At 35.4% G+C, this 71,789-nt stretch overlaps 5 protein-coding genes, 1 long non-coding RNA gene and 3 pseudogenes across 12 annotated transcripts in view; 4 read left to right on the top strand and 5 right to left on the bottom strand.

The window, feature by feature from the left end:
- LOC116122358 overlaps positions 1 to 2,055 on the top strand; it is a 2,273-nt gene extending 218 nt beyond the window's left edge. The window contains exons 2-4 of one of the 2 annotated variants that reach the window (XR_004126883.1): positions 16 to 154; positions 822 to 1,014; positions 1,883 to 2,055. This is a non-coding gene — a long non-coding RNA (uncharacterized LOC116122358). Of the gene's footprint in view, positions 1 to 15; positions 155 to 784; positions 1,015 to 1,882 lie in introns of both variants that reach the window. The other variant, XR_004126882.1, reaches the window with a different exon arrangement.
- On the bottom strand, positions 1,523 to 4,343 carry LOC116122356 (annotated as a pseudogene).
- A 17,305-nt stretch (positions 4,344 to 21,648) lies between these two features.
- Positions 21,649 to 22,131, top strand: LOC116122280 (peptide deformylase 1B, chloroplastic/mitochondrial-like). The gene is made up of 2 exons (XM_031408150.1): positions 21,649 to 21,868; positions 21,959 to 22,131. Exons 1-2 carry the CDS (start codon positions 21,649 to 21,651, stop codon positions 22,129 to 22,131), a joined length of 393 nt encoding a protein of 130 aa, XP_031264010.1.
- A 5,612-nt stretch (positions 22,132 to 27,743) lies between these two features.
- LOC116122279 lies at positions 27,744 to 29,909 on the bottom strand (annotated as a pseudogene).
- A 5,741-nt stretch (positions 29,910 to 35,650) lies between these two features.
- LOC116122353 lies at positions 35,651 to 37,905 on the bottom strand (annotated as a pseudogene).
- A 1,155-nt stretch (positions 37,906 to 39,060) lies between these two features.
- On the top strand, positions 39,061 to 43,912 carry LOC116122354 (peptide deformylase 1B, chloroplastic/mitochondrial). 6 transcript variants are annotated; one of them, XR_004126881.1, is made up of 9 exons: positions 39,062 to 39,325; positions 39,416 to 39,554; positions 40,241 to 40,433; positions 40,974 to 41,084; positions 41,424 to 41,486; positions 42,567 to 42,712; positions 42,793 to 42,884; positions 43,136 to 43,260; positions 43,756 to 43,912. XR_004126881.1 is itself a non-coding variant. In XM_031408219.1 (7 exons), the coding sequence occupies exons 1-6, from the start codon at positions 39,106 to 39,108 to the stop codon at positions 42,666 to 42,668; spliced, it is 828 nt and encodes a 275-aa protein (XP_031264079.1). In that variant the 5' UTR covers positions 39,062 to 39,105; the 3' UTR covers positions 42,669 to 42,712; positions 42,793 to 42,912. The 6 variants fall into 6 exon arrangements, 2 of the variants coding, with proteins under 2 accessions (XP_031264078.1, XP_031264079.1); XR_004126879.1 differs by having other exon boundaries at positions 39,061 to 39,325; positions 42,567 to 42,884; XR_004126880.1 differs by lacking the exon at positions 43,136 to 43,260.
- On the bottom strand, positions 43,433 to 46,227 carry LOC116122352 (polygalacturonase At1g48100-like). The gene is made up of 7 exons (XM_031408217.1): positions 45,896 to 46,227; positions 45,520 to 45,651; positions 45,033 to 45,206; positions 44,909 to 44,950; positions 44,612 to 44,819; positions 44,347 to 44,537; positions 43,433 to 44,187 (listed from the first exon to the last, which is right to left on the bottom strand). Exons 1-7 carry the CDS (start codon positions 46,190 to 46,192, stop codon positions 43,804 to 43,806), a joined length of 1,428 nt encoding a protein of 475 aa, XP_031264077.1. The 5' UTR covers positions 46,193 to 46,227; the 3' UTR covers positions 43,433 to 43,803.
- Positions 46,228 to 65,683: 19,456 nt separating this feature from the next.
- LOC116122344 lies at positions 65,684 to 70,089 on the top strand. Its single transcript, XM_031408208.1, has 7 exons — positions 65,684 to 66,257; positions 67,271 to 67,411; positions 67,502 to 67,615; positions 67,709 to 67,882; positions 68,479 to 68,594; positions 69,662 to 69,746; positions 69,832 to 70,089. Exons 1-7 carry the CDS (start codon positions 65,781 to 65,783, stop codon positions 69,835 to 69,837), a joined length of 1,113 nt encoding a protein of 370 aa, XP_031264068.1. The 5' UTR covers positions 65,684 to 65,780; the 3' UTR covers positions 69,838 to 70,089.
- Positions 70,090 to 70,583: 494 nt separating this feature from the next.
- On the bottom strand, positions 70,584 to 71,188 carry LOC116122345. Its single transcript, XM_031408209.1, has one exon. The coding sequence runs from the start codon at positions 71,108 to 71,110 to the stop codon at positions 70,763 to 70,765; it is 348 nt and encodes a 115-aa protein (XP_031264069.1). The 5' UTR covers positions 71,111 to 71,188; the 3' UTR covers positions 70,584 to 70,762.
- Between the last annotated feature and the right edge of the window lie 601 nt (positions 71,189 to 71,789).

Below are 71,789 nucleotides of genomic sequence, written 5' to 3'. Positions count from 1 at the left end.
CTCTTTTCTTTTCAGCGGCTGATCTTCATTTTGAACCGCCACTGAAAATTGTGGAGTATCCGGACCCGATATTGAGAGCCTGAAACAAAAGAATTGTCACGTTTGACGATAATTTGAAGAAATTAGTCGATGAGATGTTCGACGTTATGTATAAGTGAGCTTTTTTCTTGTTCTCTGTTTTACACATGAGCTTGACGAATGTTTTGCTATTTATGAGTTACACTCTTAATGATATTAAATACAGTAACAATTTTACTTGTAGATATTATAGGCTTGACGTGTGAGGCTACAAGTTTTATGTTGAAGTAATGTTGTTGACCTGGTATACCAGGAAGATCCTTGTGAATGGGATAAGACTTGAAATTTTGAATTAGTGGTTTTGTAGTTCATTTGTGGCATTTTGTGTTCCTAGTTTGAATTTATTGCAACCTTTTACCGAATAAATAATGTTAAGTAATTAAGAAGATCAGCATAAATATAATTAACATAAATGGAGTTATATGATTACACGGAGTGAATTTTCTTTCAAATATATGCATTGCTTCCTAATCTAACTAGAGCATTGTTGGAGTTAAGCGAACCATTTGGAGTAAGGATACTTGACTTCAGCTATAGCTACTGAGTTTTTGGGTAGTGGTGTTTTTAGACATTGGCTTGACTATCAAGTTTGTCAAGAAGTCCCACAGAACATGTACTAGTTCTGTTTGCTAATTGGAAGTCATATGATTCTAAGATTGAGGTGTTTCTACTGTTGGATGCTTATAAAGGTCCTGGCTATTTACAGGAGTGTGAACAATTGTTGTTGGCTTCCTTTTTAACAGAACTGACGGTACAGGGCTCTCAGCACCCCAAGTAGGAATGAATGTACAACTTATGGTGTTTAATCCAGTTGGGGAGTGTGGTGAAGGAGAGGAAATTGTTCTCATTAATCCAAGAGTTAAAAAGTATTCAAAGAAAAAGGTGCTTTTTGATGAAGGTTGCCTGTCCTTTCCTGGAATCTATGCCGATTTTCAGGTATTCACAAATACTTACTTTATATGCTTACTATCTTTTTCAAGTGTTAGAACTTAGTTCTGTCTGGTCTAATCAGCAGATTGTTGAACTTCCTGCTGTTTTGCTTTATTTTTTCTCATTCCTACATTTAATTCTCTTTTTGTTAATTTATTTTTTAAATTATTTTATTATGGATGAATTATGATGAATATGAATCAATCCTAATAATAGAATGGATTGTAAATTAACACATTCTCATAACTTTCAATCAACGTCTCAGGCTTTGGATTTTGAATGTTAAATCAAATTTAGTTCTGTTTGTTGTATAGATTGATTGAAAGACGGATTTGGACGGATTTGAATTTAAGTTTTGAGACACCCTACTATTTATAAATAGATTGTGGTATTTGTTAAAATTTGGGTTCATGATAGATTTGTGATGTCTAAAGTATAGTTCCATGAACCAATTCAGTAATTAGTAGTGATCCATAACTCATAATTAAGCTCCAGAACATATACAGTAGCACCATAATACATGAGAAATTTATTTCATAATTACATAAGTTTATAGCTAAAGTAGCAATGACACAAATCAATATTTTTATATTCCAGAACGAGACAAGAGGGAAAACATTCTCTTTAGAGCTGGGATTCACAATGGAAATCTAATCGATGAATTAAAATCTTGAACTTCCTCATGCCTGCAGAAAAGAAAAAGTTTCAAACAGAAAAGAAAAATCTTAATACATTATTATTTTTATAACATTAACAGGCCCTTCTCGGGGCAATCACCTAGCGAAGATGCATTGTTATTCTGTAAATTTATGCTAAATTTCAGATCTTGTTACCTCTTCTACTTTTGTTCATGTGCTTGTTCTCCTTCTCCTAGCAATGTTGTGCAGAGCCAATCAAACCCCTCATGAAGACCCTCTCCGGAGATTGCAGATGTGCCCTGGATATGCCTGCGCTATCAATATCATGTCAATATAATGTTTATAAATCCCAAACAAATCTCTTTAAATTTCTTATATAACGAATTCCAATCATCTCAATTCTGTTTCAGTACTACATAATTTTTTGTCGTTTAGGTGGTTAACAAAATATAGAAGGGGATGGTAGTGTTAAGTCCTCATATGGCTGTTAAATACAGTTTTCTAATTATCTTGACACACTGTCCATTCATCCAACTGATTGAAAAAAATATGAATACTTAAATAAAAATGTTCAAAGCCAGAAAGGCATTTTACCATCGTCTCTGGCTAAGAGAGTGAAGACCAAGCTTGTTAGTTATTTCTGTGGTATTCATTGCATTTGGAAGATCTTGTTTGTTGGCAAATACTAGCAATAAAGCATCTCTTAATTCATCCTGAAACCAAGATGATAGTAAATTGTGTTATAGAAACTTTGGCAAAAGAATTTCTGATGTTTGATCCTTGTAAACATACTCAACAATCACTGAGCAGCTAGATAGGTGGGAGCTTATGGACACTAAAAAATAGTAACATTAAAATATCAATTATCCGAAGTAATAATAATTAAAATGTGGAGCAGTAAGAATTCTATAACAAAACAAGAAGAAAGTAACAACCAAAAAACCAGAACAGTCAGAAAGATAAGAAAATGGTTGGAATACCTCTTGCAACATCAGGTGTAATTCATTCCTTGCATCATCAACTCTATCCCTGTCATTGCTATCTATGACAAAAATAGGGCACGGAGCATTTTGGAAATAGTGCCTCCATAAAGGGCGGGTCTGCATTAAGGAAATAACATTGGTTGCATATTTAATTAAAACAAAATAGCATACCCCCAAAAAATCTATTATAATGATGTCACGTGTAGCAAAAACACTTGGATTTCACAGTACCCTGACAACAATCAATGTAAACTATAACAAAACGTAAGCACTTCAAAACAACATCCATAACAGAATTCCACATATTTTTCAGATATATAAATCCCAGTGTTCATATCCATAAACTGGAAAAGATATGGGGCAAAATTACGAAACAAAAGACATAAGCACTTCAAAACATGCTGTATAGATCAAACTAGTTTTGACATCCTTCCACCATTACATTTTTGAAATATCCATACCTTGCCTTGACCACCAACATCCATAACAGAGAAGTTGATGTTCTTGTATTCCACCATCTCCAGATTAAATCCTGCAGCCAATAGTTCTTTGCCAATCACTATCATACATATATAGCTGCTATATTTTACATAAAAAGATCACCAAACATCAGTTCAACCAACCCAAAGGAACAACTCCTCATTAACAAAAAGGAAGCTAATTTCCTTTCCCCAATCACAGGAGTCAGGAAATGTAACATCTCAAAATGAAAAACACACCCGGGAGATTCTGAGTGGAAACAAACCCTCTTAACATCACTGTTAGTTTACGGGAATCGGCTATTTGCAAAGTCTTTAAACTTCATGATGCCATGACAAGTTTAATTACATTTACATGTGCCGCAGAAAAACATAGATATAGACCCACCTATATTTATATTTATATATTCAGAAGTAAATATGCAAAGTTACACATGAAGTCTGTCCAATACATCCATTGAAATCCACAACTCAATTATAGACAAGAGCAAATTCCCATAAACACTTCGCTAAGAGAAATGAAAACATAATCAAGATATTAAATAACCACAAAAAAGGAAAAAGGAAAAAGAAAAAGAAAACTTTATTCTATTAGTTTTGCTAGGAAACCTGCAAACATCATTAGTTCTGATTTTTTTTTTTTTTTTTCAAAAGTCTCTATGTACGAAAAATCTGTCATATACCTCCCTTACAAACAAAGGAGATCCCTCTGCAAGGAAAGGTCTATGTGCTAAATTCCTAACCAAAAATGTACCCCTGTCACTAGACCAAAACAGCTTATGGGAGGTAAATGAAAATTCACCCCAAAAGAGTCAGGCCTAAAAGGCATTGATCACATTAATTAATAAGTAGAACCAAATAATCATAATGCATACACAAAGAAGGCATCTGAGAGTAAGAATGTAGAAAGTCAACTGACCGACGGTGACGACGGTAGAGACGACCTGTCCAAGCTTAAGATTGTACAAAATGGTGGTTTTACCGGCTGCATCCAGTCCCATCATCACAATTCGTATCTCCTGCTTAGGAAAAAAAACTACCGAACAGCTTTGTGAAACTCAGCCCCATCTCTGCTCTCTCTAACTAATCTGTAAACAAACCAAAATCAACAAATCTGCTTAAATACTGCAATCAACACGTCAATGGATCTATCTTCCTGTGGAAGCAACGAGTTGAAGGTTAAGGAAACTGGTTGTTTGACTTTATTTTGGGGGTGTAAATAAAATTTAACCTCGTAAGCGGACCATTCCTCGAAGTTTCTTCCGACTTCGAAAAAAAAATGTCAAACCACATCTTCAATGGCCGACCGTTTGAAATTATAAATTCCCTCCTAAACAAACAGCTGTGAATGTAACTTAAATTTTTTTTGAAGGAAACTTGGATTAGCGAACTTCTGCAATTGTAACGGTGTTAATGAATTTTAATTTCAAACAAAATGTCTTTCTGAAAGGCTAGTCAGAATCGCGGGAGAATACTTAATCGAGATTGACGGCATCTTCCAGCTGTGAGATGTCATTTGCCTACGCTTGATATAAAATTAATTTTTTATAATGACTACTTCAATATTTTCTCAGAAAATTATATATATATATTTATAAAATTCAGATTTTTAATTGTATATCTGATAAATGTTTTTGTTAAGTTTATGTTACGTTTGTACCCTTAAATCGGTTAACAATAATGCTACGAACACCGAAGACTTGCATAAAAATTTTGCACTGAATGACGTGTTAACTGAGTAGACGCAGCCATATAACATATTAACAAATATTCTGCGAATAACCATCGTCCATCAAATATGGACGAGCATTTGTGATTATTAGATGACCGTTCATTTTACATAGACTCTCGTTCATGAGAAAATAACAATAGACTCTCGTCTGTATTATATGGATGAGAGTCCATTTACTATGGACAAGCGTCCACCTAGAATGGATGTCTGTCCATAATTTAAATTAAAAAAATTTGAAAACAAAAATCATGGACGCCGGTCCATATATTATGGACGGGCGTCCCTACCCAATGGACGAGCATCCCTATTAGATGGACGTCTGTCCATTGTTTAAATTAAAAAAATTTACACTAAAATCATGGACGCCCATCCATATATTATGGATGGGCATCCATATTTAATGGACGGGCATCCTTATTAGATGGACACCCATCCATTGCCATACGAGAATTTAAATTTTGTAATATAATAATGGATGCCCGTCTATATTATAAGAACGAGCCTCCATATTAAATGGACGACCGTCCATACGCAAATTTTTTTTTTTTTAATTTACATAATTCTTTCGATTGTAAAAAAGATTAGCTTTTCTAATACACTTCTCCAAAATAAGTGCCAAAATTTTTAGATGAAAAAAAAAAAAAAAAAAAAGAACTTCTAATACCTTTTGCTTCATCGTTCCCTCTTTTCTTCTCATCTTGTTTTTCTCGTCTGCCTATTCTAGTTAGCCTTCTATAGAGTATTGTTGATTTCTTCCTCAACAGTTGCAACCAGTTTTTTCCTCAACAGCTACAACAAGCCGCTACCATGACAAGAAAGAAAGCCACCAATTTTTTATGAAAGAATTGTTTAGGGTGGAAAGGCAGTTACGGAGATCAAGCTTTTTTGAGATTAGAAAGATTTGTTGAGGTACTTAAGAGTTTATTGTTTAATTTATGCATTTATTTAGTTTTGTATTCTATTTTGGATTGAATATATGTTATAATAAAAAATAACTGATAGATAATATTTATTGGCGACTGTTGTGAGCCGGATTCGTGAACGCAAAAACTGGTATTGGTTTTGCATGAAATTACTGAATATGGAAGAGTCTAGTTTGCCTCATTTCAATGATGTTGAGGTAAATTGTGTTCGAAACATTAACTTTCTCGTTAACATGATTTTAAATTTGTTGTATCGTATTGTTTCTTATGATGTGTTGTATTAGTGCATTCTAATTTTGTCCATTATAAAACTATTAAATGATCAGGAAAATGAACGTGATGAATTAGAAGATATGGGATGCGCAGAGGAAGAAGTGGAGCCTTATATTGGAATGGTGTTTGATTCAGTTGATAGTCTGGTGAAGTATTACAAAAGATATGGTAACAAAATGGGTTTTGAAGCAATGATACATAGGTCAAAAAATGAGATGATGAGGAGATAAGATATGTGACAGTGACATGTTCTTGTTCTTGTTCTGGGAAGGAGAGATGTAAATCCAGAAATACCTTGAAAAGGCAACCTGCTGCTAAAACAAATTGTAAGAGTCAGATTAGTGCAGCTTTGAATGGTGAATGCAAATGAAAAATTAAATAAGTTGTATTTAAACATAACCATGATCTTACAAGTTCAACGAAAAGAAGATATTTCAAGGTTAACCAAACGATACAACCTTATGTGAAAAGGAGGCTTGAAGTTAATGATGTGGTTGGGATTAGACCGTGTAAAAAATTTCAGTCATGTTCAGTTGAGGTAAAAGGTGTCGAGAATTTGACGTTTCTACAAAAAGATTGTATGAACTACATTGAAAAAGTTAGAAGGCTACAACTTGGAGTTGGAGATGCTTCGACCGTACTCGGGTATTTTATAAAAATGCAAAAGGAGAATTCAAATTTCTGGTACATGATTGATGTAGATGAAGAGAGTCTATTACAGAATGTGCTATGGGTTGATGCTAGATGTAGGGTCGCATATAAAGAATTCAGTGATGTTGTGACCTTTGACACAACGAATTTGACAAAAAAGTATGATATGCCAATTGCTGCTTTTGTGGGGGTTGATCATCATGGACATTCGATATTGTTAGGTTGTGGGTTGATTTCCCATGAGGACAACGAGAAATTTATATGGCTATTTCATTCTTGACTTGAATGCATGGACTTTGCTCCTAATGGAATTATCACTGATCAAGACAAGGCCATCCAAAATGCAATTGAGATTGTTTTCCCTGGTATAAGACATAGGTGGTGTTTGTGGCATATAATGAAGAAATTGCCTAAAAAGTTAAGAGGGTATAAGGAATATGAAACTATAAAGTTTAAGTTACAAAATATTGTATATGATTCCTTTACACATGAAGAGTTCGAAGAACGGTGGAACCAATTCATTGATGTGCACAACCTTCACGAGAATGAATGGTTATGTGGATTGTATAATGAAAGAGTACGTTGGGTGCCTACATTTCTTAAAGATACTTTCTAGGTAGATATGTCTACTACCCAACGTAGTGAAAGTATACATGCATTTTTTTATGGATATGTAAATTCCAAAACTACGTTCAAATAATTTGTGGAACAATATGATAATGCATTGCAAGATAAAGTGGAAAAAGAAAGAGAAGCTAATTTTAGATCTTTCAAATCTTGGATACCATGCATAACTAATCACCCTTTTAAGAAACAATTTCAAAGTGCATACACAAATGCAAAGTTTAAAGAGTTTCAAGAAGAAATTGTAGGGAAGATTGATTGTGAATTATCTTTTTTGAAAAAGTATGATTCATATGAGGAGTATCAAGTTTTAGAAGATGTTTGGTTTGGAGAAAGTAATCGGCGTGTTCCTTTTGCGGTATACTTTGAAGAAAGTTCGTGTAATTAGGGGTGGGATTAAAAATCCGGAAACCAAACTGAACCAATAACCGAACCGAAAATTAGGTTTTTTTACAAACCGGTTCGATTTTCGGTTTGGAGAATTCAAAAAACCAGAAAACCGGTTCGGTTTCAGTTTGAAAACAAATTCAAACCCGTTAATCGAAAACCGGTTTTTAAATCGATTTAACCCTAAATATAAAAGCTGAATTTTTTTTTAACTCCTCAGTCCTCAGTCCTCACGCAGTCACGCTTTCGTCTTTCTCTGCCTTCATTCTCCAAATGTGAAAAAATTTCAAATCTCTACACTACCACTTCGTCAATCCTCAATCGTCTGTTTGTCACTTCCAGTCTTCCAAAGTTCCAAACTCCAGTTCGCCGGCAGTTGCAGTCTTCCACACCGACCACCGTGACTCCATCCACAGTCCACTCCATCCACAGTTTGTCAGTTTCCCACCGTGAGCTACTGAGCAGAGCTGACTCCATCCACTGTCCAGTCACTGTGAGCTACTCCTGTTAGTAAACGACCCAGTTACGCAGCAGAAAACAAAAACATAAACTCTATGGATCGTTCCTTAAAACTAAGATCCGGGTACAAAAATTACAGTTTATATAAAATAATCAAATCTGCAGAAAATCAGTTCAAGGTTTAAGAAACTATACCCAAGTTTGGAGGCTCCACCAATATTGTCTCTAAACGTGTTTGCTACCGATCCAAGTGTAGGATCGAACCGTAGAGGTCCACACGAAGACAATCAACAAGAACCAAGGAGGGATTTGCTAGATCCTCCTTGGCCTTAACAGATCAAAAAGAACAAAAGGGAAAAGTTTGATTTTTCAATCAAACAACGAAAGTGGCGGGGGAGAGTGTGTTGGGGCAGGAGATTTTCTCTTTCAATGAAAAATAGAATAATAAAAACACTTACTATTTTTCAACTAAAACTTTTCTTTTATAGTGTTATTTTAGTTGCCCTATTCCCATATGGAATGGGCTTGGGCTCCAACCCAAACACCCCCAAATTTTTCAAACACTCTCAATTAGATATTTTAATTTAATTCATCATTATCTCAATTAAAATGAATTAATATATATATAAAACATATATATATATATTAACATTTAACAATAATGATAATTTATTTAAATATATGCGAACACATATTTAAACGGAATTTCACTTATTTAATTTTTCTAACAAATTAAATAAAGGCTACAACCTCAGCAAATTTAATTACACTGTGAAATTACCAAAATACCCTTTCGCCCAAAAAGACGAAAATGTCCTTCTTTCTTCTTGGCTCTTAAATTATCTTCTATGTGTGTGACCCATAGGCTCTTCATCATACCGGTAGTGTATAGTATCGCGATTAACACCAATTAATCGTCTCTCTAATACACAGACCAAGATTGGCCCCTAGCAAGGCATCATGGCCACCCGATAGATTCAGATTCAGCAAAGTAGCTACCTGTCAACGATATGGTTACCGTACAGTTCGATCCTTTCATCATCCGTTATCTCTACGAGACGAAGGCATAGAAATAGTGTCAACCTTCGATTACTCTCGATATTATGTATTCAGTTTTTGGACCAATGACCCGTATTATAAACTGGATAGAGCAACAACTCAATCCCACTGTGGCCATAGTTTTAGTGTCATTGCCATATACTGAATTGCGCCGTGAGATAACTTCTCCCATACCCGGGAGTGATGAATCCTCTGTCAATCCACCATAGTCTTGATACACTCCTTGATGCAGCCAATCACCACCGTACTGACAGCTCTGAAAAGAACTACGTTAGACTAGCGTCAAGTTGCACCAATCGATGCACAAGATGCTCCGGTGATCTCAAGTCTAAGGATCACATGCACCACCATTCGTTAGAGGATTTGTTCCATAGACACTGGGGTTACCATTCATATGGAATCCTCTGGTGGGTCAATCTAGTGAACTTGCTGCAGTGTATTTGCATACAGCAAGCACCCATGTGTTGCACCAGGTTGTCACCAAACAACCTTGACAAGTGAGATCTGTCACTGCCTTTCAACAGGGTCGTTCAACACTATGATAGCCTTACCGTATTATCTGTGCCCTTACTTGATACCCTCATCACGATTCTACCATTCTAAGGACATATATCAATACATATTGCAATAATAATGATTTACGCGATATAGAATAAAATGCATTTTATTGATTAATGAACATTATTACAAAGAGTCAATTCTACAATAATTGATTGGCTCTAGGGCATCTACTCTAACAATCCATCCACACTGTGAGCTACGTTCGTCGTTTGCCAGCACCCAGCACTCCAACAGACTCCACTCTCTGGTCAGGCTGTCATGCCATTATCCCACCGTGAACAAACTCTTCTCTCCAAGCTCCGATATGGCGAGCTTCACGTTCACAGTCCACAGATCACTCTCCAGTCAAGCCACCATGAGCAGACTCCACCGTGAGGCTTGAGCAGACCCACCCTGAAGAGACTCCACCGTGAGCACTGAGCAGACCCACCACAAGCAGACTCTTGATTTGAACTTTGTTTGTTTGTTTTGTTGAACTCTTTGAGTTGAAGACAGTTTGTTATGTTTTATTTCATCGTTGATTTAAATTTCTTGTTTAGTTCACGACCATGATTGTGTTTTTGAATTCTGAATTGATTCAGGTATATGGACAAGAAGCTTCAGAATAAGTTATATGCCATGCTATTTGTGCTGAAGTTTTTGTTTGTTTTGTTATAATGGTTGTAGTTTAAATTAGGTGGTATTTGGGTGGTTTCTGGTTGATTGATTATTGTGTTTTTCTCGTTGGGGTTATTTGTTAGTTTGTTATAATGGATTAATGGTGGTTGTTTAAATCAAGTAGTATTTGGGTTTCTGGTAAATTAAAGGATAATTTGAAAACCGGTTAACCGGTAACCGAACCAAAAATTTGGTTCGGTTTACATTCGGTTTTTAATCGAAACTGGTCCGATTTTCGGTTTGGATAAACTGGTTCGGTTAACCGGATTATCCCACCCCTACGTGTAATATTCGTTGTACTTGTCATTTGTGTGAGTTCAGAGGGATTTTATGCAAACATGTCATTATTGTGTTGATTCATAAAAGGGTTTCACACGTTCCAAAAAAGTACATTTTACAGCATTGGAGAAAAAATTATAAACAGATGTCATACGAAAATTAATGTAAGTTATAATAGGTGGAGCACCAATGTTGAAGGACAACATTTTGATAATTTGTCTAATATAATGTTGATAGTAGCCGATATGGCATCAAACAATGAGGAAGATTGTAATATGTTGATGGAATTTATGATTGACATGAGAAAAAAGTTGGAGCAGAAGGAAAGTGAGGGAGGGCTTGGTAGAAAAGTAAACATCTTTTCCACAACCGATTTGAGTAGTAAAGATGAGGACAATCTTCTGAAATAGGGGAATAGTCTACTTATTAGTCCACAGACAGTTCGTAGCAAAGGTCGTCCTCCATGTAGAAGAAAACAATCGAAAGTTAAAGAAATTGTACATAGGGTTAAAAATAAAAAATTACGAAAACAAAGAATTGATATGAGTTATACACCTATTCTTACATGATATTTGTTTTTGAAACATTATTACTTATTTGAAGTTTATAATAATATCGACTTGATTATTAATAAAGTGGAAAAATAACTCGCTTGGCCTGGCCTGGCCCGTGACGGGTTAAGCAAAATTACAGGCTGGGCCTAACCCGACCCGCCTTTTTGGATAGAAGGGTTGGCCCAACTCGGGCAGCCAACCCTAACCCGACAGGCTTTTGTGCGGGTTAGGCCGAAATTTTTTTAAAATTTTTTTTTCTTTTGGGTAATTTTTTAAGCTAACTTTTCAAATATCAATAATTAAATTAAATTAAATTTTTTTGTTAACATTTCAAATATTAATTCAATTTTGATACAATTAAATTGTAACATAAGAAAAATTTTATTTATCCATTTATCAAAAAATAAAATAAGAAATTACAACAATTATTGTCTCGTTAAAAACCTTGCCAAGAAAAACCCAATTGGGACAAAAACTTGATAAGGAAAAAAGAGTACAATAATTGACAGTTAATTTACAAATTATAGAGTTACAATTTATAAAATAACTAATTTGAGGGTTGACTAGGACATTTCTCATCTGTATCATCTAAATTATAAAATTGAAATGATTCTATTAAAGTATCGTCGACAACCTCGTATTGATCTTGATGATACGACCGTTCCCAATCTTAAAGACATGTGAGGACTTTAATCAATTTTGGTGAAAGTTTAGTCCCCCTGTCATTTAAAATTCTTCCACTTACACTAAATGTTTGTTTGGATGAGATGGTTGAGACAGGAATAGAGAAAACATCTAGGGCAAGTCTTGATAATACCAGAAAAATACATTTTCTAGTTTTCCAATATTCTAAGACATCAAAGTTGGCTCTCTGCTGTGAATCTGTTGGTAGCAAGTAGAGGGTTCCCAAATATTGGTGAAGCTCATTACTCTGTTGTTGATGCTTCTGAAGAGGAGGCTATGCTTCAGGTTCGGGTCCTTTTCGGCCTATTAAGTGTATTCCATGAGTTGAAGTCTTCATTTGTGTCTTCTGATACTACTTCCTCGGGTATTTTGTCTCTTCGTTGGTTCTCATACCTGTTTTCATATTACAAATATACATTTGAAAGACACTGTCTTATCTCTCCTAGTTGATTGACATATGTTTCGTCTCGTAAATTTTCACTTAATGTGTCTAAACCATTTTCTAAACCCGCTAATTTAATTATAGGATCAAATATGATAGCTAAACAAAAAAGAAAAAGAAGGGGTTTCCAATATTTTTTAAATTTTAATTTCATTGCCTCTATTGGTTCCGCTAAAATTTAATTGTTTTTGTTTTTTTAAATAAATCTGAAATTTTTATAATTGTATATATTACCAATGGACTAGTAGGATAATACACACCAGAAAGTTTTAAAGTGGATTGATAAAATTTTTTAAGAAAAGAATGAAATTTTTGAGCTATATGCCAATCACTGTCTATCAAATAATGAGGACCCCTATTATTTGCTACAAAATAACTAATTAAATTTGCATAAGGTAAACATGGATCAAACATTAAATAAGTACTATTCCATTTAACAGACATGTCTAATGCAAAAGTTCTAGGAGACATATTTAATTTTATACAAGCATCTTGAAATTCAGCATTTCTTCTATTACTACTAGTAATCCAAGCTAAAGAATCCCTAATTCTATCAATATTATTTCTAATTTTTTTCATACCACTTTTCACAATTAAATTAATAATGTGACATGCACAACGTTGGTGAAAAAACTTCAAATTGTCATAAAAAGGAAAATTTATTTTAAAAAAAACTATAGCTCTACTATTAGCACTTGCACTACCTAAACTTAAACTTATCACTTTGTGAACAATATCATAATCTTCTAAAGCTTCAACAATTTTATTATAAATTTGTTGACCACTATGATCCACATCCATTAATTTAAATCCCAATAAAGATTTATTTAATTTACATTCGTTATCAAAATAATGACTAGTCACACAAATATAATCTTGTTTAGCTCTACCACTCCAAATATTGGCGGTTAGAGCCACACTAACATGACAACTATGTATTTTATTTCTTAATTCTAATTTCATTTTCCCAAACAATTTTATTTAATCATTTCTAGTTGCAATTTTAGAATAACTTTTAAATCCTGGAAAAAATGATTTTTTAATAAATCTTTCAAAATATTTATCTTCAGTCATATTTATGGTTGATCAGTTGTAACAATATATAAAGCTAACTGTTCCCTATATACATAAGAATTATAATGCCAAGTAGTACCCATATTAGTTATTTGAGTTTGATTGATTTCTCTATGTCATGTTGATTCATATGTTTATTAGCATATCTTTTTAAAATATTAGTATCATTACCTACATCAGCTTATAATATTTCCACAATACTTGCATCTTGCTTTCTTCACTTAAACTCTATTTCTGTCTCGTAAAAGTTTTTGAAATGCACCCAAATGCTTGATGTGTGCCTGTCGTCGGTTCCGATTACAGTTGATGAACCCGCTTCTGCTTGAGATGGAGTTGGACGACGACGATTATGAGGACGATTTCTAAACCACCAGGAGTTGTAGCAGCATGAAGGAAGGGGGGGGGGGGGGGGGGGGAATATTATGAGGTAAGAATGGGAAAACAAGACTATTTGAATTACTGCATTTACGATAGTAAATCAGGAAGACTAGGATAATTTTCTTCATCATTGAAATTGATGAGATGGAAGTATCTATCCATCTAGTAAAAAAAAAAAAAAAAAAAATTGGATATAGAAGAAATAAAGAATTAAAGGAGAATTGAAATTCGGAAATTTGAATTGAAAATTGCAAAAACTAATAAAAATTAAAATGAAAGCAAATTAACAACAAAGAGATTGAGAGATTTCAATAGAGAAAAATCAGAGAATGAGAGATTTTGGGATGTGAGGAAATATGAGGGTTTATGTCCTATTTATAGAAAAAAAATGACCAAAAAGACCCCTTCAACTGCTATAAAACAACTATATTTTAATGGTAAAATGGGTTTTTGTAAAAAAATATTTTATTTAATTTTTTTTTGTCCAACCTGCCAGGTTGGCAGTTGCCAATCCCCGGTTGACTCGCGGGTTGAAAACCCCTAACTCGGCAGGTTGGAGGGTTTTTTTTTTTTTTTTAAATAATATAACCTGTTGGGTCGCTGAGTTGGCATATGAAGGCCTAGCCCGCCCGATGGGGTATACTCGGGCCGGGTTAGGGTTGACTCGCCTAACTCGGCCCATTTGTTCCACCTCTAATTATTAATGTGTTATGCAGCTTTTTAGGAAAAGGATCATCAACAGAGCAAGAAAATGAATAGTTTCTTTCATCTACTTCCGTTGTTGATGCCCTCTCATATGATTACGTCAACATTGTTAAAAGTATATCGGAAACTCAAGTGTTGTCAAATGATGTTGTTGCTAACAAGGTATGTGTTATATATGTTGTATAATTGTAACTGGCTTAAGATTTCTATAACGTGTGCTAAATTATGGTTGTTAAACATTGACAATTATCCACTGGTCAGGTTTAGAATCTCGCAGGAAAAAGTAATTTCTGTACTAGATAAAAGTTTGTAAATGATGAATATGTTTCGTTGAGAGAGATTTGATGTTGTTGACAGGTTAAAGCATATAGAATTGTATTTGATAGAAATTATTCGTGCTTTAGTTAATTTCTAACAAATGCAGTTGAGTTGTATGTTGATTCAATAGTTTTGTTTTATTATTTTGGTCAATGTTTTGAAAACCGGACCGGACCTTGATTAGGTCAAGAGTTCGGTTCCTGGTTTGACTAATCTAACCAGTTTAACCGGTTGATTGGACCGCTGACATCATTAAAAAAAATAATTTATTGATTACATAAAAACTTCAATCTTTTTCACTTTCTCTTTCTCACTCATTTTCTTCACCATTCCTCTCTCTTTAATTAATTTCTTTTCAATACATATTCCCAAATCCCAAGTCCCAACACTTTTCAATTTCAAATCTCCATTCTCCAACAGCCTCTTTCATCAACAAAAAGTCTCTTCTTTTTCTCTCTCATTTTCTCCACCACTCCTTCTTCTTCTCTCTCATTAATTAATTTCTTTCTTTTCATATCCCAACATATTTCAATTTCAAATATCCAAGCTTTTCCCTTTTATCAATAAGTAAAAATAAAAAAAGCAACAATTATCAATTAATTTTCATGAGGAAGACTGAAGAACGAAGAGGGAAGTGAGAAAAAAATGAAAATAAAATCCATGGGAGATGGAAGCCAAGGGAGGCGCGTGGATAAAAAGGTGAGGGGAAAGTTGGGGTTCATTTTACAGATTTGATGGTTTTTCTTTTATCAATCAATAAAAACAAAAAAAACAGCAATTATTTCTCATGGGGAAGATTGAAAGTAGCGAACGGAGAGGGAAGTGAGGAAGAAATGAAAATAGAATCCATGGGAGAAAAAAGCTAGGGGAGGTGTGTGGATAAAACGGTGAGGGGAAAGTTGGGGGCCATCTTATAGATTTAGCGAAAATTTTCATGGAGAAGACTAAAATGGATAAGTTTTGAGAATTGGAGAGAGTTAGAAGTGAAGATGAAGATGAAGGTGAGTTTTTTCTTAGTGACCCGGTTTTTCTACTGGACTGGTTGGACTAGCGGTTCGACACTGTTCCTCCGATTCAAATTCGGTCCAATCCGAGGCAAATGTTATAAACGGTTCTGATTATGTCTTAGACCGGATAAAGGATCAATCGACGGTCCAACCGGCCGGTTCGATATGGTTTTTAAAACATAGATTTTGGTCGTTGGTTGTGTATGAGTAGATTGTCTGCTATAGGGTTGTGAATTCATGATAATGACGTTAATGTAATTCATTATGAATGTTTTCAATATATATTATCATCACATTGCAGACTGTTTGTTAATCGATTGTAGATGGAATTTTGGATATGCATTTCTTTTGAGATTTGAATTTTGATGTCTAGTATTATATATACATATACATTCAAAAGAGGAGTTGAGATATGTATAAACAAAAGACAAATATATTTATAAACAAAAGACAATTTTTATCAAGAACATATTGTAAAATCAATCTTTAACAATTAACATATTTATAAACAAAAGAAAAATATAATCTTCGTACATAAAACTTAGTATTTGAACCACATATAATGATAATTAACATTCATAGTGCATTCTCCAAGGATGTTGAGAATGAGGAGACTGTTGATAAATTCTTCATTATGGTGTAAGAGGTGGAGGTTGACTAGAGGAGGGGGAGGCTGTTGAGAAGTTCTTTATCATGTTGAAAATTGCTGTCATGCATTCTCTAAGGATGTCAACCATTTCTTCTATTCTTGATGCGAACAAGTTGAAATCACTTTGCAATTGATCCCGTTGTTCCTGCATTTTTCTCTCGATATGTGAAAAATGCTTCTCTTGAAACTTTTTGATCCGCTCAAATCCGCTTACTACTTCATCTACAGTATGAGAAAACATATCTTGTACATTCTAAGATGATCCAGGTTCAATAATTGTTCTTCTTTTACCCTTTCTAAAACAATAGCACCAACCTGAACTGTTGCATCTTCCTCCATTTCATCTCTAATCACAAACCATTCACCTGCCATATTCTTTTTAATTAAATCCATTTTACACAATGTCACATCCCCTAACAAATTATTTGAAGAAAGCTTAATCTTATTTGCTTCATCATTAGGGGTGATCTAAATACCCAACTTCTCACATATTAACGTAACAAGCATCCCCCAATATATTTCTCATTTTTCTGCTTGAATCTTTCCCAACTTCTTAATCAATAACTTTGTTGAATTTACTTGCCTCCTAGCTATTGCTGCTTCCATGAACAATAAATCATTAACCATCACATTTCCATTTGTCTATTTTCTGCCATTAAATGTGTAAGTCAGATATCTATGAAATACTCTCATAGTAGATTCTTTAATATTGTAGATTTACACCTATGTGAATGGTAATTCCCTATTCTTGAAACATCCGTCCAAGCTTGTTTAGAATCCCACAATCTAGATACGTTATCCAAACCTTCAAAATCAAATCCTATCCAGGTTGCTAAATCTTGCTGTCTCACTACAAAATTCTTATTCTTTAATCTAAAAAACATTGTATACGTCGAAAACTTATCAGTATCTGTCTCCACAACTTCCAAACTACCAAAAAACTCATAGATCAAATGCTTATATCCATCATATCTAAAACTCACCAACTGGTCCCATTTCAAATTACTAATCCAACAATTATTTTTATCAAATAAACCCAAACTTGTTATAAGTCCTAAATCCAAACTTCTTCCAAGGCAAATATCTCTTTTCGACACCTCCTCGTATTGCTTTTTATGTCGCATGTCTCGAAATTAGACTCCAGATGACGATGTGCCTCCATGAGGAATGATTGTATTTTTTGCTCTTACCATTTTCTGCTTTCTTCTAAAACCTGTATATATAAAAAATTTGAACATGAGAGAAAACCCACATTATAGACCCACTTTTAAGAAACAATTGGCGTTTTGATTCAACAATGAAAAAAAAAAAAAAAAAAAACCACACAACATCAATGGAGCAAAGAGACAAACCACACAACTTGGTACAAGTAAAACGGTTAATGGAATACTTTAAGCCTAAAACCTAACACCGATAGAAACACACTCACAATTATAAAATAAAACCTAATAGCTGCTTGTCTGATCATTCAAATAAATAACCCAGTGTAAGATTTCCTTGGAGATAAAACTAAAGTGCCTTTGATTCTACAGTCAAGTGGATGCACGGTTGTAAAACAAATTCAATACATGAACAACTTCTTAATGTCCTGCACCACACTTCTTATGTTTCTGATGAGAACACTCTGAAAACTCAACAAAATAGTAAAATAATAATAGCCAAGAAATAGGAAGAAAATAGATATGTGTATTGATATTCAACAAATTGATAACAATGGTAACAAACAACAAAATATACCCAACACATCAACCCAAAAAGACAAAATCAAAATATTAAACGAAAAACAATGCTAGACTTCGAGGGCCAGCTCATCCCTAATTGCTAACTTCAAGGGTTAGCTCCTCCCAAATTTCCCTATATTCTTCTCCCCCTAATCTGCTCTCTCCCTCTTTTTTTATCCTCCAGCTCTCTCTTTCTCTCTCCCTAATTGAATTCTTTTGCTATCCCAACCCCCGATCGCCACCTGTCCTAGCCTATGCCCATGAAAGTTTCCTGCCAACATCCCCTCAATCCACTGCTTGCTATCTTATTTCACTTTTCCTACACCCTCATTATCCAAGTCCCATCAGTTTCCCACCCAGCTCTGTATTATACATGTCTGCAATGCCTCAAGAAAGTATAACTCATATTTTCCAGATCAATCATATTCACATAAATTATGTTCCCTATTTTTCATGTCTTTAAATAAATTGAAGACCAAGTTGCTGATACATTTTTGTACTAAAAAAGACAGGATGTTTAAATGCTTCCCAGACCTTGGTAGAATGCGTTGCATGGGTGCATTTAAAGCAAACCAGGCTTTCATAGATACTGATAAGTGCAATTAACACAAGAATTTATTTCAAGGTTCAGATGCAAGCAAGAAAGAGGAGAAAAGGAAAATAGAACAATTATAAAGGACGTCTTCCATAAAAATAAATGGAACCTTTTCAGAAAAAAAAAATCAGGGCATAAAAAGACATGTCTCCATCAAGGTTTCAATCAAAACAACTCACATACTAACTGTTGGCTACCAAGCACAATTCACCACATTCATATATACAACATATTCAGGCACACAGAAGGGATTCCAATACATCATGTTAGGACCACCAGTGGGCAATCAACTTTGCCTTTAAAATAATATTTAAGTTCTTCACCAAAAATAAATCTCAATCAGCTTATCTTGATTGGAAAGTACTCTTGGCAGTAATGCTGGGATCTACAACTGATGCTTCACTTACTTTTCCTTGACAATTAGCCGTACAGCAACATTTCCAGGATGTGCTAGTAAAGCAATGCTCAACTGATTTTAGAGAGCTCTTCTCGCCGATAAATTGGTGACTACAATGAAATCTACATATCTACCTTTCAGTTGTTATAATGTGTATGCATTGATATTGCTTTATGTGGGGTTAAAAAGAAGATTACAAAAATTGTTTTTCTTTACTCCTTCAACACATGCGTCACACAATTGCCATAACAATGGAGACCCTATGACTTGATTTCCAGAACTTACTTCATTGCTTGGTTATAGTGTTCATCAAATCTTCAACGCAAAATTTATGATCCGTAGACACTCTATATTTGCAAAACTAAAGAACATTCCACTTGGATCCGTAGAAGTATGGTGCGGGACATTATATATGGACATTATACAGAGCTGGGTGGGAAAAAAATTCAGAAAAAGTTGATTGTAGCTCTTAATGTGATGCATGAATGTTTTGAGCCTTAACAGGGAGAGATCTTTTTGAAGAGGTTATAATGAATCAAGGATCAGACCTGAAACGTCTGAACTTTCGAGGCTTCTATACAATGGTTTCAGAGAGAAACGAAGAAGTAATATCGGTGGCTAATTTCAGAGTTTATGGAAAAGTGGCGGAGATACCAATTGTAGCTACAAGGCTTAAGAGTAATACTACACTTACAAAGAAATTTTATAAAGATCTCTATACAAAGTGATGTGTCAAAAAATGAATGGAAGAGTGAATTTAATATGTTTGACTTTTTGTTTCACTCTTCCATTCATTTTTTGCCACCTCACTTTGTATGTAAATCTTTCTAAGATTTCTTTGTAAGTATAATATTATTGCAAGACTTAAATATCAGAAAAATAGTATGTGTTGTCTTCTAATGAATGTGCTTGAAAGGCTTCTGGTTGCATTAGGAGTGGAGAGGTTAGTGTTACCTTCAATTCCTGATAATCTAAACATGGCAACTATGAAAAGGACTTGATGAAGTGGAGCATTCTCATAATGTGGAGACTGATATGGCTCTTAAACATTGTACCAAACTGATATGCATGATCATAAAATTCCAAATGTGGGAGAAGAAAGTCGAGGAATCTATGATAACACTACTAGAAATGAGCCTTAAATCTGTTTTACTGGAGAATCACTTACTAGAGCTAAAGTTAGTACAAAAATGAAGTGGAGGACAATGATCTGCAAGAAAAAGACTAACAGATATGAGATAAGATAACACAGCTATCATAACAAACAAATTTGAGCATATACTGAGAAAAGCCTTTACATTCGTTCAGCAAAAAAATTAAGGGAAAAGAACGCTAACTACAGTATAAAAATTGCCTATATGTTATAACATCTTTCTGGATATGAAGGTGCACGCGAGCTATACAATGATTAAAAGTGGGCATATCATTAATTGTAAAGATAAAGAAAAAAAAAAAAACCTATATCCGGAAGCTGGCATTGAATCAATTCCTTCGTATGAAAGTTTAGAATTATGGCAGCAATCTACAGTTTAAATTTTACTTTTTCCTAGCATCTCATTGAGTTCTTTACAGCTCAATCAACCTCAATAATCAATCAAAACCAATAAAACATGATGAACAAAAACCAAATTAACTCAATAACTTACTATAACAATGGCAGATGGCTTTGACGAAGAAGAAGAGCGACAGATGAAGGAAGAGCGGCGGCAGACGAAGAGGAAGAGCAGTAGATAAGGTCCTTTTGTTTTTTTAAACTTTTTTGGACCAAAATGTTTAGACCTAATTTTTTTTTTTTTTTTTAAATCCTCGTAAAAGCGTCCATATGCTCCTCCATTAAATACGGCGCCGTCCATGATCTATGGGTGGACAACTGGACATCCCTAATTTTTGTGTAAAATTTTTTAATTTAAAAAATAGAGTAGGAGATTCGTTCATTGAGCAAGGATGATCATCCATAATATAGAATGTTTATGATTTTTGTTTTTAATTTTTTTTAAATTTAAACTATGGATATACATAATTTTAGGTGAATGTTTGTCCATATTAGATAAACTCTCATCTATATAATATGAATGAGAGTCTATTATTATCCATTTAAAATAAATTATCGTAAAAAAATCATGAATACCTATTTATATTTAATGAACAATCATCCAATTATTAAATATTTATTAATATATTATTGACTATATCTACTGACACGTCATTCAATGCAAGCTTTTGCTGCACAACATTATTGATTTTAACATCTTCCTGGATGAGCCTAAACTCAGGGCAGGGGGTGTATGGTAATTGATTATTATTTCAAATAAGCAATTTTTTTGTTTTTTTTTCAAAATTAAGCTTTCAATCAATTTATATTTGATATTTTTCAACTTGTTTCCTTTCATCCATGACACACAGAATTAGCAATGGCTTGTTCGGCTTGGCTTCACTCGTCTTCTTTATCACACACTCTGCTTCCAGTTCTCTGCCGCCAAACTACTATCTCCACTATTTTCTTGCGGTTCAACCGCCTCTCCTCCGCTGCTCGCTTCTTCTCCTCAATTGGCCGGACCAACGCTCTGGTTTTCGCCCTGGCCAAGCGCCGTGATGGTTCCTTGTCGCTCAAAGAAGACCTAGTCGCTTCTCGTAAGCAAACCTCACTGCTCTTACTCTTAAATCTTTTTTTTTCTTTGTAGATTTTAAGTTTGTGCTCGTTATTTTTTCTTTTCTTTTCAGCGGCTGATCTTCATTTTGAACCGCCACTAAAAATTGTGGATATCCGACCCGAATTGAGGGCGAGAAACCAAAAGAATGTGTCCACGTTTGAACATCATTTGAAGAAACTTGTCGATGGATATTTCGACTTATGTATAGTAGCGTTTTCTTGTTCTCTGTTTTACACTGCATGACTTGCGAATGTTTTGGCTATTTTATGATTACCTCTTAATGATATTAAAAATGGCGTAAACAAAAGTACTATGTAGATATTGTAAGCGTGACGTGTGAGGCTAACACGTTTATGTTGAAGTAATTTTATGTGACCTGGGGTACAATGAAGGGGAGGAAAAAAAAAAGGTACAGGAGAAAAGGGGGGAAGAGGGACTCAGAAAGAGGAGGAGGAGCAAATAAGATACAGGCACGTACTGCGAAGATAAAGAAAAAGGATTAAAAGTGGAAGAAATAAGGCAAAACAGGTGAGTCGAATCGCCCTCTATAAACATCTTAATGGTGCGAACAACTGATAGCTCCAAAGTCGAAGAAAAAGGGGTAGATGAATGCACGGACATAAAAAAGGGTGAAGGTTGACAATTAGGATTGGCTGAGGGTACGGGAAAGATGGAAAGTAAAAAGAAATTAAAATGGGATTAGAATTAGAAAAGGTAGTGGGGGCCGGACTCGTGAATGGGATGGATTTAGGTCAAGGAGGGGTATAATGAGTAATGAAATGTACTAATAAGAGAAGGAGGATAGCGTAAAGAAGAAGACATATGAGGCAGTAGAAAAAATAAATAAAAAGGTTAACAAAATAAATGGGAGTGGTTATATGAGTGAATCAGCAAAGGAGTGAAAATAGTAAGACTTGGGGTTTCTTTCCCGTTAATTTATGCAAGTTGACAATAAGAAATACTAGATAACAAAGGACAGGAATACATGGGTATTGGGGAGATTAACAAGCAACAAGCCAGTAGGAATTGGAATGGATATAGAGCGAAAAGGATGACGGTAATCAAGGGGGCAAATAAATAGCTACTTGGAAAAGTTATTGTATGGGGTTAAGTAAAATGTGAGAAGTGGTAGGATAGATATGGAAAGAGTGGGGAGAGGAAGGGTTAGGGCAATAGAGCTAAAATGACTGGATCGAAGATTTGATACAAGAGAGATCCATAGAATCATGTACTATTCTGCTTTGCTAATTGGAAGTCTATTATTCTGATATTGAGGCGTTTCTAACTATGATCTTTAAAAAGTTAACCTTGCTATTTAGAGGAGTGTGAGAACGAATAGGTTGTTGGATTCCACATGTTGTATAGGAGAAAAACAAAGCATGGATGGCGAAGGGTGATGTACTCTGCGGGGGGCGACCCGGCGGCAAATTGAGTGAGAAGTGGAAGGGTGGGGTGAGCAGACGGGGGGGGTGTCAAATGGTGTTTAAGTAACAGCCATATTGGTTGATGTGAGTGGAGGGATGACAAGGGGGACATAATGGAAATCACAATCATTGAATCGCAAGGGAGGTTACAGGATAAAATGGGTGCAGGAGAAGAACGGAAGAAGTGCGTATTTTTAACACAGTGTCAATCGGTTGTGGCCGTAGTCCTTAAGTAAGCGACGAAGTAGAAGGACAAAGTACAGTGAATGGGGCCGGGTATGTTGGCAGGTAGGATTACAGAATACTGGATTGAGTGTAATTTATTAAAACGGACGATTAAAAGACCAAAGGGTCGCTGTTGTGTCAAAAAAGAGGTGTCGATAAGGGAAAGAGGGAAAAAAAAACAAGATGTGGCGGGGAGTGTCTGGATGCTGCATCGCGCAAAAAGAGTTGGTGGAATACAAGGGTTATTGAGAACAGAAGAGGCAGTGATACATTAAGCAAGGATGAGGAAGTTGGGGGTACTTTGAGATTGTAATAATCAAAATCGGATGTCCTGAAGGGGGGGGGACGGATTTGAAGTGGGTGGGCAAAATCAGGGGGGGGGTTGGTTTATGGATCTCCTGTCTTGTTTAATTATAAAATATGTGGGCCAGGGGGAATAAAAGAGGCAGACAAAGCGATACGCCAGATAAATGGGACAAGAAATTATGACATGGTCTTGGGAAGAGGGGGTGTGGGGGGGGGGGTGGGGGTAAAAGGGGGGTAGCGGGGAGCAGTGGAAAAAAAATAAAAAAAACAAAAAATCAAGTGTGTGTTCAGGTTTTTCTGTTGAGAATGTCTGTACACACAGGTAACATTGAAGTATTGGCAAAACCATACCGTGGATAATGGTTGGAAATAGGAAGGGGGGGGCGAAGTGACGCCAGGGAGAGATACAACAATGAAGTTTGGGGATGGATGGAATAGGAAAGCGGTAAAGGAGGTGTGACAGAATAGCATTGTCTATAATAAGGGGGGGGGTGTTAGGAGGCGTGGGGGTAGCTATAGATCACACAAGAGAGGTCGCGCCAAAAGAATGTGTCCTTGGCAGAGATGGGCTCTGCATCTAGCATTTTTGTCCTAACATGTCATCTCCATAGGCGGGAGTCGCAGGCACAAGCGATTGAAGGGAGTATGTAAAGACCGACGGGAGAGGCACAGAACCCAATCTTGGACTGGGTAGTTAAGAATCAAGGCTGAGGCGACAATTGAGTGATTGTGTGTGATGTTGACACTATGTGCGTGGTGGTGGGTGGTTGCGTATTAGGTGAAAGAATAGATAGCTGCGCAAAATGGTGGTGTATAGCTCGACTTTGTTTTTGGTTTGGTGTGTGTGTGTATCACATGTGCAAGTGGTAGTGGGCAAAGGTGCGCTGATCATGGATAGGAGCTAGAATGGAATGGGGAAACTATACGCGTCATCATAACGCTCGTAAGTTCAACAAGAGCAGGACAGGGCAATAGAAGGAGTGGGTCAATAACAAGAACGAAGGTGGCAGCACATTGCATGGCAGGGACGCGGCACGACAATCGGTGAAGGATAGGCAAAGTGACAAAGAGCGAAGAAGTGACGTACAGAGGATTAGACGGTGAAAGGTATATGTGCATTCGAATTTGTCTTGGTCTTCCTGCACGGAAGTATGCCGCATGATGTGTGACCATTAAATGGGAAAGGGAAGTATGGGGAGGGTGAACTAAAGTTTGAGTATATACTAATTGTCTGTTGGCAGAAGTGAACGATTTGGTCCGCGTTGACATTGATGTGTTTGTGAGATAGAACGGGAAATATGTGTGTAGAAATTTTATATAGGGGTACAAACACACTGGGGGTGGTTGAGAGCGTATACTGCGGGGAAAAGTTGATGTGACACATGAAAAGAAGTACAAGATGTCACACACATGTGGACCACACGCGGAGGAACCGCTCTGATTTTATTATTATAGTTTTTTCTCTTCGCTTGCAAAGTATGTTTCGATAGTAATCTAAAGGGCCACAACTCCGGCATTTCCTACTTGTTATCTTGCATTGGTCTGGTAAATGTCAGAATTAATCAATGCATTTTTTAGGGTCATGAATGACTTCTTTTTGCTAAAATCTTTTATAAATCTGCAGGGGATTTTGTTCTTTGATAATGACTGAAGAAGTTCTTGACAGTATCTTATCCAGTTACAGGTGAGCAGAATCATGACTAGATTGTTGTGTTCCATCAGATGAGAAAATTTTCTATTTTTTTTTTTTACTTGGTAATATTATGCCCTAGCGTATGAAAACGAGATTATACCTGGACAAAATGTAGAACTTTGCTTTCCCACTGCTTGGAAACTATATCCATAGGCCAGAATGGGCAGGCAGTGGACGAGCAATTACTAATTTCTTTTTCAAGGTTGAAAGCCTGATCTCAATAGTAGTTTCTTGGATCTTTTAGTGGCTGGAAACAGTTATATTATAGTCAATAAAGTATCAAGGCATTCCCATCTCTCATGCTTTGGAAAGATTTACTTCCATCGATGAATTGTTGACTTCGTAGATCAGTTTTGCTATTGAGGTTGCGGATTCATTAAGAAAGAAATATTGTTTTAATTGTGTGATGTGGACACTGATCTCTCTCACACACATAGACACATGCGTGCTTGCATGTTGATTAAACAATTAGCAAAATCATGTTTAAATGCTAGTAAAAAGTTTATTAGGTCTGCCAATAGCGTATGTTTTCATGGCTTGGTTTACAAAGTAAAACATCAATTCATCAACCTATGTTCTGCTAAGTACCAGTGAAACTTGATAACCAGCACTTATATATGGGAATATGTTTGAAATCTACCAGATTTCACTCAGTGAGCTCTGAAGCACCAACCTAAGCACTAACAACCTAACAGAATTGACTGGCAATACTTGGCACACCTAGTTACTCTGTGCACGTGAATCTTAGTTCTCAGTGGCACTCTGGCTGTGCTGAATGTTATCATGTATGAGCTACCTTTCCATAAAGTGGGTCTCAGATATGCATAATTTCGAAAGTTTTAGCCTAACCTAAAGCACAACCCATTATGTTGGCGAATTTAAAATTCTTGTTGACAATACTCAATCATTTTGTTTGTAGAGGTTTTTGTTTTGTCATTCCACTGTATGATATATATATAAGTGAAGACCTAAGGGTAGTGAGCTGTCCTGATTTTTGAATATTCAGGATATATTGTTTTTTTTGCCTAACGCTGATGTAATTTTTCCAGGCCTTAGAAAAGAATGAAGATAAGACTGGATTCCCAAGCCCTGAAAGGGTAGAAGCACATAGGGAGAGCTGCAGTCGTTTTGGAAAATCATAAATATACAATGGGCTTCCTCAAATAAATCAGGCTTCTATAAATTGTAAACTGATATTTTTATTCATTGTCACCTGAATTAATATTTAAACTTGTTCTTATTTTGTTGTGTTATGTTAATAGGATAGTGGAGCTTAGGCATGATGCTGAACATGTAACATTCAAGAACTTGCTGAGCAGAAGCGTGTAGTGAACACATTAACAACGAATAACAGGTTATCAATACCAGATTATGTTATTACACATACTTTTAACATACACTGGCAATGAGGACAAGAAGTAACAACATCTATTTGTGCTCCATCGCTTTGTTCTATATTAGCAATTTTAATAGTATGATGAGAATTGAATGTTTTCTCTCATGTGTGTGTGTTAAGTGGCAAAACTAGATTGCATTCTTTTTATACAATATACTCATTTATTTTTACTGTTTGTTGTATTTATTGATTCCATGTCAGGCCATCAGTGTGTTGCAAACCCTCGATTGTTTTTGGTGGACAAATGTATTCTTCTATCTTTTTTTCGGTGCTTTGCAACATTGGAGGCACTAGTGATATAAATGGCTTTTCTTCACTTCAGCTGGTAATCAAAGCCATAGAAAATCAATTAATATTTGAGATTCTGTGATGGGGATCTGACAAGTTAAAAGAAAAGAGAGGAAACTAAGTCTGAAATCCATCTTTATTTCTCAATATCGTAATCAAAGTCCAAGAAATGATAATAACCTAGGCCTTCTTTTTATGCCAAGTTTTTATAGAAAATAAAAAAGACTGGCTAGGATAAAATCAACATAAAACTTAAGGAAAGAGAAACTAATTTTAAATCCTTAACATCTCAGGTTGTCCTGTATCATTTTGTGTGATAACAGATTCAGCTAACTTAATTATATACTTTCCATTAAAAGACCATACAACACCTTTGTTATTATGCATTTAGATATTACAATATTGTGTAATCTGCTGCTTAGGAACTGCTGTTCCCTAATAAAGTTCCTGTGCACTACTATGATTTGACGTGCATCATATTTGACACTAACATGCGCTACTGCTATGACAGAGGCAGAGCACGAAATCTTCCCTACACCACAGTAAAGCTAGTCTGATTCTAGCAAGAGTCACTGTTGTAAGGAACACTGGATTTTGAGGGTTTGCCAGTTTGCAAACAGGTAATTGGAGGTACAGTGCTTGTTTTCAGCTCTCCATATTTCCCAACACAATGGTTGCTGGTACTTTTCAGATGGTTTTAGTGTTATGGTAGTTAAGAGATACCAGTGCATGGCAAGCTGTCACTGCAAGCAAAGTACACAGGTTTTTGTGTATAGGTTCCTCGGATATTTATGTTTAACCTGATCAGACACGGCTGAACTTTCATTCTGGCATTTGCTCTTGTCACAGTAGTATTGATCAATCATGATTGTTTCGACATCTGAGACTTGAATGTTTGAGAACATTACTTGTTGCACGGAGCCTGAGCCTCCCTGCAATTTAGAAACAATAGAATACTCGCTCAAGCTGAGCAGAAATATGGGTTGTAGATATCTAAACATATTAACAGGATAGTTCTATGGTATTAATGGTTTTTACACTGCATCATTGTAAGAAAATTTGGGTATGTAGTTGTTATAACCTCCATGTCTTTATTCTGACACCGGTTAATGTATTCTGCATTACGACATCTCGAACAGTTATTTTTTGAAACACAGCTTTGGTGCTGTCCTTTCCTAGCCCCCCAATGCTAATCCATGTCCAGGTCCACAGTTCACGTTGTGAATGTATACGTTTGAACATCCAGATTGTATAGATACACAATCCTCCTGTAAAATGCAGTGTAACTCAGTATTGTTTGTGATTGTCAAGCTGAATCATGTTGGAGTTTGAATTACCCCAAGCAAGAGTGCTGCTATAAATGAGCACATTTGGGGAGTTCTGCAGGTGGATTCCATCTGTGGGAGGCTGTCACCTGGAGATGAAGTTGTGAAACTGGAAACCTGAACAGTTGTGCAGGCATCAAATTTGAGGTGTTTGAGGGCTGTTTTGAATGGTTATGCCTGTGACTGTCACGCCGTCACTTCCATAGAACCTTAGTGCCTGCACAAGAAGGGCAATCCCATAAATATGTAAATTCTTGATCTCAAAATTATTGCCAGATTTTCATTAGTTTTAGACAGGATAATTACCGTTGGCTTGGTGCTGGGCATCTTTGCATCTTCATAGCTCATCTGCAAGATATGGTCTTCATTATGTATGCATTAGTTTTAGCAAAAAGGCATTAAAATGGCCATGTTAAGCCTCTTACTGAATCATCTGTTGGATGGTGTTTGGGCGAGTCGGCCCACCAGACTGAGCTTGTCCGTCATGACACCTTTACCTTTTACGGTAATGCCTTTAAGCTTGGTGAATTCTAGCCACTGTAAAAGGCCTGAACCCCAAGCTTGAGAGCTGTGTTGGAGCTATGATCTTCCCATCCAGCTGCATAGAATAGTAAAATTTTGTGAGTTACTTCTCTTCAGTGGTCAACTTAAAGAATACATTTGAGGAAACCTTTAACCATCAATCAACCCTAAATCCTATTACGTGTTACGATCCACATGAAGTCTACGTAGATCCCTGAAAGAACGCTTCAGGTTTAAACATCAAACCAAGAAAAGCAAACTTGTCAATGATTGAAAATACCTTCCATCAATTATCACTGTTTGATTTCCCAACTACCTTCATTTCTCGTTAATAAAAAAATGGTTTATAAACTTAAAATGGAATTTAAATAATTACCTGAAATATAATATTTGGTTCACAATCAGGGCCTGAAAAGGAACAGGTCCGACGAGGAATACAAAACCATTTGAACCACCATGGTTGAAGCTTCAACTTTACAAGCCGCTTCCCAAGCTGCTTCGAATGCCTGCAATTTGAACGTAACAAGTTATTTTACAGTGTCCGTGTACGTTATTAATTATTTTCATTATCATTTTCTGCTGCCACCGTTCTCAGCAGGTTCTACAGCACACACCAACTGTGTTCTATTTCATCACCTCCGAGCATGCAAGAAGAACTTAAGCATGCTGCTTGGAACTTCGATGGCTTCGTTTCTCTGAAACTAATGAATGCAAAATTCATGAAGGTTTGAGATTATCACCTTTGTGTCATCAGTGTGGCCATCCCCTTTAGCTCCGAAGTTTAATACATTAAAAGTGGCACGTTCTTCCACTTTTGTATGGTTGGAATTATTATCATACATAAACTTGGTTTTCTGCTTTCATGGAAGTCATTTCCACCAAACTCATTTTCTTTCTTATTCCAGAAAAACTCTGAGTCTGGCGTATCCTCTGTTCATTTCTCTACCACTGCATGTTCAAAGCTGCAGACCAAGAAACAACGTAATAAGAATATCAAAGCAGGCTCTTAGAACTATGCATTTCCATCATATGGAGAGAGAAGAGAGAGAGAGAAGAGAGAGTAATTTGGGATGTCCAGTGAAGGAGAGATAAGTGGGGTGATTTTATTAGGCAAATTCGCAGTCTGAAGTTCACTATTGATATTGTAATTAAAAAAGTAAGCTAACTGTAGATATCGTAAGAAAAGTTTTGGGTACATATATGATTCGTCACTCATTCATATCAATTATAAGTTTATAAAATGTACACGGCATTAATTTTCTTTCATTTACTCTAATCATGAAATCATCAACATGAAATTCTGTTAAAACAAATCAATATATGATGAAAATAAAATTAATGACGTTACCCATGTTCTCTTATATTTCATTTGCGGAAATTCTCATGTCGTGCTTGGTTGTTTTTACATTTTAATCATACATAATTCAGCCACGTTTACTTGACCCCCCACTCTCATGAGCATGTTTTTCCTATGTTTATCTTATTATTTGTGGTGGACAGTGGGCACGTTTTCGGTATAAAGTTTTCTTTTCTTTCTTCCCTCTTTTCTGTTCATCGTAGAATATGTAGTTTTAGTATACAGTAATATTGGTTTGGAATATTTGTTTCAACATGGTTGACTTGATGGTAAAAGAGCAAAGGGTCTAACATGAGTTCTTTAATTCGAATTCTCGCAGACACTAATAGGGGTGATTACTAAAGGGATTTACTCGATCATTCATTTTAAGGTCCCGAAAGATTAGTTGAGGTGCGTGTAAGCTGACCCGAACTCTGGTCACCAAATATATATATATATATATATGTTCCACAATTGCAAATTGAAGGCATGTAAGGAATGTGCAATTTGTGGACGAGATTTTTTAAAATTAAGGAGAGTAGTTTTTGATCTTGATTAAGCTTAAAGTAGTTTAAGGTTTTGTCCCTCTAATTATAAGTTATTTATTTAAGGATAACTTAGAAACTGTAACGTTTGAATGAAGGAATTAATATAGGCCATCACACAGACTGGAGAGAAACTAAAGCAGATCAAACAGATTTTACTGTATAATAATTAAAGTTTCTAAATTCCTTATTCCTTCCTTAAAGCTTAATTAATTAAACAAGACATGATTAATTTTTACATAAAAGGTTAGACTAGCCTGATACAAACAGAAGATAAACCTTTTAATATAAGATTTGCATCACACTTCGAAGCTGTTTACAAAATAGAAAATACAAGAAGATCACATATAATCAAATAAACAGCTTGTCCTGGAGAAAATGGATTAATCCCATTGGCGAGTATGAACTATGAAGTCCAAATTAAACCAAGTGTGATCCAAAGTCATGCCTTGAAAATAATTTGATAAAAAAAAACAAAGTCATGTGACCAAGTCTCAAATCTCAATCTACCCTAAATTAATGCTCATCATATCCTCAAATCATGCACCGCAATACTTAGTAATCAAACAAGACGTGAGAATATCGATCATCATCATTCATCATCATCTCTCTTAATTATATTTTTTTCACTTCGAGTCTAGCATGCTGGTGTGGTTTACATTACTGGTCTTTGTGGAAATGTTCAATATGTAGAAATTAATTGCCATAGAAAGCATCAAATAGCAATTGAAAAGCCATTAAAAGCGGGCAAGGACATGGCAAAATCTTCGAAAATATACCTTAAAACAGTATGTGAAAGAGACCGATGACAAATGTGAGTCACAACATCAGCCGCTAACTTAGGTTTTAGGCTAATTAAATTAGCTTCATTTGTTTTTTCCATGATTGTGACAGTGACAGTTACATGTGAATATTGTATTTAAAGAAAACCGTTAAATCAGTTGTCCAGATATCATGCCTTGGCTTTAGGGATTGCCTTTCTCCGTCTACTGTAAAATTGAATTTCTATACACTGTATAACGTGATGCTGCAGTAATTTATACTGTTTAATTGAAATGATATTTTATATTATAAATTTGAAATTTTGGGTTATAAAACAGTCATCGTGACATAAATATTATAGATTTATACTTTAAAAAATGAAAAAAAGAAAACATTCATGAATATACTGAAACCCTTTTCACGCTACATGGCCTTTTTCTGGGTCAAACCTAGAATAAAACACTAGTTATTTACATAAATGCTGATTTTCTTTTACCACAAGGATGGATTAGATTCAATTTTTTTTCACATATATCGATGGCAAGAAATCAAAATCACTCAGAGAAGACGTAAAGTTTGAAAATGCAGTTATATTCAAAACTCTACTGATCATATTAATTTGCAACCATAATACGCTACAATATTTAGAATAATAAAAGAAAAAACAAAAGAGACTTAATTGCAACAGATTCATCGTTTCTGAACTAATTGAGTCTTCCTGTTAGACATGTGACTTTGAGTTTTTAATAAACTCTCAACATGTACTTAAATTTTTAGTTATATAAGTGATTTACTATTACCCTTGTGTACTTCTCTTAACTAAATTCAAGGCTTAAACTTACTGAATTTTTTTAGTCGTTTATTTAATACAAGCTCATTATACATAAACCTAACTATATGATGAAAATATATATATGTCCTAAAGCTAGAGCCTAGAGCTATATAATTATCGAGCTCTTATTAGTCAACTTTAGGATTTCGCACTCATTGTTTCAAACTTCTGTTTTGAGCTTCCAGGAGAAAATATTAGTTCTTGAATCATTCTTTATGTTTTAAGTAGAAAAGTGTTGCGGTGGCAAGGTCAATCTCCAACCAAGCAGTTTATTTAAATGACCAACTCTTTTGTTAGCTACAGTTTGTTGTTTTTTTTTCGTTTTTGTTTTGTGTTTTTGTTTTTTTTTTTTTTTTTCTGAGCTTGCAGCAGTTTTTGTTGTTTTGTATTATTCTAAGACAATCTATGATGTCTCTCATTTTTCTCACATGCAGAGACCAGAATCTGTAAAGATTGATGCTCGGGACATTAATGGTACTAGGTTTTCATTCAATTTGTCTGGTCTTCCTGCACGGGTATTCCCATGAGTTTGACCATTTGAGTTTTGAACATAAATTTGATATACTATTTCTGTTCAAGAATGAACGAGTTTGCTTACATTTGTGATAGAACGTATGTGTAAATTTTTTATAACCTTGGTTTGTATGCTCTGATTAATATATATTGCAAATTGATCGTAAGTTGATTTTATTATTATATTGTTTTTCTCTTCGCTTGCAAAGTATGTTTCGTATAGATAATCTAAAGGCCCAACTCCGTGCATTTCCTACTGTTATCTTGCATTGGTCTGGTTAAATGTCAGAATTTAATCAATGCATTTTTAGGGTCATGAATGACTTCTTTTTGCTAAAATCTTTTATAAATCTGCAGGGGATTTTGTTCTTTGATAGAATGACTGAAGAAGTTCTTGACAGTATTCGTATCAGTTACAGGTGACAGAATCATGACTAGATTGTTGTGTTCCAATCAGATGAGAAAATTTTCTATTTTTTTTTTTTACTTGGTAATATTATGCCCTAGCGTATGAAAACGAGATTATACCTGACAAAATGTAGAACTTTGCTTTCCCACTGCTTGGAAACTATATCCATAGGCCAGAATGGCAGGCAGTGGACAGAGTCAATTACTAATTTCTTTTTCAAGGTTGAAAGCTCTGATCTCAATAGTAGTTTCTTGGATCTATTTAGTGGCTGGAAACAGTTATATTATAGTCAATAAGTATCAAGGCATTCCCATCTCTCATGGCTTTTGGAAAGGATTTACTTCCATCGATGAATTGTTGACTTCATGTAGATCAGTTTTGCTATTGAGGTTGCGGATTCATTAAGAAAGAAAATTGTTTTATTGTGTATGTGGACACTGATCTCTCTCACACACATAGACACATGCGTGCTTGCATGTTGATTAAACAATTAGCAAAATCATGTTTAAATGACTAGTAAAAAGTTTATTAGGTCTGCCAATAGCGTATGTTTTCATGGCTTGGTTTACAAATAAAACATCAATTCATCAACCTATGTTCTGCTAAGTACCAGTGAAACTTGATAAACCAGCACTTATATATGGGAATTGTTTGAAATCTACCAGATTTCACTCAGTGAGCTCGAAGCACCAAACTAACACTAACAACCTAACAGAATTGACTGGCTATACTTGGCACACCTAGTTACTCTGTGCACGTGAATCTTAGTTCTCAGTGGCACTCTGCTGTGCTGATGTTATCATGTATGAGCTACCTTTCCATAAAAGTGGTCTCAGATATGCATAATTTCGAAAGTTTTAGCCTAACACTAAAGCACAACCCAGTATGTTGGCGAATTTAAAAATTCTTGTTGACAATACTCAATCATTTTGTTTGTAGAGGTTTTGTTTTTGTCATTCCACTGTATGATATATATATAAGTGAAGACACTAAGGGTAGTGAGCTGTCCTGATTTTTGAATATTCAGATATATAGTTTTTTGCCTAACGCTGATGTAATTTTTCCAGGCCTTAGAAAAGAAATATGAAGATAAGACTGGATTCCCAAGCCCTGAAAGGGTAAAGCACATAGGAGGAGAAGCTGCAGTCGGTTTTGGAAAATCATAAATATCAATGGGCTTCCTCAAATAAATCAGGCTTCATATAAATTGTAACTGATAATTTTTATTCATTGTCACCTGAATTAATATTTAAACTTTGTTCTTATTTTGTTGTGTTATGTTGAATAGGATAGGTGAGCTTAGGCATGATGCTGAACATGTAACATTCAAGAACTTGCTGAGCAGAAGCGTGTAGTGAACACATTAACAACGATAACAGGTTATCAATACCAATTATGTTATTACACATACTTTTTAACATACACTGGCAAATGAGGACAAGAAGTAACAACATTCTATTTGTGCTCCATCGCTTTGTTCTATATTAGCAATTTTAATAGTAATATGAGAGAATTGAATGTTTTCTCTCATGTGTGTTGTTTAAGTGGCAAAACTAGATTGCATTCTTTTTATACAATATACTCATTTATTTTTACTGTTTGTTGTATTTATTGATTTCCATGTCAGGCCATCAGTGTGTTGCAAACCCTCGATTGTTTTTGTGGACACATGTATTCTTCTATGCATTTTTCCGGTGCTTTGCAACATTGGAGGCACTAGTGATATAAATGGCTTTTCTTCACTTCAGCTGGTATCAAAGCCATAGAGAAATCAATTAATATTTGAGATTCTGTGATGGGGTCTCTGACGTTAAAGAAAAGAGAGGAAATAGAGTCTGAAATCCATCTTTATTTCTCAATAATCGTAATCAAGTCCAAGAAATGATATACCTAGGCCTTCTATTTATGGGCCAAGTTTTTATAGAAAATGAAAAAAGACTGGCTAGGAAATAAATCACAAATCTTAAGGAATAGGAAACATTTTAAATCCTTAACATCTCTAGGTTGTCCTGTACATTTTGTGTGATAACAGATTCAGCTAACTTAATTTATATACTTTCCATTAAAAGAACATACAACACCTTTTTGATTATGCATTTAGAATATTCAATATTGTGATCTGCTGCTTTAGGAACTGCTGTATCCCTAATAAAGTTCCTGTGCACTACTATATTTGACAGTGGCATCATATTTGACACTAACATGCGCTACTGCTATGAACAGAGGCAGAGCACGAAATCTTCCCTACACCACAGTAAAGCTAGTCTGATTCTAGCAAGAGTCACTGTTGTAAGGAACACTGGATTTTGAGGGTTTGCCAGTTTGCAAACAGGTAATTGAGGTACAGTGCTGTTTTCAGCTCTCCATATGTTTCCCAACACAATGGTTGCTGGTACTTTTCAGATGGTTTTAGTGTTTGGTAGTTAGAGATATACCAGTGCATGGCAAGCTGTCACTGCAAGCAAAGTACACCAGGTTTTGTGTATAGGTTCCTCGGATATTTATGTAGTTTATACCTGATACAGACACGGCTGAACTTTCATTCTGGCATTTGCTCTTGTCACAGTAGTATTGATCAATCATGATTGGAGTTTCGACATCTGAGACTTGAATGTTTGAGAACATTACTTGTTGCACGGAGCCTGAGCCTCCCGCAAGTTAGAAACAATAGAAATACTCGCTCAAGCTGAGCAGAAAATATGGGTTGTAGATATCTAAACATATTACAAGGATAGTTCTATTGTGATTAATGGTTTTTACACATGCATCATTGTAGAGAAAAATTGGGTGATGATAAGTTGTTTATACCTGCCATGTCTTTATTCTGACACCGTTAATGTATTCTGCATTACGACATCTCGAACAGTTATGTTTGAAACACATGCTTTGGTGCTGTCCTTTCCTAGCCCCCCATGCTAATTCCATGTCCAGGTCCACAGTTCACGTTGTGAATGTATACTTTGAACATCCAGATTGTATAGATACACAATCATCTCCTGTAAAATGCAGTGGTAACTCGTTTGTTTGTGATTGTCGAAAGCTGAATCATGTTGGAGTTTTAGAATTACCACAAGCAGAGTGCTGCTATAAATGAGCACATTTTGGGATTCTGCAGGTGGATTCCATCTGTGTGGAGGCTGTCACCTGGAGATGAAGTTGTGAAACTGGAAACCTGAACAGTTGTGCAGGCATCAAATTGAGTGGGTTGAGGGCTTTTTGAATGGTTATGCCTGTGACTGTCACGCCGTCACTTCCATAGAACCTTAGTGCCTGCACAAGAAGGGCAATCCCATAAATATGTAAATTCTTGATCTCAAAATTATTGCCAGATTTTCATTAGTTTTAGACAGGATAATTACCGTTGGCTTGGTGCTGGGCATCTTTGCATCTTCATAGCTCATCTGCAAGATATGGTCTTCATTGTGTAATGCATTAGTTTTAGCAAAAAGGCTTAAAAGTGGCCATGTTGAAGCCTTCTACTGAATCATCTGTTGGATGGTGTTTGGGCGAGTCGGCCCACCAGACTGAGCCTTGTCCGTCAATGACACTTTACCTTTTACGGTAATGCCTTTAAGCTTGGTGAATTCTAGCCACTGTAAAAGGCCTGAACCCCAAGCTTGAGAGCTTGTTGGAGCTATGATCTTCCCATCCCTGCATGAATAGTAAATTTTGTGAGTTACTTCTCTCAGTGGTCAACTTAGAAGAATACATTTGAGGAAACCTTTAACCATCAATCAACCCTAAATCCGTATTACGTGTTACGATCCACATGAAGTCTACGTAGATCCCATGAAATGAACGCTTCAGGTTTAAACATCAAACCAAGAAAAGCAAACTTGTCAATGATTGAAAATATCCTTCCAGTCAATTATCACTGTTTGATTTCCCAACTACCTTCATTTCTCGTTAATAAATAAAAAATGGTTAAAACTTAAAATGGAATTTAAATAATTCCTGAAATATAATATTTGGTTCACAATCAGGGCCTGAAAGGAACAGGTCCGACGAGGAATACAAAACCATTTGGAACCACCATGGTTGAAGCTTCAACTTTACAAGCCGCTTCCCAAGCTGCTTCGAATGCCTGCAATTTGAACGTAACAACAATGTTATATTACAGTGTCCGTGTACGTTATTTAATTATTTTCATTATCATTTTCTGCTGCCCACGTTCTCAGCAGGTTCTACAGCACAACACAAACTGTGTTCTATTTCATCACCTCCGATGCAAGAAGACTTAACATGCTGCTTGGAACTTCGAATGGCTTCGTTTCTCTGAAACTAATGAAATGCAAAATTACATGAAGGTTTGAGATTATCACCTTTGTGTCATCAGTGTGGCCATCACCTTTAGCTCCGAAGTTTAATACATTAAAAGTGGCAGCGTTCTTCACACTTTTGTATGGTTGGAAATTATCATACATAAACTTGGGTTTTCTGCTTTCATGGAAGTCATTTCACCAAACTCATTTTCTTTCTTATTCCAGAAAAACTCTGAGTCTGGCGTATCTCTCTGTTTCATTTCTCTACCACTGCATGTTTCAAAGCTTGCAGACCAAGAAACAACGTAATAAGAATTATCAAAGCAAGGCCTTAGAACTATGCATTTCCATCATATGGAGAAGAGAGAGAAGAGAGGAGAGGAGAGATAATTGGGATGTCCAGTGAAGGAGAGATAGTGGGGTGATTTTATAGGCAAATTCGCCATTGAATCAATTCCTTCGTATGAAAGTTTAGAATTATGGCAGCAATCTACAGTTTAAATTTTACTTTTTCCTAGCATCTCATTGAGTTCTTTACAGCTCAATCAACCTCAATAATCAATCAAAACCAATAAAACATGATGAACAAAAACCAAATTAACTCAATAACTTACTATAACAATGGCAGATGGCTTTGACGAAGAAGAAGAGCGACAGATGAAGGAAGAGCGGCGGCAGACGAAGAGGAAGAGCAGTAGATAAGGTCCTTTTGTTTTTTTAAACTTTTTTGGACCAAAATGTTTAGACCTAATTTTTTTTTTTTTTTTTAAATCCTCGTAAAAGCGTCCATATGCTCCTCCATTAAATACGGCGCCGTCCATGATCTATGGGTGGACAACTGGACATCCCTAATTTTTGTGTAAAATTTTTTAATTTAAAAAATAGAGTAGGAGATTCGTTCATTGAGCAAGGATGATCATCCATAATATAGAATGTTTATGATTTTTGTTTTTAATTTTTTTTAAATTTAAACTATGGATATACATAATTTTAGGTGAATGTTTGTCCATATTAGATAAACTCTCATCTATATAATATGAATGAGAGTCTATTATTATCCATTTAAAATAAATTATCGTAAAAAAATCATGAATACCTATTTATATTTAATGAACAATCATCCAATTATTAAATATTTATTAATATATTATTGACTATATCTACTGACACGTCATTCAATGCAAGCTTTTGCTGCACAACATTATTGATTTTAACATCTTCCTGGATGAGCCTAAACTCAGGGCAGGGGGTGTATGGTAATTGATTATTATTTCAAATAAGCAATTTTTTTGTTTTTTTTTCAAAATTAAGCTTTCAATCAATTTATATTTGATATTTTTCAACTTGTTTCCTTTCATCCATGACACACAGAATTAGCAATGGCTTGTTCGGCTTGGCTTCACTCGTCTTCTTTATCACACACTCTGCTTCCAGTTCTCTGCCGCCAAACTACTATCTCCACTATTTTCTTGCGGTTCAACCGCCTCTCCTCCGCTGCTCGCTTCTTCTCCTCAATTGGCCGGACCAACGCTCTGGTTTTCGCCCTGGCCAAGCGCCGTGATGGTTCCTTGTCGCTCAAAGAAGACCTAGTCGCTTCTCGTAAGCAAACCTCACTGCTCTTACTCTTAAATCTTTTTTTTTCTTTGTAGATTTTAAGTTTGTGCTCGTTATTTTTTCTTTTCTTTTCAGCGGCTGATCTTCATTTTGAACCGCCACTAAAAATTGTGGAGTATCCGGACCCGATATTGAGGGCGAGAAACAAAAGAATTGTCACGTTTGACGATAATTTGAAGAAATTAGTCGATGAGATGTTCGACGTTATGTATAAGTGAGCTTTTTTCTTGTTCTCTGTTTTACACATGAGCTTGACGAATGTTTTGCTATTTATGAGTTACACTCTTAATGATATTAAATGCAGTAACAAAAGTATTTGTAGATATTGTAAGCGTGACGTGTGAGGCTACAAGTTTCATGTTGAAGTAATGTTATTGACCTGGTATACTAAGAAAATCCTTGTGAATGGGATAAGAATTAAAATTTTGAATGCCCTCTATAACTTTAGTGGTTGTGTAGTTCATTTGTTGCATTTTCTGGTCCTAGTTTGAATTTATTGCAATCTTTTAGCGAGTATTTAATGTTAAGTAATTAAGAAGATTAGCGTAAATATAATTAACATAAATGGAGTTATATGATTACAAGGAGTGTAGTGAATTTTCTTTCAATTATTTTCATTGCTTCCTAATCTAACTAGAGCATTATTGGAGTTAAACCAACCATTTGGAGGGAGGATACTTGACTTCAGCTATAGCTACTGAGTTTTTGGGTAGTGGTGGTTTTAGACATTGGCTTGACTATCAAGTTTGTCAAGAAGTCCCATAGATCATGTACTAGTTCTGTTTGCTAATTGGAAGTCATATGATTCTGATATTGAGGCGTTTCTACTATTGGATGCTTATAAAGGTCCTTGCTATTTAGAGGAGTGTGAACAATTGTTGTTGGCTTCCTTTTTAACAGAACTGATGGCATAGGGCTCTCAGCACCCCAAGTAGGAATGAATGTACAACTTATGGTGTTTAATCCAGTTGGTGAGTGTGGTGAAGGACAGGAAATTGTCCTCATTAATCCAAGAGTTAACAAGTATTCAAAGAAAAAGGTGCTTTTTAATGAAGGTTGCCTATCTTTTCCTGGAATCTGTGCCGATGTTCAGGTATTTACAAATACTTATTTTATACGCTTACCATCCTTTTTCAAGTGCTAGTTCTGTCTGGTCTAATCAGCAGATTGTGGGTACTTTGAACTTCTTGCTGATTTGCTTTATTTTTTCTCATTCCTACATTTAATTCTCTTTTTATTCTCCTTCTTGTTTGAAAATGTTGCCATAAAAAGCTACATATGCATTTTTTACTTGGGAAATGTGTGTATCCTGCTCAATGTTTCTGTTTATTTTCTGCACTCATTTGTTTCAAACTTCTGTTTTGAGCTTCCAGGAGAAAATATTAGTTCTTGAATCATTCTTTATGTGTTTAAGTAGAAAAGTGTTGCGGTGGCAAGGTCTAATCTCCAACACAAGCAGTTTAATTTAAATGACCAACTCCTTTTGTTAGCTACAGTTTGTTTGTTTGTTTTCGTTTTTGTTTTTGTGTTTTTTGTTTTTTGTTTTTTTTTTTCTGAGCTTGCAGGGCATTTTTTGTTGTTTTGTATTATTCTTAAGACAATCTATGATGTCTCTCATTTTTCTCACATGCAGAGACCAGAATCTGTAAAGATTGATGCTCGGGACATTAATGGTACTAGGTTTTCATTCAATTTGTCTGGTCTTCCTGCACGGGTATTCCAGCATGAGTTTGACCATTTGGAGGTTTGTGAACATAAATTTGATATACTATTTCTTTTCAAGAATGAACGAGTTTGTCCTTACATTTGTTGATAGAACGTATGTGTAAATTTTTTATAACCTTGGTTTGTATGCTCTTGATTAATATATATTGCAAATTGATCGTAAGTTGATTTTATTATTATATTGTTTTTCTCTTCGCTTGCAAAGTATGTTTCGTATAGATAATCTAAAGGGCCACAACTCCGTGCATTTCCTACTTGTTATCTTGCATTGGTCTGCTTAAATGTCCGAAATTTAATCAATGCATTTTTTAGGGTCATGAATGACTTCTTTTTGCTAAAATCTCTTATAAATCTGCAGGGGATATTGTTCTTTGATAGAATGACTGAAGAAGTTCTTGACAGTATTTGTATCCAGTTACAGGTGAGCAGAATCATGACTAGATTGTTGTGTTCCAATCAGATGAGAAAATTTTCTATTTTTTTTTTTTACTTGGTAATATTATGCCCTAGCGTATGAAAACGAGATTATACCTGGACAAAATGTAGAACTTTGCTTTCCCACTGCTTGGAAACTATATCCATAGGCCAGAATGGGCAGGCAGTGGACAGAGTCAATTACTAATTTCTTTTTCAAGGTTGAAAGCTCTGATCTCAATAGTAGTTTCTTGGATCTATTTAGTGGCTGGAAACAGTTATATTATAGTCAATAAAGTATCAAGGCATTCCCATCTCTCATGGCTTTTGGAAAGGATTTACTTCCATCGATGAATTGTTGACTTCATGTAGATCAGTTTTGCTATTGAGGTTGCGGATTCATTAAGAAAGAAAATATTGTTTTAATTGTGTGATGTGGACACTGATCTCTCTCACACACATAGACACATGCATGCTTGCATGTTGATTAAACAATTAGCAAAATCATGTTTAAATGACTAGTACAAAGTTTATTAGGTCTGCTAAATAGCGTATGTTTTCGTGGCTTGGTTTACAAAGTAAAACATCAATTCATCAACCTATGTTCTGCTAAGTACCAGTGAAACTTGATAAACCAGCACTTATATATGGGAATATGTTTGAAATCTGCCAGATATCACGTCAGTGAGCTCTGAAGCACCAAACTAAGCACTAACAAACCTAACAGAATTGACTGGCTATACTTGGCACACCTAGTTACTCTGTGCACGTGAATCTTAGTTCTCAGTGGCACTCTGGCTGTGCTGAATGTTATCATGTGTGAGCTACCTTTCCATAAAAGTGGGTCTCAGATATGCATAATTTCGAAAGTTTTAGCCTAACACTAAAGCACAACCCAGTATGTTGGCGAATTTAAAAATTCTTGTTGACAATACTCAATCATTTTGTTTGTAGAGGTTTTTGTTTTGTCATTCCACCGTATGATATATATATATAAGTGAAGACACTGTGTGTAGTGAGCTGTCCTGATTTTTTAATATTCAGGATATATATGTATTTTTGCCTAACGCTGATGTAATTTTTCCAGGCCTTAGAAAAGAAATATGAAGATAAGACTGGATTCCCAACCCCTGAAAGGGTAGAAGCACGTAGGAGGAGGAAAGCTGCAGTCGGTTTTGGAAAATCATAAATATACAATGGGCTTCCGCAAATAAATCAGGCTTCATATAAATTGTAAACTGATAATTTTTATTCATTGTCACCTGAATTAATATTTAAACTTTGTTCTTATTTTGTTGTGTTATGTTGAATAGGATAGGTGAGCTTAGGCATGATGCTGAACATGTAACATTCAAGAACTTGCTGAGCAGAAGCGTGTAGTGAACACATTAACAACGAATAACAGGTTATCAATACCAGATTATGTTATTACACATACTTTTTAACATACACTGGCAAATGAGGACAAGAAGTAACAACATTCTATTTGTGCTCCATTGCTTTGTTCTATATTAGCAATTTTAATAGTAATATGATGAGAATTGAATGTTTTCTCTCATGTGTGTGTGTTTAAGTGGCAAAACTAGATTGCATTCTTTTTATACAATATACTCATTTATTTTTACTGTTTGTTGTATTTATTGATTTCCATGTCAGGCCATCAGTGTGTTGCAAACCTTCGATTGTTTTTGGTGGACACATGTATTCTTCTATGCATTTTTCCGGTGCTTTGCAACATTGGAGGCACTAGTGATATAAATGGCTTTTCTTCACTTCAGCTGGTAATCAAAGCCATAGAGAAATCAATTAATATTTGAGATTCTGTGATGGGGATCTGACAAGTTAAAAGAAAAGAGAGGAAACTAGAGTCTGAAATCCATCTTTATTTCTCAATAATCGTAATCAAAGTCCAAGAAATGATAATAACCTAGGCCTTCTATTTATAGGGCCAAGTTTTTATAGAAAATGAAAAAAGACTGGCTAGGAAATAAAATCAACATAAAAATCTTAAGGAAATAGGAAACTAATTTTAAATCCTTAACATCTCTAGGTTGTCCTGTATCATTTTGTGTGATAACAGATTCAGCTAACTTAATTTATATACTTTCCATTAAAAGAACATACAACACCTTTTGTATTATGCATTTAGAATATTACAATATTGTGTAATCTGCTGCTTTAGGAACTGCTGTATCCCTAATAAAAGTTCCTGTGCACTACTATGATTTGACAGTGGCATCATATTTGACACTAACATGCGCTACTGCTATGAACAGAGGCAGAGCACGAAATCTTCCCTACACCACAGTAAAGCTAGTCTGATTCTAGCAAGAGTCACTGTTGTAAGGAACACTGGATTTTGAGGGTTTGCCAGTTTGCAAACAGGTAATTGGAGGTACAGTGCTTGTTTTCAGTTCTCCATATGTTTCCCAACACAATGGTTGCTGGTACTCTTCAGATGGTTTTAGTGCTATGGTAGTTAGAGATATACCAGTGCATGGCAAGCTGTCACTGCAAGCAAAGTACACAGGTTTTTGTGTATAGGTTCCTCGGATATTTATGTAGTTTATACCTGATACAGACACGGCTGAACTTTCATTCTGGCATTTGCTCTTGTCACAGTAGTATTGATCAATCATGATTGGAGTTTCGACATCTGAGACTTGAATGTTTGAGAACATTAATTGTTGCACGGAGCCTGAGCCTCCCTGCAAGTTAGAAACAATAGAAATACTCGCTCAAGCTGAGCAGAAAATATGGGTTGTAGATATCTAAACATATTTACAAGGATAGTTCTATTGTGATTAATGGTTTTTACACATGCATCATTGTAAGAGAAAATTTGGGTGATGATAAGTTGTTTATACCTGCCATGTCTTTATTCTGACACCGGTTAATGTATTCTGCATTACGACATCTCGAACAGTTATGTTTGAAACACATGCTTTGGTGCTGTCCTTTCCTAGCCCCCCAATGCTAATTCCATGTCCAGGTCCACAGTTCACGTTGTGAATGTATACGTTTGAACATCCAGTTTGTATAGATACACAATCATCTCCTGTAAAATGCAGTGGTAACTCAGTATTGTTTGTGATTGTGGAAAGCTGAATCATGTTGGAGTGTTAGAATTACCACAAGCAAGAGTGCTGCTATAAATGAGCACATTTTGGGAGTTCTGCAGGTGGATTCCATCTGTGTGGGGGCTGTCACCTGGAGATGAAGTTGTGAAACTGGAAACCTGAACATTTGTGCAGGCATCAAATTTGAGGTGGGTTTGAGGGCTGTTTTGAATGGTTATGCCTGTGACTGTCACGCCGTCACTTCCATAGAACCTTAGTGCCTGCACAAGAAGGGCAATCCCATAAATATGTAAATTCTTGATCTCAAAATTATTGCCAGATTTTCATTAGTTTTAGACAGGATAATTACCGTTGGCTTGGTGCTGGGCATCTTTGCATCTTCATAGCTCATCTGCAAGATATGGTCTTCATTAGTGTAAATGCATTAGTTTTAGCAAAAAGGCATTAAAAGTGGCCATGTTGAAGCCTCTTACTGAATCATCTGTTGGATGGTGTTTGGGCGAGTCGGCCCACCAGACTGAGCCTTGTCCGTCAATGACACCTTTACCTTTTACGGTAATGCCTTTAAGCTTGGTGAATTCTAGCCACTGTAAAAGGCCTGAACCCCAAGCTTGAGAGCTTGTTGGAGCTATGATCTTCCCATCCAGCTGCATAGAATAGTAAAATTTTGTGAGTTACTTCTCTTCAGTGGTCAACTTAGAACAATACATTTTAGGAAACCTTTAACCATCAATCAGCCCTAAATCCGTATTACGTTACGTATACGATCCACATGAAGTCTATGTAGACCCCATGAAATGAACGCTTCAGGTTTAAACATCAAACCAAGAAAAGCAAACTTGTCAATGATTGAAAATATCCTTCCAGTCAATTATCACTGTTTGATTTCCCAACTACCTTCATTTCTCGTTAATAAATAAAAAATGGTTTATAAACTTAAAATGGAATTTAAATAATTACCTGAAATATAATATTTGGTTCACAATCAGGGCCTGAAAAGGAAACAGGTCCGACGAGGAATACAAAACCATTTGGAACCACCATTGTTGAAGCTTCAACTTTACAAGCCGCTTCCCAAGCTGCTTCGAATGCCTGCAATTTGAATGTAACAACAATGTTATTATTACAGTGTCAGTATACGTTATTTAATTATTTTCATTATCATTTTCTGCTGCCCACGTTCTCAGCAGGTTCTACAGCACAACACAAACTGTGTTCTATTTCATCACCTCCGAGCATGTAAGAAGAACTTAAGCATGCTGCTTGGAACTTCGAATGGCTTCGTTTCTCTGAAACTAATGAAATGCAAAATTACATGAAGGTTTGAGATTATCACCTTTGTGTCATCAGTGTGGCCATCACCTTTAGCTCCAAAGTTTAATACATTAAAAGTGGCAGCGTTCTTCACACTTTTGTATGGTTGGAAATTATCATACATAAACTTTGGTTTTCTGCTTTCATGGAAGTCATTTCCACCAAACTCATTTTCTTTCTTATTCCAGAAAAACTCTGAGTCTGGCGTATCTCTCTGTTTCATTTCTCTACCACTGCATGTTTCAAAGCTTGCAGACCAAAGAAACAACGTAATAAGAATTATCAAAGCAAGGCTCTTAAAACTATGCATTTCCATCATATGGAGAGAGAGAGAGAGAGAGAGAGAGAGAGAGTAATTTGGGATGTCCAGTGAAGGAGAGATAAGTGGGGTGATTTATATAGGCAAATTCGCAGCTGAAGTTCACTATTGATATTGTAATTAAAAAAGTAAGCTAACTGTAGATATCGTAAGAAAAGTTTTGGGCGCATATATGATTCGTCACTCATTTATATCAATTATAAGTTTATAAAATGTACACGGCATTAATTTTCTTTCATTTACTCTAATCATGAAATCATCAACATTAAATTCTGTTAAAACGAATCAATATATGATGAAAATAAAATTAATGACGTTACCCATGTTCTCTTATATTTCATTTTGCGGAAATTCTCATGTCGTGCTTGGTTGTTTTTACATTTTGATCATACATAATTCAGCCGCGTTTACTTGACCCACCATTCTAGTTTATTGATTTACTTCTCACACTATTCATGAGCATGTTTTTTCTATGTTTATCTTATAATTTGTGGTGGACAGTGGGCACGTTTTCGGTATAAAGTTTTCTTTTCTTTCTTCTCTCTTTTTCTGTTCATCGTAGAATATGTAGTTTTAGTATACAGTAATATTGGTTTGGAATATTTGTTTCAACATGGTTGACTTGATGGTAAAAGAGCAAAGGGTCTAACATGAGTTCTTTAATTCGAATTCTCGCAGACACTAATAGGGGTGATTACTAAAGGGATTTACTCGATCATTCATTTTAAGGTCCCGAAAGATTAGTTGAGGTGCGTGTAAGCTGACCCGAACTCTGGTCACCAAATATATATATATATATATATGTTCCACAATTGCAAATTGAAGGCATGTAAGGAATGTGCAATTTGTGGACGAGATTTTTTAAAATTAAGGAGAGTAGTTTTTGATCTTGATTGAGCTTAAAGCAGTTTAAGGTTTTGTCCCTCTAATTGTAAGTTATTTATTTAAGGATAACTTAGAAACTGTAACGTTTGAATGAAGGAATTAATATAGGCCATCACACAGACTGGAGAGAAACTAAAGCAGATCAAACAGATTTTACTGTATAATAATTAAAGTTTCTAAATTCCTTATTCCTTCCTTAAAGCTTAATTAATTAAACAAGACATTATTAATTTTTACATAAAAGGTTAGACTAGACTGATACAAACAGAAGATAAATCTTTTAATATAAGATTTGCATCACACTTCGAAGCTGTTGACAAAATAGAAAATACAAGAAGATCACATATAATCAAATAAACAGCTTGTCCTGGAGAAAATGGATTAATCCCATTGGCGAGTATGAACTATGAAGTCCAAATTAAACCAAGTGTGATCCAAAGTCATGCCTTGAAAATAATTTGATAAAAAAAAACAAAGTCATGTGACCAAGTCTAAAATCTCAATCTACCCTAAATTAATGCTCATCAAATCCTCAAATCATGCACCGCAATACTTAGTAATCAAACAAGACGTGAGAATATCGATCATCATCATTCATCATCATGTCTCTTAATTATATTTTTTTCACTTCGAGTCTAGCATGCTTGTGTGGTTTACATTACTGGTCTTTGTGGAAATGTTCAATATGTAGAAATTAATTGCCCTAGAAAGCATCAAATAGCAATTGAAAAGCCATTAAAAGCGGGCAAGGACATGGCAAAATCTTTGAAAATATACCTTAAAACAGTATGTGAAAGAGACCGATGGCAAATGGGATTACTCACAACATCAGCCGCTAACTTAGGTTTTAGGCTAATTAAATTAGCTTCATTTGTTTTTTCCATGATTGTGACAGTGACAGTTACATGTGAATATTGTTTTTAAAGAAAACCGTTAAATCAGTTGTCCAGATATCATGCCTCGGCTTAAGGGATTGCCTTTCTCCGTCTACTGTAAAATTGAATTTCTATATACTGTATAACGTGATGCTGCAGTAATTTATACTGTATAATTAAAATGATATTTTATATTATAAATTTGAAATTTTGGGTTATAAAACAGTCATCGTGACATAAATATTATAGATTTATACTTTAAAAAATGAAAAAAAGAAAACATTCATGCATATACTGAAACCCTTTTCACGCTATATGGCCTTTTTCTGGGTCAAACCTAGAATAAAACACTAGTTATTTACATAAATGCTGATTTTCTTTTACCACAAGGGTGGATTAGGTTCAATTTTTTTTCACATATATCGATGGCAAGAAATCAAAATCACTCAGAGAAGACGTAAAGTTTGAAAATGCAGTTATTTTCAAAACTCTACTGATCATATTAATTTGCAGCCATAATACGCTATAATATTTAGAATAATAAAAGAAAAAACAAAAGAGACTTAATTGCAACAGATTCATCGTTTCTGAACTAATTGAGTCTTCCTGTTAGACATGTGACTTTGAGTTTTTAATAAACTCTCAACATGTACTTAAATTATTAGTTATATAAGTGATTTACTATTACCCTTGTGTACTTCTCTTAACTAAATTCAAGGCTTAAACTTACTGAATTTTTTTAGTCGTTTATTTAATACAAGCTCATTATACATAAACCTAACTATATGATGAAAATATATATATGTCCTAAAGCTAGAGCCTAGAGCTATATAATTATCGAGCTCTTATTAGTCAACTTTAGGGTTCATACTATGAGTACGCTAATGTTATGGATTAATGAGTTATAACCTAATTAATAATAATAATAATAATAATAATAATAATCTCTTATTATTAATATTTAATGTTGGAGTCCTACATTGACTAGGTTCGCTCCAGCCTATTGGTTTATAAGAGGGGGTAATCCTCTAATTCAACAAGACCTTATTGGGTAAGGAGTCAGACCCACCTCAAATTCTCATTTAAATACGATGTCCAACCGTTATTTGTCAACTTAAGAATAGTCCAATTATACTATATGTGAGTAAACTAATCTTATGAATTTAATGGATGTAGATATTGAATTAAGAAATAACAACAAAAGTATGATTAATTGACAAATTAAATTCAGATTAATGCTTATAAGAAATGAAACAATACGACACGTGCATATGTATAAGTCTTTACGTAACTAAACACTTGAATAGTGAAGATTACTGATTGTAAAGTGACAGAGAAAATCTTGTTCACTGATCTTGTTTAATTAAAATAAAATTAGTTTACAATGACTTAATTAATTAAAAAGACCAATTAGGAATGTTGATAGAACTTCTCTCATTCTCTGGAGCACTCGTTTTCTTTCCTGTTTCAGTTTGGAAGTTTTCGAAAAAGTAAATGACTTTTTCTCACACAAGGTTTACCTTAATGACACTTTTCACCCAAAAAGTTTTAAAATGCCACTTTCGCACCCAAAATTAATATTCCGTTACTATCCAAAGCCGATTCTGACGGCAAAATTCTCTCTGTCACCACTATTTGAACCTCCAGTCTACTCTCTACAACGCCTCTCTCACCTCGGCACCTAATTTCTTGTCAATTTTCTGCTATCACAAAGCTAGAGTTTTCTGTTCTTAACTGATTTTTGGCTGATCCCGAAGGCGAATATTCAATTGGTTATCACCATTCGATCCACCGATCTCCACTCTACAAAAACCTTCTTACCTTGACTCCTGGTAACTTGCCGAATATCAACTGAGAAAGTGAAATGTATTTTGGGTATTAATAGAATATAAACTTTGGGTGCGAAAGCGATATTTTGAAACTTGTTGGGTGGGAAAGTTATTAAGGTAAACCTTGGGTGGGAAAATGGTTTAGTCTTTTCGAAAATAATGTCATTGGTAATTAAATTGGTTAAGATACTGTAAGGACCGTGTTGCTTGCAGGTATAATTAATGTGTTATTTAATTGGAGAAGATTAAATTAAATTAAAGGGTCCCCATATTCAATTGGTTTTTGATCAATGAAATCTGGAAGGTTGTCTCATTATTCATTAATCTTCCCCTTCATACACTCCGTTCACGCTAGAACTTGTATGACTTTTCAAAAGAGACAATTTCAAGACAAATAAATAAATACAAATTAGAGAAATATATTAAGGAGTAAACGAACTTTTTTCAATCAAGGTTTGCCTTAGTGACATTTTACCACCTAAAAAGTTTCAAAATAATACTTTTTCACCCCAAATTAATATTCCGTCACTATCCGAAGTTGATTCTAACAGCGAAAATTCTCTCTGTCACTACCATTTGAATCTCTAGTCTTCTCTCTACAAAATCTCCCTCACTATAAGACCTGACTTCTCATCGATTGTCGGTCATCACAAAGTTAGTTTTGCTATTCTTAGTCGATTTTTGGCTAATTCCGGCAACGAACATTTAATCTGTCACTATCATTCGATCCACCAACCTCTACTTTATAAAACCACTTTTATCCTAACTCCTAGTAACTCGTCGAACTTCAGTTAAAAAAGTGAAGTGTATTTTAAGTATTAACATAATATAAACTTTAGGTGAAAAAGTGATATTTTGAAATTTTTTGAGTGGAAAAATGTCATTAAAGCAAACATTGGGTGGAGAAAAGTCGTTTACTCATAAGTAACCATCACTTACTTTAATAAATTCAATTACGTTTCATTTTGAGACACAAAGCTTGATGGTCTCTGCTTAATATAAATTTTAATCAAATAGTTATTAAACAAACTACTAAAGAGGGTGATTAATTTTTACTTAATACAAGTAATTAGGAATAAAATTTTGAGTTAGTTTTTCTGGTTGTTTGGGGTTTCGGGCCTAGCTTGAGGGGCCCATATTCATCTTGTACATGGCCCATGCTTATCTCACGCAGTGTTACTAAATGCACATATCCACACTTTTTCTTAATCTATTTAGAATTGTTTGAATTAAATCTCAATTAATATGATATGGCAGACCAGTAAAACTAAATATTGACAAACTACCCAACCACGAACGGCCACGTGACAAAACTGAAGAACGTAAGTTTGCTCTACTCTGCTCAATCATAAAACTCACGCCGCAGGAGTCTCTCTTCAAAGTCTAAGCTCGTAAAGAAACCTCTATGAAACTGCAAATACCTCATTTAATATTTTAATATTTACTCTTTAATATTAAAAATAATATTATTACTATTTTCATTTGTTTTTGCAAGAAAGTTTGTGGAGTTTCTCTTTGTTTCTTCTTCTTTTTCTCTGACTATGGTGAGTTTTGTTTGGAACGAAAGCTTTGCAAAAAGTGAAATATTTGAAGCTTCACTTCATAAATCACAAGTAAGCTGCTTCTGTGCTTCTCTTATAACGTTTTGTTTGGTTGTTAAGTAAATAAAATAAAGTTTTGGGTTAGTAGGAAATGCAAGAAACTCTAAGCTTACCTCAAGTGGGCTTTTTTTGTTTTTTTTCCTAAAGGACATTTTCTGTTTAAGCTTTTATTTTATTTTTAGCTGCTGAGTTTATGACTTTATCTAGAATGTAGTTCAAACTATGGGAAAAGAAAGAAATTTGTGGCTTATTGGCAGGGTAAAGTCAGCATTTTTGGATTTAAACAAAGGAAAAAAAAAAAAAAAAAAAAGCAAGCTTGGTCATTTAGACTGTTAGACGTGGAGTTTAAGAGTTTAGAATATAAGTTCATTAATTGCAAAGAAATTTAAAACTTGCTTTTGCTGTGAACACCCTTTTTCTTAATCATTATTGTCTCTGAATCTAGTTGTCACTAGTAGTTATAACTCTGAGAAACACCTGGGTTCTGTATTTTTTAAGTGAGAACTTAGCTTGTGTTGAGTGTTTGCACAATTCGTTTCAGAGAGAGTAAAAAACTCTGCTTCTATTATTCGACTTCAGTCTTGAATACAGAGACATATTACATTTATTAACCATGGTTAAGTCAACCACAGTTAAGTACACTCTAACTAATCAACTAATTACAACAAACTGATTACAACAATTAACAACTGTACAATAAATCCAATACCCCCCCTCAAGTTGGTGGGTGATGAATATCAAGCACAGATGTCGATGAAGAGAAGTAGCAACAGCCTTAGTAAACAAATTAGCAGGCTGTTCTTGAGTGGGAACATGAATGGGATGCACCAATCCTTCCTTAATCTTAGTACGAACAATGTGACAATTGATGTCAATATGCTTCGTACGTTCATGGAACATCAGATTGGAAGCAATGTGAATTGCAGACTGATTATCATAGCCAAGAGGAATGGGCAGCAGAAGTGTAAAGCCAAGATCAGTCAAGAGCTGAGTGAGCCAAACAAGTTCACAAACCATGGAGGCCATGACATGATATTCAACTTTAGAGGAGGATCTAGAGATAGTGACCCGATGCTTAGATTTCCAGGACAACAAAGAACTTCCCAAGAAAATGTAGAAGATAGTCGCAGACTTGTGAGTCATAAGGCAAGAAGCCCAATCAGAGTCACAAAAAGCTTGAAGATGCAGTGAGCCATGTGCTGGGAAAAACAAACCCAAACTAGGAAAGCCTTTGACATATTTAACAATCTTAAGAGCAGCATTGAGATGTGATTGCTTAGGCTGATGCATGAATTGGTTGAGTAGGTTCACCGCAAAACTTAGATCAGGTGTAGTTAAGCACAAATAGAGCAATTTACCAATCAACTTTTGATAGACCGACAGATCAACCAAGATAGGATCCTACTGACTAGGAAAAGCATTATCACAATCCACATTAGTGAGCTTAAAATGAGGATCAAGTGGAACCAAAGCTGGCTTGGCAGCAGCTAATCTGGAATTAGCTATCAATTCCAAAGTATACTTTCGTTGTCACAAACTTATACCTTTGGAGGACTTTGCAACCTAAAAAATATCTAAGAGAACCTAGGTCTTTTAACTTGAAATGTGAGTGTAATATATCCTTAGTAGCCTGAGTCAAAGAACTATCACTGCTAGTGATCACCAAATCATCAACATACACAAGTAATATAACAATATGTGCATTGTGTTTCTTAAAGAAGAAAGAATGGTCTAAAAGTGATTGTTGGAAACCACCTATCAATATAAGGTAGCAGTAAGTTTAGTATTTCAGGCTCTAGAGGCTTGTTTCAAGCCATATAAAGACTTATGGAGCTTAAACTAAGGGCTTTTCATGTCGGTTAGAAAAACCTTGTGGTAAGTGCACGTATATTTCCTCTTGAAGGTCCCCTCGGAAAAAAGCATTGTCAACATCTAAATGATAAAGAGGCCAATCTTTCATGGATGCTATGGCCAAGACTAACATCACTGTCACCATCTTCACTATAGGAGAAAAAGTCTTCTCATAATCAATTCTAGCTTGCTGGATAAACCCCTTGGCCACTAACATGGCCTTATATCTCTATAAAGTCCTATCAGCTTTATACTTGAGCTTGTAAACCCACTTATACCCTACTGGAACTTTACCAGAAGGCAGAGGAACTGGAGACCAGGTCCCATTTCTTTCCCAGGCCTGAATCTCTTGTTGCATAGCTGCAATCCAGTTGGGATCCATGGATGCTTGGCTAAAAGATGTAGGCTCAGTCAGGATAGAAAGGTTGGACAAACACTTTTGGTAGGCATTAGAAAGATGACTATAGAAAATGTAACCATGGATAAGATATTTAACAATAGAGGTCTGATTTGATCTGGGCAATGTAGGACATACAAAATTAGTGGTCCAAATAGGTGGTTTAGAGACTACTAGACTTTCTAATTTGGTTGGGAGAAGGTAAAGGTGAATTAACTACCAAAGAGGGTGAATGTGAAGTGGAAGAACTAGGTACTATTGGTTCTGTCTCATGAAGAACATTTGTAAAATCAAAAGATGTAGAGGCTAACTCTTCTTCCATGAAATGATCAAGTAGAAAAGGAGGTTTGCTAAACTGATGTAAAGAAAAAGGGAAAATGTGTTCATGACATCCCGATTAACACAAACTATTTCATATTTCAAATCATATAGAACTAGGATTGCCAATCGAGCCGAGCGGCTCGCGACCCAGCTTGGCTCGACTTGACAATTATCAAGTTGACTCGGCTCGAACTCGGTTTATTAATCGAGTCAAGTTCGAACATAGTAAAGCTCGGCTCGTGGGCTCGCAAGCCTGGTCTGGCTTGCTTATACGCTGTGAACTTACGCAGGGTGCTTTGGTGATTTTTTAAACCATGGGGTATTAAACTGATATTTTTCAGTGAAAAAACTTAAAAAAATGATAGTTACCCCCCCAAAGTGCAAAATCATATAACACGAATACACGATTATCCCCAAATCAATTTCAGTTGCCCACTTGCTCTAATTCCCAAATCACAAACAAAGAACCCTAACCCGCGAACCAGACACTAGTCCTTGCCGTGAAATCAATCATCTCCGTCGCTATCTCTGATCTTGAAACCGGAAAAAGAGTCACCCAAACCCCCAAATTGTGAAATCGCACCAGCCAGCAGCCCACTGCCCACCACCGTGAAATCGATTGCCCGAAATTGCAGACACGCATCAGCCACTACCATGAAACTGCCAGGCAGGAACGAGGTATGGTGCCGTTGTTGTAACTTGTAATCTTTGAGATTTGTTTGTTGAATAAGTTGCTGAATTTTGTTGAGATTTTTTTTTTTTTAATGCGAATGTGATTTAATGTGATTTGAATTTTGTTTGCTGAATAAGTTGTTGAATTTTGCTGAATAACTTATAATCTTTGTCTATTGAACATCCATTGCCCGAATAACATTTTGATTGTTTCAGTTGATTTAGGAGTAAAGTTCAGTTTTGTCATTCAATTACATCAGCTCATATCATGTTATCAATATGTTAGCTTAGTTGCGTCTGATTATACAAACGTAAGGTAAGTTGTGTAAATAAACACCTTGTCAACTCAAGAAATAAAAGACAAAAGTGCAGAGAAGTAGAGATAATAGGAAAGCAATTGCAGTAAGAGATTGAGTTGAGCCAGTGTCTGATATGGACATTGGATTTATTTGATAGTTTATGTCTTAAATAAAAATTCTATTGAAAATGTTGAATGAAAAATACCAAACAGCAAGTGTTTATCCACTGAATCACTGAAAAGAAATGTCTTATTGGTAACCCAATTTAGCATAGAAATTAGTGGAGGTGTTAGAAGGAAACAACCCAATCAAAATGATCTCCAACTTTATATTTGGATTTGCTTGTTGCTATTGCACCCTCTACTTAAGAAATTACAGCCCTATCAAAATGATCTCCAGACCCATCAAGAATGGAAAACTATATTAAGCTAAAATATATTATTTTAAGTACATTTCTAAAAGTTCAATAAATGTAATTTGGATTAAGAATTTTTGACATTCTAATTGAATTGAAATTTGGATGTAATGTGATGTTTGTGCTTTATCTCTCTTTAGCTTTCAGCAGATTGATTGTTTGAGAATTCTATAAGAATAGGTGATGCATATTACACGTTTGAATGGTTATCAGTTTACAATCCAATAATCAAGATTGCTCTATAATGGTGTCTTATTTTTCAATTGTAGGTATGGCCTTGGGAGACAGTTCCTCAAGCACCCCTACATTGGATGACATCGACGATTGTGTTATGGTAAGAGCAGTCGATTGGCGTAACATTTATGGAAGCACAGGTGCTACGGAGCAAAGTGTGAGTAACCCCGAAAATATAGAGGACAATGACAGTCCACTATAGAGCAAGAAGAGAGCGAAGACATCAGCTGTGTGGTCAGAATTTAGGGAGGTGGTTCTCCCTGGTAGTATAAGGAAGGGAGAGTGCATTAATTGTAAAACAAAGTTGAAAATGACTGTCATTGGAAGCATAACAAAATTCAATAGACATTTAAAAAGATGTGCGAAGAGAACAACTAACTTGAGGCAACAACAAATAAATTTCCCCCCTTCCAGTTCTCAGGGTGGATCTACTATCCTGCCTGCTCTACGGGGCCAATTCGATATGTTGAATATGAGGGAGCTTATTGCACATTGGGTGTTGATGCATGAGTATCCATTTTCTATTATGGAGGAAGAGGGGTTGAACAATATGATGAAGTACGGGATTCCTGAATGGACTCCAATATCTCGTAATACTTGTAAAAATGATTGTATGAGAGTGTTTGAAAATGAGAGGCAAAAGTTGCTGACCCTATTGAAAGGTGTTAGGAAGATAAGTCTGACCACAGATCTATGACATTCAGGCAACCAGAGGATGAAATACATGGTCTTGACTAGGCATTGGATTGATGATAATTGGAAGTTTAATAGACAGGTGTTGAACTTTATTCATTTCCCTCCTCCCCGTTCTGGTGTTGCCATTGCTGATGAAATTTTCAAGTGTTTGATGGAGTGGGGAGTTGAAGCTAAGGTCCACACGATCTCGGTGGATAATGCTTCAAGCAATGATGTTGCAGTAAAAGTGTTGAAAGATAATTTCCAAGCTACTAGGAAGCTCATATGTGGGGGCAAGATGTTTCATGTGAGGTGTTGTGTACACATCTTGAACCTGGTTGTTCAAGATAGTCTTTATCAGATTAGACACATTATTGAGGACATCCGTGATACCGTGGCGTATATCAATTCATCGGAGAGTAGACTAAAGGTGTTTGCGAGATTGTTCAGCAGCGGCGATTGCCATTTCGCAAGCTTATTCTTGATTGCAAAACGCGATAGAATTCAACATATGATATGTTGACAACGGCAATGAAATTTAGGCGTGTTTTCCCTTGTTTGAAGGAGAGAGATTTTAGTTATCATTATTGTCCCAAGGAGGAGGATTGGGACAAAGTTGAGAAAATTTTTTCAATTTTGAAGGTGTTTAATGGTGCGTCAAATCTCATATCGGGGAGTGATTATCTGACATCAAACTTGTTTCTAAAAAAAGTTTGTACAATCAAAATTATGTTGGATAGTAAGAGTCAGGATGAAGATGAGTTTATATAGACCATGATTTGGAAAATGAAAGAAAAGTTTGACAAATATTAGGGAGAATGTAATCTATTGATGGGTGTGGTTGCTATTTTGGACCCCACACTGAAGATGAGGGTAATTCAATGGGGGTTCCCTAAGATGTATTCTGAGGGTGAAGCACGGGATAATATTGATGTTGTTCAAGATGCCTTGTATGAGGTATATACAGAGTATGTTGATGCTAGTAAAGCATTGATTGCTACCCGCGCTTCTGCATCTACAGGGATGGAGTTGAGGTTGTTGGTGAGGGGTCGAGGACAGCAGCAGAGAGGGCGGATGATTGGGATGATTTTAGTTAGTTTCTGGATGTGGTTGAGACGACTGAGCCAACGAAATCAGAGTTAGACTATTACATGCGAGAGGGATGCCATAAATGTGTCGGGGACCTTACGGCGTTTGATGCTTTGACGTGGTGGAAAACTAATTCAACAAAGTTTCCTATCTTATCTACCATGGCTCGTGACATATTAGCCATCCCTATTATTATGGTTGCTTTTGAGTCTGCTTTTAGCATCGACAGTAGGGTTATTGACACATACCGATCATCGTTGACTCCGAACACAGTGGAGATGCTCTTATGTGGATGTGATTGGAGCAGGACTTTGAATGGGGTGAAGAAAGGATGTAAAGTAGGTTATATACTTATATTGAATATTGTTTTTATTAAATTTAATTATTACTTTATATTTATACTAACTAAACTTCAATTACTCCTCCTTTGTCATTTTTAGGAAGAGCCTCAACCGTTGGAGATTAATCTTCCTATCCCATAAGTTCCTGGGATTCAGTGCATGGTTTGGTTGTGGTAGGAGGCATTCATAGGTAAAAGTTTCATTCCTTTTGCTTTTGCTTCATGATTATACATATTTTTCTCTTGTCATATTTACCTTAAAAAATACTTACTAAATTGAACATTTTGATTGTACAGTTAGGGGGATAATGATTTTGGTCATGGTTTTTGTCAAAGACAGGCCTACTATAGACTACTGGTAGATAGTGATTTAGATTGGTGGACTGTATTTTCATTTCTTGGAATGTTATTCGTATATATTCGGAACTGTATTTTGATTTTTGTAAAGTAATAGGCAATTTGTAAAGTTAGAAACTGTCATGGTTAATTCAACATTGGATGTAAAGATGGAATGTTGTACGCAGGAAGACTGCTGTAAAAAAGGGGAATTGGCTTGATCAAACTTGGAGAAATGGTGGTTTGATCGAGCCTTAACGAGCTCGAGCTCGAATCGAATTCGACTGAGCTCGAGTTCGAGTCTCAATTCCGAGGCTTGATAGGCTCGAGCTCGAACTTGAGCTCGACCTTGTAGTAAACGAGCTGAGCTCGATAAGCCAAAAGCTCGGCTTGGCTCGGCTTGTTTACAGTCCTATATAGAACATAACCTTTTTTGGTAGAGGAATAGCTAAGAAAGACACAAGGAGTGAACCTTGGAGCAAACTTATCCTAGAGGATCAAAGTGGTAGCATATGCTAGACATCCAAAAACCTTCAAATGATCTAACTTAGGCTTATGACCAAATTTTTTTTCAAAAGGTGAAAGGCCATTAAGAACTTTTGTAGGCAATCTATTAATAACATAAACAACAGCCTTGACTACACAATCCCATGAATAATCTAGAATATGAGATTGAAATTTGAAGGCCCTAGCTATATTAAGGATATGTCTATGTTTATGTTCTACTACTCCGTGTTGTTGTGGAGTATAGACACAAGTGCTTTGACGTACAATTCCTAAGCTAGACAATAGATCATGACATTGATGATTGAAGAACTCTAAGCCATTGTCAGTTCTAAGATATTTAGGTGTTTGATTGTACTGATTTTTAACCATGTGAAGGAAATTTTTCAAGGTTTGATACACATCAGACTTAAATTGCATAAGGAAAAGCCAAGTTGTCCTAGAAAAGTCATCAATGACAGTAAGGATAAACCTAGCATTACCTTGGGTTGGAATTCTATATGGTCCCCAAACATCTAAATGCAATAACTCAAAAACATGTAATGTGATTGTTTCACTTAATGCAAATGGCAATCTAGTTTGTTTGGCTAAAGGACAAACATCACAATGAAAACCCTTTTGTTCAAGAAAACTATGACATAATTTTTGAAGAATTGGAAAAGTGCATGCCTTAATCTCCTATGCCATAATTCAACATCAGTACTGTGCAAATGTGTAGACAGAATTGAAGCATTTTGAGAATCACAAACTGACTCTTTTATGCTTAAAGCTGGAACTAAAGCTAGAAAACATTGTTTTATTTTTGAAATAGGTATAAAATGGTATAGTCCCTAGCATTGCTTACCAATCCCCTTCAGTTTGCCACTCCAAAGATCTTGGATCCGAGGGTCTAATCTCTTTGTACTGCTTTTTTTTTTCTTTGAAAAAAAAGAAAGAAGTTTGGATAAAATGTGATAGAACAGTGACCAGTAGAAGTCAATTTAGATATTGACATCAAGTTATACTTAAAGTCGGGTAAATATAAAACCCTTTCAAGTGACAAATTTTCTTGCAATTCGAAAGAACCAACATGTTCAATTGGGGTTTTTGTTCCATCTGGAAGACCTACATAACTGGCTATGGAAGGCTTGCTAGCAATTGGAGATTCAAAATTTCAGAAATTATGGGTCATATGGTCAATAGTCTTCGAATCTAAAATCCAGTCATCTCCAATATCATAATTTGAGTATAGGGAAACTTTTTTACCTGCCAAATTTGCAGATGGTGCTCCCATATTCTCCTTGCTCAGCAATTGAAGCAATTGAGCATACTGCTCTTGAGTCAAGACATTGCCGAGATTAGCTCCTCCTTTGATGTTGTTAGAAGCAGATTCAGTGGCTTGTTCCTGACTAGAATGAGCTTGATTAGCTTTGAACTTCATCCCTAATTTTCCTTTAGTGAACTAGAAATCTGCTAGATAACTGTGTAGTTTGTAACAAGCATTCCTCTTATGCCTTGCAATATGACAACAGTTACATTCTATGTAGGGTTTTTTTCCCTTTATACTTTGAATTTTGATTCTAATTCCTTTGATTTCCTTGCGAATACAGTGTTGTAGTAACCTTAATAGTTTGATTAGAGCTAGTCAAGACCTTTTGACTCTCATCTTGACTCACTATAGAATAAGCTTGCTTGACTAAGGGTAGAGGAACCATTCACAAGATATGACTTCTCACCAATGCATATGATTCATTAAGTCCCATTAAGAACTATAATAGCTTTCGTTGGTTGAGATGAGCCAGCTAAGCCTTGGTTGAGTCACTATCTAGTGGTGGAAAACTCATCAGTGAACTTAGTTCATCCCACAAAGTTTTCAACCTATTGTAATAAACCGCAATTGAACTTGTTCCTTGCACCAAATTAGTTATCTCCCTGTGAATCCCAAAAAATCTTGTTCAATTGATCTTGAAGATCTTACCAGACTTGATGTGCACTATTTGAATACACAATGCTATTACAAATGTCCTTCGAAACAGTATTGAAAATCCATGCCAAAACTAAAGAGTTACAACATTTCCATTGTTCATGCAGAGATTGATTGTACTTTGACTTCTTGCAGAACCATCAACAAACACTAATTTGTTCTTTGCCCTCAGAGAGACTGTCATAGCATGACTCCATATCCCATAGTTCTCTATTCCAATGAGTTGTTTTGAAACTAGAACTGAACTAGTGGTGTTTGACTTATGAATGTAGAGAGGTGAACCTGAATCAGTAACATTCAAATTATGTTTGAAGAAATTAGCTCGATTTGGCGACATGAGCAATTTCGAACGAAAAGAAGAGAAGCTTGATTAAAGACAATTGAAGACGAATCGAATCAAATGAGAAGTTCGATTGAAGACGAGAAGCTTCAATCTCAGTAGCTTTAAAGCTTGATTGTAGACGCAAAGCTGAGAATCTTCGATTTGAAGGAATTTAAGCTAGGAAGCTAGAAATCTTTGATTGTGCGGGAAGTTGGGGATCTTTGATTGAAGAAGCTTTGAGCTTGAATGAAGAAGCTAAAACTTCAGCTTAGCTTGAAGCGATCCACCATGTGCTCTGATACCATGTACAATTTGTTTCAGAGAGAGTAAAAAACTTGGCTTCTATTATTCAACTTCAGTCTTGAGTACAAAGACATATATATTACATTTGTTATATACAAACCTTATTAACCATGGTTAAGTCAACCACAGTTAAGTACACTCTAACTAATCAACTAATTATAACAAACTAATCACAACAATTAAGAACTATATAATAAATCCAATAGTGTTGTTGTTAACTTGAAGTACCCGTTTGGTGTTGGAGATTGCATAGTAATGTTGTGTTACATGAACATTAATTACTATGCTGTAGAAGAGGTTTGTATTTGTAATATGGCTATTAGAACGTAGAAGTTCTTTTTGTGCATATCACCTGTTAAATTTTGCATAGCGTTTGTTGTATGATGTGAAAAAAACAGTATGACATTCTATAATGCTCACATAACCCTCAATGATACACTCTGAGATCCTACATTTATTCAACTATAATTTTGAGGATTCAATTCACCCAATAACCATGTTTTATTTGGAGGGTTGTTCATAACTTACAACTAATTTGAACTTCTAGAGATTATGAACCTTCCACCACAACAATCGTCTGAAATGAATGGCTAATTCTAGTATAGGCAGACAACACTGATAGGAGCCTAATTCAAGGTTATCCTACAACATACACTTGAAGGAAAGAAGCTGGTTAATCTCAACTTTAAGCTCGTTTATATATATACCTTTGAAATGAAGTACAAATTAATCCATACAAATATAAATACCTCTGAAAAGATTAAACTTTTCTTCCACTTCCCATGACGAAAAGATCCAGATTGAATCGTTTCACTTCGTCTCAAATAGCTATTTTCATATCAACCCCAGTATTGATCCATGAGATAGCAGTAACCTATGACCATTGATTAATTCCAATTAATTATTAAACTAACTAAATCTATATATGAGAAGATAGGAATTGAATGAAGATCAATCCATTAATCACCCCAATCCGATGACATCGTTCACAAAAATGTTCAAGCATGTCAAGGGCTCCTACATATTCTCAATTTGCTTCCCAGAACATTCAATTCACAAATAATTATAAGCAGATTCAGGAAGACAAAAGACAATCAGACTGTTTAATTCTTTATGGAAAATCGAATAATTCAGGAAATTGACTTATTGAGAGATTTCATAATACTAAATATGATAAATATCTGATTTAATTCATCAAAAAGAAGAATTATGTTAATGTGTGAAGCCTTCAAACTGTGTTGTTTTTTGGGCTTTAGTGATGTGTTGCCAGTTCAAGCAATCTCCCTTGCATTCCTGGCCATTGATCTATGACTAATCAAATGGTTGAAATCTCCTCTAGTGGTCAATGGTATAAAAGCAGAAGTTCTCCCAATTTACGCAGTGCAATTCCTTTGTAATTTCGCGTTAGAAAATTCTCTGCTAGGGTTCTTCATCTCTTATTGTTCTCTTGTGTAAATCTGGTTGTAAATCCACCTAAAAGTTGTGTTTCTTTTTAGCGTAGAGAATTGGGGATAGGTTTCTTTATAGGATTATAGATTTATGGTGATAAGAGTAGAGAGATTGTGGTTCTTGCGAGTGACTGATTGAGCAAGTGATTGAGTGTGTTACTGAGGATTGTACTATGTGATTCCATGGTAATAATAGTGCAGCAAGCCTCCATATTCTGGAGCTCAACGTGGACGTAGCTTGTTCAATCTTGAACAAGTGAACCACGGTAAAAAGATTGTGTGCTGTTCTTTCTGGTTTGATCTGTGTTTAGTTGATTATCTTCTCAATCTTGATTAGGTAAACTCAATTTACAACAAATTGAATACAATTCCGAAAGAAGATTAACTTGAATGCATAAGAAATTGTTAAAATCAAGAGAAAAATATGCTAATCAATAATAAAATTATTAATAACTCTGTGCATTTGGTTTATTATTCTGATACTTTTTAGAATAATATTTTGAAAAAGTAAAATTGGGTGGTTATTACGATGTAGGATTTGCAAATTAACAAAAATACACCATAGGTTTGTTTATTTACTAAACACCCCTATAATAAAATATTGAAAATTAACAAAAATACCCCACCCACCCATTAAATACAGACAGCCGGCCACCATCGCCGAAGGGTGGCTGGAGTCGCCATATCGACGCATGACCTGCTGGATCTGGCCGGTCATGCGCTGATATGGCCTTTTCCGGCCAGATCTACGGCTAGATCTGGCCATTGGCTGTCAGATCTGGCTGCATTTGGTCGTTAACGATGGCCAAAGATATGGCCGTTATTGACGATTGGGTACGACCAAAGATCTGGTCGTCAACGGCTAGCTCTGGCCTTTTTTGGCCAGATCCACAGAAAATGCTAGATCCAGCCAGTAATGTGCCATTATATCAGATTTCGGCCAGCTTCCGATCATGGTGGCCGAAATCTGGCACATGTGGGTTGCTGGGGTGTTTTTGTCAATTTCTAAAATTTTTTTGAGGTGTTTAGTTAAATTAACAAATCTAGGGGGTTTAAAGATTGAATACAAATATAGAGGGTTTAAAAAGAATTGAATAATATTTGGAGAATAAGGAAATAAGTGTAGTATTTTGGATAGAAAAGGGAATAGAGTAGTGAAAAATTGTGTACCAAAGGGGTCCTCTAACATTCTGTCAAAAAAGAAAAAAAAAATTTGGGGTGCATTTGGTTTATTATTTTGGATAGGATTTTGGGGATAGTATTGGATAATTGAATATGGGAGTATTACGAGGTAACATTTAAAAATTTATAAAAAAACCCCCTAAGTTTACTAATTTAATAAATACCACAACATGTAAAATGACAAAAATACCCCCACCACCTGCAGTGCTAGATTCAGGCTACCACCGCCGGAATCTGGATGAAAAATCGTGTTACGACATAGACCGGTTGGCCGTCGTTGATGGCCAGATCTAGTCTTTTCCAGCTAGATCCACTGTGGATCTGGCTGAAAAAGGCCAGATCGGTGAATTACCGTCCAGTTCCGGTCGGTAATTCACTGTTGTGGCAGATTCCGGCAACCACCTGGCAATTATGGATCATAGGGGTGTTTTTGTTAATNACATTTTTTTATGGGTAAAACCTTCCCATATTTGTTTTTTCATGTTACTGTGATTTAAGCAAATTACATCATCAATAAGTTATTTTAGGTGTTCATGACGCTGTCTACAACAAGTTACAATGAACATTAATCTAGTAAAAATCTGAAGCAAGGTATTGTCAGCCAGCTAAATCCCTATTATTTGGAAATTAATTAATTTGTGCGATATGTTTGATATATTAAATTAAAGTATATAATCAATTTCAGGTGTCAACATATATTCTAAATGTTACGGTTGCATCAATAAAGCAAAGCAATTACAAAATCAATTTCTCTCTTATATTAGATAAATGGATGAGTAACTTGATTTACCTAATAATTATATTTTTTATTATTAATTCAATTAAAAAGATTGCAAAGAAAACTTTAATTTTAGAGTTAAAATTATAAAACAAACCCTTTCACATAAACAAATATATTTAAATTTAAATGAGCTATTACAAGATACTATCTCAATGCATATTAAAAATAAATAAAACAAAAAAATAAGTTTCCTAGAATTCTTTAGTAACTAATTTCCAAAAAAAAATATATATATATATATATATATTTAAAATAATACATTGGGCTCCTTTTATTGACTTTCTAGATTCAAACTACCTTGAGGGTTACTTATCATTTTTGTGATTTAATTTAGAACATTAGACTTGTAAGGTATTTGATGGACTCCGAGAATTAGTCAAGGTATACGCAAACTGACCCAAACACTCTGGTTGTATATATATATATATACACGTAGAACCGACTAGAAATACATAGGTATACACACACGTAGAACTGACTAGAAATACATAGGTAGCATTACGACAAGTTCTATATACAAATTTTTTGTGTATTTCCATCTACAAACAAAAATATCTTCTAATTGCTTCTTCTTCTCACAAATTATGGCCATAAAATTTTGAATGGTTTGCAAATTTTGGAAACAAACCGTCTTTACACGGTTTGTGGGCCATGCCATGGGCCCTCAATCCTTCAACGTGTGGATTTCTAATGGGCTCGAATTCTCTCTTCTGGATTAAATGGGACCCATATTCTCATGACCTGGGGCTTCTTCTCCCTACGCCCTCATAATTAACATTAAATATAGAATTTATCAATGTTTCATTTGTAAGCCTGCTACCTACTGATAGAAACGGTGCCGTTTCAACTGCATGTAAACTGTCAAGTCAACGTGTTTTCATATATTTTTTTTTAATCTTCTAAATCTGCCTTTCTTATGTGGACTTCATTCCTTATCTCCAGATTCTCAAATCATCATTGGACACCACACGAAAAGTAATCTTCTACGCAACAATCTAACTTAAAAATCTACAACCCCAAGTATCAAAACCAATAAAAAGCCGTCTTATGAATCTCCAGATTCAATACATCAAATCCACCGTTCATTACATGATCTTAAACTAAGGGCAACGTACTGCATTAACACTAAATCATCCACCTAATCACCCGGTATTTATGTGATTTCTCTCGAATTGCCAACTCGGGGAAACAGATCCAGTTTAGCCTTAAGATCGACGACAGTGCGTCAGCTCGGTCAGCTGAACTCAGTTCCTCCCAGACTCAGCTATGGCCTCTCTTTCACCTCAAACCTTCTTCTCTCTATCAAACCCTAAAAAACCCAATTCAAAACCATTCTCAACCCAAACTACTGTCCCCTCAAAACTTTTCCAGAGCCCCATTTTCTCGAGAACCAAACAGAGAAACCACAGCAACTGGGTGATGAACTCAGTGCTGCAAGAAGAACTTGACGTGATCCCAGTACAGAGCCAGGACTCTACAGACATGCAAGAGGGTGTTGTGGTCAGTCGAGAGGACGGTGAGTTGGCGAGTCAGGTGAGTCAGGTTGGCGGGTTCAGTGATGGATCGTTGTCACTTGAAGGGTTCTCTTCAGCTTCTTCTTCAAATTCAATTGGAGATGGAGAAAGAAGAGATAATGAAGAAATGGAGAAGTTGGTTCATAGAACTATAAATGCTACTATAGCTCTTGCTGCTGGAACTTTTGCCATCACTAAGTTGCTCACTATTGATCAAGATTATTGGCATGTAAGTTTCTATGCTTTACATATAATTTTTTAATGTAAAGTTTCAAAATTTATCAAAACCTACATCGAGATTGTGAAAAAGGTTTTGACTTTTTTGAATATTTGTCAAACCAAGCGGATTCATTTGTGATTAAGTGAAACCTGGTGATGGGAGTGATTGAGAGTTAAACAAATTCTGTATGTGTGTATGTGTTAATATGGGAAATACGTGAACTTTTGTATTTGCTGTGTGTTGTTTTATCGCAAGAGGAGGTCCGTAATTGGTTTATGTTTTATGTTTGTATGTTTAAAGAAGAATGGATGGAGTTGGGGATTGATTTCTGAGTGGTTTTGTCAGTGACTTGTACTATTTAGATATCTTAGAAGCAAACATGATTTCATGTTTCAGCAAAAACTTTGGCAAACCATCCACTTAACTTATAATGTGTTCTTTTAGAAGGGAAAGAAAGGAAGCAACATCATTTTAGGTGAGCACAGTTGGAACTCTTTTGTTTAGATGTATTAGATGAAAGGATGAGACAGTAACATAGAGGTAAATCCATGAAGAAGTATGAATGTTTATACCAGAAGCTGGGTAGATATGGGTAATAATTCGACCGTGTGATACAAAGAGCAATAATTCACCAATTTGGTGGTGATTGTGTGGATGTTAGCATCTGATGCTGGTAAAATGCATTTGCAGACTGTTATGGCTCCATTGATGTTGTGGTCTGAGGGAGAGAAGAGTGAGAGAATGATTTGTTTAGTCCTCTCCTACAAAATTCTTTATAGTTGCTTGTAAGTGAGTTTGACCATAATTGGTGATCTGTAAATTGGGGAACGAAATTCTTTTATTTAAAGCCTTTTTGCTATGTAAATGTAAAAGATAGTCTCTGATTGATTTTAGCTTTTTATCTGCGTTTGCATTTCAGATATAGATGATTCTTATCCTGTTTTTTCTGCTTGTGGATTAAGTAATACTAGCGATCATTAATCAATTTGATCTGTTAAAACTCATTTTGGTTTCTCTTTTAGGGTTGGACCATCTATGAAATACTAAGATATGCGCCTCAGCACAACTGGTCTGCTTATGAGGAAGCTCTAAAGGAAAACCCGGTTTTAGCCAAAATGATGATCAGTGGAGTGGTTTATTCTATAGGGGATTGGATTGCACAGGTTAGTGCATGTTGTGGAATAGAGAACGTCTAACTTGTTTACTTGATTTTTCAATTCATAGTTTGCTCATTAATGTCCTGGAATTTGCAGTGCTATGAAGGAAAACCTCTTCTTGAGTTTGACAGAGGGCGAATGTTAAGATCAGGCCTTGTTGGTTTCAGTCTACATGGTTCCCTTTCTCATTACTACTACCAGTTCTGCGAGGTGATGGTTATGCTTTAAATTCATGTTTAAGTTGGTTAGTCTCACCAATATATTATCTATGTGGTTTACTGAACTACTTTTTTTGTTTTCCAGGAGCTTTTTCCTTTCCAAGACTGGTGGGTGGTTCCTGCCAAAGTAGTCTTTGATCAAACTGTATGGGCAGCTCTTTGGAACAGTATATATTATACAGTTTTGGGATTCTTGCGTCTGGAATCTCCACTCAGTATTTTTAATGAGTTGAAAGCAACATTCTGGCTCATGCTGACGGTAGGAGAATTTTCTTCCCTTTCTACTGTACCTTTTCCTTGTTCTCTGAATATTAAGAGCCAGACCTTTGAGCCTAACCAAATGCCCTTCTTTAGCTTTCTTGCCAATGTAGTGGGACATTCTTAGTATCCAAACTTATTAATTGAAAAGCAAATATATTTTACTTTTCACTATTTTCTATTTTAAATAACTCATTTTTGAAGTAAGTTTTCAATTATAAACTGTTTGTGTACACATGACCTATGTGTTAAGATTATTATCACTCCATGTTACCATCATTGGATTGTAAAATAAGGTTTCAAATTTGATGAATTTTTTTTAAAGTTTTGAACTAGTTATTGTAGTTATAGAGATTATTAACATTATTATGCCTGGGAGTCATTGGACTATTCCTATGGTTGGTTCCATTTTTTTTTCTTGTGAAGCTCAAATTCGCATTGACCTTGATCCCATAACATTTATATACTACTCGAGGAACTTTACACTTTTTAAAATTTGCTTTACGTGGCAGAATCCCATCTAGTCTTAGTCTTTTGTGTGTCATTTGCATTTTGCCTTGCATCTAAATGTATCCTTGTATGTGGCTCTTCATGCAGGCTGGATGGAAACTTTGGCCATTTGCTCATCTTGTTACCTATGGTCTGGTGCCAGTTGAACAAAGGCTTCTTTGGGTGGACTGTGTAGAACTCATTTGGGTGACAATACTCTCAACGTAAGTATCTAGTATGGCTTATTCTGCATAATCATATATTAGGCTAAAGATTGAGAAATTTGTTATTATTGACATTAATTTTTCCACTAAAGACATACTTACTGGAAAATAAAGCAAGCTACATAATCACATCGATTGGAAGATTTACATTGAGCCAATGTTACACCTCTTGCTTCTAAAACAACACGGTAGATATGCTTGGTGTTTCACTGTTTCTGGGCTATTAGATTTACATGCGATCTATAGTTTTGAAGAATCTAAGTCTTTGTCTCATAGAGCTGAAGTTGGTTATTGTCCTTATTCTTTTTCTTTTTTTTCCAAATTCAAAAATTCTGGTTTAGACTTATTCTTATTCTTTCTTTTCTTTTTCTTTCTTTTTTTTTCTTTTCTTATTCTTTTTCTTTTTTTTCCAAATTCAAAAATTCTGGTTTAGAAAAGATAAAGCTGATATTATCGAACAATTTTTTAGAATTCTCAATTTTTTATGTTTGAGGTTTATGTCATGCAAATTCTTGTGGACAGAAATCAAAGGAGTATAAAATCATTGTTTTGCAAGCAAAACCATCTACTGTCCACATTCTTTTTCGTCCATTTCCTTTGTGTTATGGAAACACATTCCAATATCCTTGTTGAATGCAACTTGTCGGTCCTATTGCGATGCTTTGCTCGAAAAACATGTGATGTTGAAGAATGACATATAAAAAGACAGCTCTGACCATCCTGTCATCTGTGATTTTTTTCTGAGGCAAGTGGCAAAAGTATTGATTTCATTGCATCAATTCCACTCTGTTTTGGTTGTTTCTTCACCTTCTCTTCCCTTCTTTTGGTTCCTCCTTTAGGTTCCCCTTCTTATTTTTAATATTTGGGGACTGTGGCAGCTAACGTGTTCAGAAATCTTAGGGAGTGATTAACTGTACTTTCTCCTCGTCCAAGTCTTCACTACATGAAGGTCTATGCATATACACATATATATGCTCATTAGTCCAAAATGTCACAACTTGTTGATTGGGCATGCATATTTTGACTGGTTCTATCTTAGAATTTGACAGTCCTTTCTCCTTTTACAGTTATTCAAACGAGAAGTCGGAAGCAAGAATTGCTGAAGCACCAACAGAGCCCACATCCAGTTCTCAGTCTCTAACTCCTCCCAAGGTAATTCAAGTAATAAAATTTGTTCTAAACAATTCCCATGTACTTTGATCCACATGTTTATCCTTTCTCTTTTTATCCTTTACAGGAGTAAATTAAGTGAAAACAAATCTGAAACAGAGGATGAAACAATTGCTGCTTTATCCAGTAACAGTCAAACGTAAATTCTTCATCCGGATGTGAATTACAGCAACGAGAAGTTCCAGTGGCGTAGCTGATTGCCATAGATACTATGTCTACTATGCGCATCTTCTGCACTTGCATGTGTATGTATGTATGAAATATTTATATGTTTGGGATAGCGTAACCACTAATTGTAAAGAACATTACAATTACTCCTAAAAATTTTCAATAGAATATAGAAATTACTCTTTAAAATATATACAGAGCAGCTTGTCTCGTTATCAATTTTGGTCCTGTTTCTTCATTCATGATTGAGAAGGTTGAACTAGCAAGCAATTTTTTAATATATATGCTGTAGTAAACCTGACTGTGATACCTCGGTTCTTCAAGAAATATGAGATCCTTGTTTTTGTTGCCTTTTTAGCTGTCAATTTCTAAATCAGAGCTCTATAATGGTGGAAAATTTTACAAGATTCCAGTCAAAAAGTCAATATTTGTGAAACAAGAAAAGAAACAGTTGGCTGAGATGCCTCTTTTGTATACCAGCTCCCAGCTTTTAATAGTAGTTGCAGTAAGGCATAGAAGAATAGAGAAGTTGAGGCAGATATACAGGACAGGGTGGCCATGGCCCCTTAAATCTTTGCAGGTTTTGTGGTTTTAGTGGGGTGAGTTGTTCGAGTATAATTGTGAAGATTTCAAATGGGATTGTTTTGTTACTTTTGAAACACATTTGGACAGAAAGGAGGCATCAAGAATTTATAACTAAAATTCAATTACATATTCACAAACCCCAAATTCAATCAATATGCATACCGGCCAAAAATTCAAACATAAAACCGACTTAAATCGTGTTAATTTACACTGTTTGAAGTACACAATTTTCTCTGGTGATTCAATTAAGCCATCGACATGTTACAAAGCCTGCTAGGCCTCGGCTGGAAATTCCACCACCTAAGACTAAACCTACGATTTGTTGGCGCCAAAGCTCGCCTTATGATCTCTTTATTTCCACTCTTCGACTTCTCCCTCGGCACCAGGTATCCATGGCGGCTGCACCGGGTCGAACCAGGATGGTTTGAACACGTACAAATCGGTCTTGCTCTAGGAGAAGACACTGCAAAACTACTGACTCCACGACTCCGAGACCCGGTCGAGATATCTCCAGGCTGAGACAGAAATAAGGATGATCTTGCAGGAAGCTTCGGCCCCTCTTTGGTGGCTTGTTTCTGAGGGATTCTTTGCATTTTGTGAAGGAGAGGATGAAAGGGGTTTGTTTGAAATGAAATTAAAATTGTTCATGCATGGAAAATTGATCTTGTTGATAGCTATATAGGAGCTGTTGAATGGTTGACCAATGACTCGGTTTTCAATTCTAGAGTGTTGGCACTCCTAGACTTTTGACTGGAGACCTGGTTTGTTTTGTCACTTGGTTGGTATAAAAACAATCGGGGAATAGAACAATTTCCTCCTTCTTGTTTGAAAAAAATACCATGGAACCCAAGGGTTTGGAAAGCCACAAATAAACCCAAAAAGTTGACAGACTTTAACAAGATCTGAAAGGTCTTTAATATCCTTTCTCTTATTATACTTTATTAAATTTTTATTTTTATTACATTATTAATTTAGTTTTTATATAATCAAGTATGAATTAAAATAAACCATAAATCTCATATCCAAAAATCTTCTCCTTATTCATATATTTTATTTTAGTTATTATATAAAGTTGGTTAATAAATATTACTATATATATGGTTAAAATAAAAGTTGAAAAGAATGCTATAATTAGGCAAAGGGTATTATAGTCTTTATATAGTAAAGTAATGAGTTTCACTCACATCACATCTATCAACTGTTGGGTGTATTCATTAATTTTGGGAATCCTTGGGAGCGCTTGGTACTTTCCCTAAACTTTGAGGAGGAAAT

This window comes from Pistacia vera, unplaced genomic scaffold (assembly GCF_008641045.1).
Source record: "Pistacia vera cultivar Batoury unplaced genomic scaffold, PisVer_v2 Contig133, whole genome shotgun sequence".
In the NCBI taxonomy this organism is placed as follows: Eukaryota; Viridiplantae; Streptophyta; class Magnoliopsida; order Sapindales; family Anacardiaceae; genus Pistacia; species Pistacia vera.
The sequence above is the reverse complement of the archived record's forward strand: the minus strand, read 5'-3'. Positions and strand labels throughout refer to the sequence as shown.

Bases quoted from the DNA above. Each gene is read 5' to 3' on its own strand.
- LOC116122280 (XM_031408150.1), top strand. From the start codon at position 21,649: ATGGCTTGTTCGGCTTGGCTTCACTCGTCTTCTTTATCACACACTCTG. The intron at 21,869-21,958 runs GTAAGCAAACCT...TTTTCTTTTCAG, and splicing joins AGAAGACCTAGTCGCTTCTC to CGGCTGATCTTCATTTTGAA.
- LOC116122354 (XM_031408218.1), top strand. From the start codon at position 39,106: ATGGCTTGTTCGGCTTGGCTTCACTCGTCTTCTTTATCACACACTCTG. The intron at 40,434-40,973 runs GTATTTACAAAT...TCTCACATGCAG, and splicing joins GAATCTGTGCCGATGTTCAG to AGACCAGAATCTGTAAAGAT. The intron at 41,487-42,566 runs GTGAGCAGAATC...TAATTTTTCCAG, and splicing joins GTATTTGTATCCAGTTACAG to GCCTTAGAAAAGAAATATGA.
- LOC116122352 (XM_031408217.1), bottom strand. From the start codon at position 46,192: ATGATGGAAATGCATAGTTTTAAGAGCCTTGCTTTGATAATTCTTATT. The intron at 44,951-45,032 runs GTAAGAGGCTTC...CATATCTTGCAG, and splicing joins ACCATCCAACAGATGATTCA to ATGAGCTATGAAGATGCAAA. The intron at 44,188-44,346 runs GTATAAACAACT...TCTAACTTGCAG, and splicing joins TCAGAATAAAGACATGGCAG to GGAGGCTCAGGCTCCGTGCA.
- LOC116122344 (XM_031408208.1), top strand. From the start codon at position 65,781: ATGGCCTCTCTTTCACCTCAAACCTTCTTCTCTCTATCAAACCCTAAA. The intron at 66,258-67,270 runs GTAAGTTTCTAT...TTTCTCTTTTAG, and splicing joins TTGATCAAGATTATTGGCAT to GGTTGGACCATCTATGAAAT. The intron at 67,616-67,708 runs GTGATGGTTATG...TTTGTTTTCCAG, and splicing joins ACTACTACCAGTTCTGCGAG to GAGCTTTTTCCTTTCCAAGA.
- LOC116122345 (XM_031408209.1), bottom strand. From the start codon at position 71,110: ATGCAAAGAATCCCTCAGAAACAAGCCACCAAAGAGGGGCCGAAGCTT.